General features: G+C 42.5%; 1 protein-coding gene across 1 annotated transcript; it reads right to left on the bottom strand.

Moving 5' to 3' along the window:
* Positions 1 to 40,483: 40,483 nt before the first annotated feature.
* Positions 40,484 to 70,375, bottom strand: BFAR (bifunctional apoptosis regulator). Its single transcript, XM_063430300.1, has 7 exons — positions 70,080 to 70,375; positions 69,449 to 69,656; positions 68,520 to 68,689; positions 58,360 to 58,504; positions 44,475 to 44,645; positions 43,080 to 43,282; positions 40,484 to 41,890 (listed from the first exon to the last, which is right to left on the bottom strand). Exons 1-7 carry the CDS (start codon positions 70,331 to 70,333, stop codon positions 41,698 to 41,700), a joined length of 1,344 nt encoding a protein of 447 aa, XP_063286370.1. The 5' UTR covers positions 70,334 to 70,375; the 3' UTR covers positions 40,484 to 41,697.
* Positions 70,376 to 72,089: the final 1,714 nt, after the last annotated feature.

Below are 72,089 nucleotides of genomic sequence, written 5' to 3'. Positions count from 1 at the left end.
AATAAATAAATAAATAAACCTGACACTACATACATACCTGGCACTACATACATACCTGGCTTAACTTGGTTAAATACTGCCAACAAGAGTAAATAATGAGCTGAAGCAAGAATTCTCCCTTGAAATGATCTGCATCAATAAGTACTGTTCAGCAGACTGGACATCAGATTGATCTGCATGCATTCCTGTGCTATTTATATGCACTCTGTGTCCAGACAAGGGACATGTTGGGTTAACCCATTGAATGCCTCTGCAGAAGACCAATATACTCTACTGTGTTGTATGTGTGGAGGAGTTAAGCAATCATGCATGCTTGCAAACAAAGTGACTGTCTTGTGGTCAAAACATAACAGTATCTGCACTGCCAAGAAAAAGATTGTCTATATTACAATAAACACGATCTGCTGCCAGTCAAAATCCTGACCTTATTTGTTGTTTTCAGGCAGTGAAAAACATAATCACCTGGCACAGCTTTGCTAGGGTAGAATGGTTCCAGATAACTATATAAGTTATAAATAGGAAATTGTAATGTGTGTATCATTGTATTGTCTCTTGTAATTTAAGTTTAATGAGATAAAACATCTCAAAAATACATAATCTTAAGAGTTAGGTTCATTTCAAGTAAAGTCCTCTGGCATAGCCCAAAACGAAAAGATTGTAATTATATTCAACACAGAGGGGAGCAAATGTCAACCAACATATCATAGGAGGTTATTGCTTGCCAACCTGGATGTTTATTCAAACCAAATCTGCCTACGTTCCTAATATAGGAATAATGGAACACTCCACGGATCATTACCACTAGAGTATGCTGTTGTGGTTATGGTGCCTGGAGTAGCAAACAGTTTGTTAACTTACCTGGGACTGGTCACAGCATCCAATAAAGCCAAACATCCCAGCACAAAGCTTCCATTAGCTCTCCCGAGCTAGATCTTGGAGTGCAGATACAGCAAATTGGCTGAGAGTGTCTGCTGAGTGTGTTCGGTCAATGAGCACCTTCCAGCACCACTGAGCTAGCTTAATCCGTGATCTTCAAGTTTTCCAAGAGGAGGACAATCGTGCCAGACGGACTCAGGTAAATCGACCCCTGGTGTTCCCGTGAATCAAAGTTTTAGTGTTTTCCAACTCACTTCCCCTAAATCAATCCTGTGAAGCTGTTTAATTGAACAAGTTCCCCAGAGATTTTTACACACACCATAGTGAAGAGGGTCTTTGCACTGGAGACATAGCAGAATCCTCTATTGCTTGCAGATAACTTTAACAGCTTATTCACTGTCCTGGTGCTCAGTCTATGATTCAGAGTACTGGATGCGACACTCTGAGTCATTGAAAAGCATGGGCCTGTGATGACGCTTTTAAAGTGATCTCCACCCAACGAAGGTGCAGACCACAATGATTCCTCCAGGTAGTGAGGAAGCCCCCACAGACAGAGCCAGAGTTACCAGTCCAGACAGGGGCCCACCAGAAAAAGAGAAGAGATGATCACCTGTTCTCAATTATTCTCAAATATTGTGTCATTGGATTAGTTAGTTAGTCTTAAACGATTGCATTAGCCAACATGAAAACATTATTTGAGTTTACACAATAACACAAAAATAAATTCAGCGCGGAAGCAAAGTGATAATAGTCCAAAAGCAGCTGGAACACCAATACAGAGTCTCTCTTTTCCGATCAGAAAATTTGATAAAAACAGGAGGGTGGGTGCAGCGCTTCAGTAATCCTTGACAAGGTATATGTGAAGAGTACCAGAGAAGGAATAATAGTGTAGTATTTAAAACTGTAGTGGTGATAAATAAAATAAAAGCTATGCACTCACACTTTCCTGGAGCTTCAATACAGCTCCTGTGTATGCGCCTGGGCGGAATAATCCCCGCCTATGGATCAAGTGCAGAGGCAATTCTTCAAGTTATAGATGTGGTAGGGCGTATCCTCATAAAAAAAAAAAAAATCGTATATGGTGAAGTATATAGGGCTATGAAGCAAGGGTAGGTAAAAACTATAAAATGTGCACTCACGTGTAATGGAGCCATAAAACCTGGCTCCTCTGATAGCACTTGAAGTGGTGTGATCCCCACTCAAGGATACAGGTGTAAAAGCAAATTCTTCCCGCCGTGTATATGTGGAGATAAACAAACAGAACCACAATAGTGTACACCGTAAAAAAAGGAGTGTAAGCAGAAATAAATAATTTAAGCCTACTCACATGCTAATGCGCAAGTTCCGGTTTGCTCAATCCAAAGCGCTTGGGTGGTATGATCCCCACCAGGGATATAGCTTCAAACAATCCGACAGCAGAAAAGTATGGTCCAATTAAAAAAGTACTTTAATGTTAAAAAAATATAATAAAAGAAATACAATATATAATAAAATAGTGATAAAAAAGTTATAAACAATACACTTAACGCGTTTCTCCTTGTCTGTTTTGTGCATATGATAAAGTTGTATGGGTGTGGTGTACCAGCGTAACATGGTTTTCCACGATTGTTCTTGAAAACAGACACTGACGTATGCTGGAGGGGTTGCGGTGCACGTGGTACTTACTTACACATGTGGTGGGAGTGCCTGAAAATACAGGACTTCTGGAAGTCTGTTGGGGATCTACTGAAACAGACTTTCGATAGGCCCCTGGCTCTGGACCCTTGGGTATATTTGCTTAATAGGTCAGTGGACGGATGGACCAGGAGAGAGCAGAAATTAATACATAAGATAACTCTATGTGCACGCCGAGCGCGTTCGCCACAGGGCCCAGAATTTCCGGGGGTTGTACCCAGAATAAGGGACTGTAGAATAATGGACGACCTGACAGCAAGGATAAAAGGGACGGTGGAGAAGCTCCAGAAACTGTGGGAACCATGGGACAACAGCGCATTGGGCTCAAATAGCGACTGACAGGAATTGGTTAGTGAGAAAGGATCCAATACGACAATAGCAACAACAGAAGCCCCCTACTGAGGGATATGATATCACCCTTGGGAGGCCCTCTGCCCCCCCCCGCCTATTTTCTTCTTCTTACTCGTCTCTTTCTGTTACTAATTTTTCGTTTCTTTCAATATTCCTCTCTTAGCTTGAGCTTTCTGCTCTTTTTCATTAGAGCCACCCCCCTGATTTCATGGGGGGGGGGCAGCCTTTTTTATTTTTACTTTTTACCAGACATGATTGAAAGGTTTGAAGGAACAGATAAAGGTCGAAAAGGACTCCATGGGTCATTGACAAACCTGCTCCATATTTCAGTAAAATAAAAATACCCTCGATAGGAGGCAAGCCACAAAAGGTCCAGGAATGGGCGTGAATTATACCGTTCGGTCTGTATTGTTCAAATTGAGTATTTTTTTTTCACGAACTGTATCTCAGTTGGCTTCTGCGAAAGCCCAACAGTTAATGTATACTTGCTTTGTCTGTCGAGTAAAAATAAAGAATTAAAAAAAAAAATAGTACTCGGTGATACTAGGACGCGTGATTGGCGGAGGTACCTAGTCCGGGTGCCAGGTGGTGCACCACAGAAATGTTTGCAGGTTTCACCATGTCTATTTAAAGGAAAATATAACAAAGAATCGTCCTCATTCACAGCCAGTGCATGTTTCCAGATATAGACAGCAATAGAAGAAGAAAAGGAGATGGTCACAAGAATATTTAGTTGAAACCCAATAAATACAAGCCACTCCTGTCCTCAATATATCTTTCTACATCCAAAAGTTAGGACTCAAAACCACAAGGGGATCAATAACATTGTGAACAGATTGGTCACTAAATTGTATCTGGTAGGGTTAAACTGATTACAACCCTGATCAACCTACTAACAAGAAATAATATATTGACACTATCTTCCCTTTCAGCTTTCCAACTGAACAATGGGACTATTGAGCCAAATGATCACTATAAGCCATAGATCACTATAAGCTAAAATCCCCATTGCCTTCTGTTTTTATTCTCATGATCAGCCATTACCTACTCATTAGAAGTTGATGAGTAGTTAGTAATTTCTATCGATGGTTTATACAGGGCGCACAGAAGGGGGCTGTTAGCAGAACAAGGTTTGCAGCACATCGAATATCCCTCTAGGTGCAGCATTTGTGGTATCTCCCACTTTTGGCAGTTATCCACGGTTCCCCAAGGCTATCAGATACTAAGACATTTAGAATTTAGGGTTCTTAACACCCAGTAACATTGTAGCTCAAATGCACTGTGATTAAAGACCCAAACTGATCAATAGCCAGCCCCGAAAGAAAAATTCTATTTGTAAAAAAATATTTAAAAATAAATGTCAGTCATTTTTGGATTCAATCTTGATGTGTGTGATGTTGGTGTCAGTGAATGAGTGTCTGTACGTGTCTACATCTGTTTATATGTGTGTTTATGTGGCCAGGAGGCATGAGCGTGAGTGCGGGTGTGTGTGTGTAACTTTCACAACAGAGACTGTATGGACCTGGACAGTGGATTTATTATTTATTGATTGGTTTATTTATTTATTAAAAACTATTCCTGCTATAAGTGTCACATCTCCCTGCCACCGCAACAGAGCAGGAATATTCAAAAAGGTTTCTTCTATGACTCTCAGCTCACTGTTGGATGGGGATCCTAGGAGTTATAGTTTAGCAATCATTGCAGCACTCAGATAACCCATACATTTGTCTACCTGCAGTTATAATTATGAGATAATATTAGTTTTTCTATTGCTGACTAGTTCCAATCTCCATATATGGTCAAGTGCAGTGACATCATAAACACTCTGACATCATCTGATGAAATAATCAATGTCAAACTCACACTCAGAGAGTGGACCTCTTGAGAGTGGACAGTAGCTATTCATTGTTACTATTATCAGTTAGCTGACTGAAAAATATATTTGTGAATTTGAAATCATTCAAATTCAAATCATTATTTATTTATTTATTACTGCTATTTATAAAGCGCCAACAGATTCCACATTCCCTCTCCTCATCTGCCAAACTGGGTCAGAAAAGTGAGAGAAGGTCTGCTGGAAAGAGTGGTCAGACATCTCCACCCAGAAAACAAGCCCTGAAAAGAAGCAGGGAATATGATGAGGAGAAACAAGACAGGTATAAAAAGGGAAAGATCTCCTCTGGAAAGATGGAAGAGGAGAAAAGAGTTAACGAGGAGATAGGAAAAGAAAAGTGCATAAAGGAAACAAACAAGCCAATGGGGGACGATGAATGTGTTCCAGGTACAATGAAAAAAACGAGTTTAAAAAGATTTTACATTTGATTGACAATACTCTGTACCCATTAACTGTCTCTAATCAATATTTCCCGCACTTCAGCTACCATGAGTGCTCAGGCGATGGTGTATTAATCTATAAAGTAATAGTAAAGATAAATATTTTAAGACCTTTGGTATATCAAGAATATTTATCCATCCGTTTTGAAATATCCAATGATATTCATAGGGAATGTACTGCAAACTGTAATGTCTTTTTAATAAAATTGCCCATGATGTGTTATTTACAAACCATATTATTGTTTCATATAACTGGGTGGGATTGGAAGATTCGTAAAGGGGTTCTGGGGTAATGATGAATTGGAGGCTAATATTATGTGTTACATCTATAAGGAGGAAGTAGACAGCCTGTGGTTGAACCAAAGAAGCCACCACCATTCCAATTCCATAAAGTGCTGGGACAGGGCAGCTTTGGAAAGGTTAGTCTATGAGCAATGTACACATCTTATTTAATACTCTATTGATCTAGCGGAGAACAATTATAACTTATTATCATATTCCAATAACAATGAATTGGGATTTAATTTATTAATCTTTGTAATATGTATGATCCACTAATGTGGAAAATATAATGACACGTACAAAGTATTTAGAACATTTTATCGAGACTAAATAAAATACCCAGGACTCTTCTATTCTGTGATGTTTTACATGGCTTCTTATAGTAACAGTTCTATTAAATCTTTCTGTCTTTCTCTAAGCTTTCATTATACACAACAGAATACCATATATAGGTCTCAATTTAGTATTTTGGGTTAAGCTTTAAAAATAATCACAAATACCTTGTTTTAAATGATTTATCTACAGATTTAATCATTAAAGTCTTTTGGAATTTGTTGTAGATAAATCATTTGTAAATTTAGTTTTGCTAGCAGAGTGTTCTCGATCTATATATGTATCGGTTATATAGCAATCATAGATAGGTTGAGGGTTCCAGAGCTCTGTATGTATATATACATATATATTTCCCTTATATAGGGTTCTGAGGTAGGTTCCAGAGCTATGTAAGTGTATATTCATTATATAGGATTCTCAGGTATGTTTCCAAGCTCTTAAACAGGGTTAATAGCAGGTCCCCAAACCCTGTAAATACATCCCTCAGTTGGTGTTGAAGCAATGTTACAAAGTGATATCTGTAATATGTGTCCACTATTTAAAGGAAGTTTTAAAACAAAAGAAGCTGAGATTCCGACCTTCTTTTGCGGCATTGTCACTGATATGGGTCTCTCTCTCCTCTGTCTATGTGATGTTCAGGTGCTGCTTGCTTCCACCAAGGACACAGGTCAGTTTGTTGCCATTAAAGTAATAATGAAAGATAAAGTTGAGGATAAGGCCATTCAGAAGGAGAAGCGAATACTGCAAATGGCGAAAGGAAGTCCATTTCTATGTCATGGACTTACTTCCTTCAAGACCCAGGTATGAAACCCCATGTCCATAATGTTTCCTTATTTCTATATATTTCTATTTGACTGATCGTGTTTTCTCCTTATATTATTGCAGTATATATAATAACTGGATATTTGTTGTCTCTCTTATTAAACAGAAGTATGCCTCCCTGGTCATGGAGTACATATCAGGGGGCAGTCTCCAATCCTACATGACTGGGAAGAAATGTCTGTCCATGGAGGAAGCAAGGTAAGTCAATAAAAGCTCTAGCAGGTAGGGAAAAGAAGTGAGTTTAACACATGATACAGGAATGTAAGAGGCGATGGATATAACCCTGTATTAACATATACTCTCTATAGTACTGATATCCATAAAGATCCATCAGGGATACATGCTGGGTTAACACTAATGTACTAAACAAAATTTCCCCATTAATATCAGCCAGATAATGGGCAATGTAAATGTGGCAAACCTAGCCACTTCTGGACTGTGATATGTAGAGGTTGTCCATAGGCTGTAAGGGGGGACTGTATCTTCTATATTGTGTGTGTAATTTATAGGACCGTTCGCATGCTGGCAGCCCTAAGCTACCAGCATACAAACCCTTCATTTGACGAATTGCGGCCATCCGGGCCGTTCGCCAACCGAACACGGGCTCCCCAGGTAGACCACACACTTAGAAGTCATGTGGCGCTCGTTAACCGATTGCAACAATGTTGCAATCGGTAATTAAAGGCTCTCCTAGGTGGCCGTCGTTCGACTACCGACCATGCGGCGGTCGGCCATCTTGGATCCTTTGTCTCTCCAGCGGTGTTCGGTCATCGAGTGCCTGGTACTAAAAACGGCTACTCAATGATACGAACACCGCTTGACTTCCAGAGCGTTCGGGAGTTCCGCTCTCATCACATTGTGTTCCCCATTGGTGTTCGGTAGTTTTAAACCGAACTCGATGGCTAAGTGTATTTTATGCGGCGTTCGGTCAGTTCAGCTGGGAGCTGAGCGGTATTCTCCCAAAAGATGCGCTCAGGTCCCATCTATCTGCCGAACGTTCGGTCATTTAAATCTGCAGAATAGAATGTAAAAACCGTATTTTAATACAGATTGTCAGTTCTGCTGCACGAGGGGATAATCCACTTAATCGTCCATTTTAGTGGGAGTATCCTTCTCGTGCAGCACAGCCTGTTGGGAAAGTTACATTGCATGATGGGAGAAATCCCCTGGATTTACTGTATGGAAACCCCTTGCATGGGGAACTGTATAAATATGCCAGCTGTGAATAAAGCCAGTTAGTTGACTCCCAAACTGTGTTTCGTCCGGTTATTGGGAGGATTTGGGGACTTGCATTACTTTTCAGCGCTGACTGTGGATTTACCTGTGGAACCAGCGGAGATCGGGGATTTTAACATTACACTCCGCTACAATTGGTGGCAAGCGACGGGATCCGACCTTACAGCCGAAAAAGCGCAATTCGTGCAAATTACAAACTGCCGAATGAGAAAAGGGAATGGCAAGCAGAATTCAACGAAAGAACCGACTGCCGAAGTGAATGGAGACGGATTATTCTAAACTAAAGAAACAGACGTTAAAGGAACTACTGGAAGCCAGGGGTAAAGTAGCCAGCAGCAAAACCAAGGCAGTACTGATTGCCGAGCTGATGGAGGGAGACCAAGCCCGCAGCGCTACACCCCCAGCAGTCATGGAAGAAACTCTCTACGAGAGAGAAATGAGGACCAGGCTAGCATTTTTGCCGCAGCCTGTATCGGATGCCATGATGAATCTGGTGATGGCAAATGTGCAGGAATACGTAATGGCACACAGCCCGCAGCACACACTGGCTCGAACAAAGTCCACCACCGGGTCCCTCTACAACCCGGTAAAGCCCAAGATCCCGTACCAGGCCTTCAAAGCATTTTGCGAGGAAAAGGATGAGATTGATGGGTACTTGCAGAACTTTGAGAGACTGTGTGATGTGCATGAGTTAGAGCGGACAGTATGGGTGCAACTGCTAGCAAGCAAGCTAGCGGGTCGGGCAGCCGAAGCCTACCGTGCTGTGCCCAGTGAGGACAGCAAGGATTATGAGAAGGTGAAGCGAGCCATCTTAGAGAGGTATGCCATTACTCCAGAGTCATACCGACGCAAGTTCAGACACTTGCGCAAACCAGAGCGAGATTCGCACGCTGAATGGGCGCACAAGCTAGATCAAGCCTTCCAAGGGTGGATACAAGCCAGCCAAGCCACCACCATGGAGGAATTACGCCAGCTGATGTTGCTGGAGCAGTTTTTTAATGGACTATCTCCTGAGACACAAGAATGGGTGCGGGACAGGAAACCCCTCACCCTAACTGAAGCAGCTAGATTGGCCGACCAACACTTTGATACACGGAGACACCAGGGACCTATAGCCAAAAGCTACTCCCGACCCACAGGACTACCTAGCACTATACCACCTCCAGCGCACACAGCCCCGTTTCGTCCTTCCCAAGGGAATTTACCTCCACCTTCCAGATATAATGGGCGGGCCAACATCCAATGCCACTCCTGCAAACAATGGGGGCATATGGCCCGGGAATGTACCCAAAACCGTGGCAAGCCCACCTGGAATCAGGGGCGCCCAAACCCAGTGCCCAGGGCTGCTGCCCACCATTATCAGAGGGAACCAACCACTCAGGAGTTGTGGAGTGTTCATGCGGAGGAACCCCTGGGTATATTGCATGAAGTGATGTCGGTCCGAGCCACCGATAACCGGCAGCATCACCGGCAGCTGGTAACCCTTGAGGGGAAAGAGGTTCAAGGACTGCGGGATTCGGGAGCTACCTTAACCCTGATAGCACCCCATTTGGTATCCGAGGGGACGCATACTGGCGGATCTGTGGCAGTCCGGGTAGCCGGGGGAGCTGTGTACCGACTACCCACTGCGAAAGTACATTTGAACTGGGGTGCGGGAGAGGGGACAGTAGAAGTGGGACTAATGCAGAATTTACCAGCAGATGTTGTTCTAGGGAATGATTTCGGCTTGATGACCTCTGCTTTTGTTCCACAGGCTCCCTACCAGGAAGCCCATCCAGTAACCACCCGGCAACAGGCTCGCACCATGGCTCCACCAACACACTCTGAGGCTCAGGTAAGAGACCAAGACCCCCACCCGACACGTTTATCCTGGGATACCCCGACTAAGTTTGAGGCCGAGGTAAAATCAGATCCCACGCTACAGATATACAGGGACCGGGTACACACTGACCAGGCAGGGTCAGAGGGGGAGCGATACATGTGGAAAGGGCTACTGTATCGCATTGCTGAACGCGAAATTGGAGGGTCAGTCACAGTAACGACTAAACAGTTAGTGGTACCTCAGAAGTATAGGCAGGAATTGCTTAGGATTGCACACGATATTCCCCTGTCTGGCCATCTAGGGATGACCCGTACGCGATATAGGTTGACCCACGCCTTCTTCTGGCCCGGGATTTCTAAGGACGTAAGACAGTACTGCACGTCCTGTGACATCTGGCAGCGGGTAGGCAAACGGGATGACCGACATAAAGCCAAACTCTGCCCCCTTCCCATCATAGAAGAACCCTTTAGTTGGGTGGCCGTAGATATAGTGGGGCCCTTGCCAACACCTAGCCCCTCCGGGAAAAAATACATCTTAACGGTAGTAGACTATGCCACCCGGTATCCCGAGGCTATAGCCCTCTCCAATATTCATGCCGAAACAGTGGCAGAGGCCCTAATGAAGGTATTCTCCCGAGTAGGGTTTCCCCAAGAGATCATATCTGATAGGGGCACCCAGTTTACCGCCGAGGTCACCCAGCAATTATGGAAACTCTGTGGCATTAAGCCAATAGTAAATTCAGCGTACCACCCTCAGTCCAATGGCCTATGCGAAAGGTTTAATGGTACGCTGAAACAGATGCTCCGCACATTTGGAGAGGCCCATGGAGACTGGGAAAGGTTCCTACCCCATTTACTGTTCGCGTACAGAGAAGTACCCCAAGAGTCCACAGGGTTTTCCCCGTTTGAACTGCTGTTTGGGAGGAGGGTACGGGGCCCGCTAGACTTAATTCGGGAGCACTGGGAGGGGGAGAGTAGTCCCGATGGGACCCCTATTGTATCCTACGTGCTGGAGTTTAGGGATCGACTGGAGGCACTAACTCAGGCCGTGCGCACCAATCTCCAGGCAGCCCAACAACGGCAGCGCCGCTGGTACAATAGGGGGGCCAGAGACTGCAGCTTTCAAGTAGGACAAAAGGTTTTGATTTTAAAACCAGTCCGCACCGACAAGCTGCAGGCCATCTGGCAGGGCCCATACCAGGTGGTGGAACAGAAGTGTGACACCACCTATGTGATTGGCCCCTGCTCAGGGGTAGGGAAAAGACGCATGCTCCACGTGAACATGCTCAAACCCTACCATGAGAGGATAGAGGATGTGACGGCGATATGCGCCTCTGCCTCGGAGGATCAAGAGAATCTGCCCCTACCCGACCTCTTAGAACCAGAGACACAGACAGAGCCCTCCAAGGGGGTTCAACTGGGGGAGCGGCTAAGCCCTCAAGAGCTTGCACAGGTACAGGCGCTGATTGTAGCTAAGGGGGCTACCTTCTCCAATTTACCTGGGTACACTCCGCTGGCCACCCACCGAGTTGAAACCCAGGGACAGCTACCGATGCGGCAGGCTCCATATCGTGTCCCCGAATCAGTGAGGGCACATATGAAGACTGAGCTGGACGAAATGTTGCAGCTAGGGGTTATCGAGCCCTCCGATAGCCCCTGGGCATCGCCGGTAGTGCTGGTACCTAAGAAGGACGGCACGACGCGATTCTGCGTCGACTACCGGAGGCTAAATGACAAGACCGTGTCTGATGCCTACCCGATGCCCCGGATAGACGAGCTGCTAGATAAGATGGCCCGTGGCCGGTATCTCACTACCATCGATTTGTGTAAGGGATACTGGCAAATTCCTCTAGCCGATGATGCCATCCCCAAGTCGGCCTTTGTCACCCCGTTTGGCCTGTACCAATTCCGGGTCATGCCATTCGGGATGAAAAACGCCCCGGCAACCTTTCAGCGGATGGTAGATCGGCTACTGGACGGTTTCCAAAGTTATGCATGTGCGTACTTAGACGACATTGCCATATTTAGCCAGACCTGGGAGGAACACTTACAGCATATAGGGGCCATTCTAGATCGTATCGGGGAGGCAGGACTAACCCTGAAACCCAGCAAGTGCCATATTGGGATGGCAGAGGTGCAGTATTTGGGTCACCGGATGGGGTGTGGGCAGCAGAAACCCGAGCCGGCTAAAATTGAAGCTGTGGCCAAGTGGCCTACCCCCAGGACCAAAACGCAAGTGTTAGAATTCCTAGGTACCGCAGGGTACTATAGAAAATTCGTGCCCAATTACAGTGCCCTGGCCAAACCCCTGACTGACTTGACCCGCAAGAACCTTCCCCGACAGGTGATCTGGGCCCCAGAGTGTGAGCAGGCATTCCAACAACTCAAAACTGCTTTGACTAATGCTCCTGTACTTGCCGCTCCTGATCCAACTAAACGATTTCTTGTTCACACAGACGCTTCAATGTTTGGATTGGGAGCAGTGCTAAGCCAAGTAGGAGCAGATGGCGGAGAACATCCCGTAGCTTACCTGAGCCGAAAGTTGTTACCCCGGGAAGTAAGCTACGCCGCCATTGAAAAAGAATGCCTGGCCGTGGTGTGGGCCCTCAAAAGTTGCAACCTTATTTGTATGGACAACCCTTTTCCCTACTCACAGATCACAACCCGTTGGTATGGCTGAACCGTGTGGCTGGGGACAATGCCAGGCTGTTGCGCTGGAGTTTGGCGCTACAGCCCTTTGACTTTACAATCCATTATCGCCCAGGGAAGCAAAACGGTAACGCCGACGGGTTATCTAGACAAACTGAACTTGAAAAATGATCTGTGAGTACTTCCCCGGACATCCCCAAGCCGATCCGTTAGGATCAGACTGTGTATGCAGGCTTGGTTCTGGGGGAGCATTGTGGCAAACCTAGCCACTTCTGGACTGTGATATGTAGAGGTTGTCCATAGGCTGTAAGGGAGGACTGTATCTTCTATATTGTGTGTGTAATTTATAGGACCGTTCGCATGCTGGCAGCCCTAAGCTACCAGCATACAAACCCTTCGTTTGACGAATTGCGGCCATCCGGGCCGTTCGCCAACCGAACACGGGCTCCCCAGGTAGACCACACACTTAGAAGTCGTGTGGCGCTCGTTAACCGATTGCAACAATGTTGCAATCGGTAATTAAAGGCTCTCCTAGGTGGCCGTCGTTCGACTACCGACCATGCGGCGGTCGGCCATCTTGGATCCTTTGTCTCTCCAGCGGTGTTCGGTCGTCGAGTGCCTGGTACTAAAAACGGCTACTCAATGATACGAACACCGCTTGACTTCCAGAGCGTTCGGGAGTTCCGCTCTCATCACATTGTGTTCCCCATTGGTGTTCGGTAGTTTTAAACCGAACTCGATGGCTAAGTGTATTTTATGCGGCGTTCGGTCAGTTCAGCTGGGAGCTGAGCGGTATTCTCCCAAAAGATGCGCTCAGGTCCCAGCTATCTGCCGAACGTTCGGTCATTTAAATCTGCAGAATAGAATGTAAAAACCGTATTTTAATACAGATTGTCAGTTCTGCTGCACGAGGGGATAATCCACTTAATCGTCCATTTTAGTGGGAGTATCCTTCTCGTGCAGCACAGCCTGTTGGGAAAGTTACATTGCATGATGGGAGAAATCCCCTGGATTTACTGTATGGAAACCCCTTGCATGGGGAACTGTATAAATATGCCAGCTGTGAATAAAGCCAGTTAGTTGACTCCCAAACTGTGTTTTGTCCGGTTATTGGGAGGATTTGGGGACTTGCATTACTTTTCAGCGCTGACTGTGGATTTACCTGTGGAACCAGCGGAGATCGGGGATTTTAACATTACACTCCGCTACAGTAAAAACCCCAGGACTAGCACCGGGATGCGTTCTGTATGGATTGACGTACGGCAGATCGGGAGCCGCTATGAGTCAACTGACCTGCTGCAACCCTAACCTGACTCCAGTGTGTGTCTCTTTCTACACTGCATGCTGCTTCAAACACTCATTTCTATTACCATAGATCTTCTGAATAAAAATTACATCTTTATAGATTGGTTTGTACATCTAACAAACAGAAAGGGACTCAAAGAATCATTGAGTGGATTGTGCTTTATGGCAGAGAACTGAGAAAGGTTAAGTGGGTAATATACAAGAGACAGTCTCTTACCTCCACCATATAAGTGCTTATTGAGTAAAACTAATTTAAGAATCATGTTTTCTAATTTAAAAAATGATGGGTTTAATAATAATATTAATAAGAAATAATACTATTATTATTTAATGTAAATAAATTAAAATTGTATTATTACATTTATTTAAAAATAAATGAACTAATACAAATTTCCCATGGACAGGCCCTGTTTGATTTAAAATGAAAATGTTATGTTTATGTTGGTAGCCGAGTGTTTAGTATGATGTATAGATACTTGTATAATACCTGCATAGTGCTGACATGTCACATTACCATGTTAGGTGCATTATAAATAGAAATACAGTTTACCAATAAATTGAAATGTTCTGCTCTGTTAAATGTTTTTTAAACATTAATATTTTGGGCAGGTTGCTTTATGATCTTTGTATTCTTTTTTCCAGGTTCATTTCAGCAAACCTTGTCTGTGGGATCCAGTATCTCCATTCCGGCGGGATCCTTCATCGGTCAGTATTAGCGTTTTTTTTTTTTTAGAAAGCGCTAACGTACTCTAATGAGAAATAATGTATTTATATCTCTGCTCTCTCCTTTATTTCACATGTATATCTGTCTTCATTATATAGGGATCTGAAGCCAGCCAATGTTCTCTTTGATGCCAAGGGCTATGTCAAAATAGCAGATTTTGGCCTTGCGGCAGAGAATGTTTTTACAGATAAAACCATCAAAGGACTAGCTGGCACACTCAAGTATATGGCGCCAGAGGTTAGTTAGAGGGTGTGGTTATGTGAGCTGTAAGGGAAGCAGTTAAGGGGAGTTGTATAAGAGCAATATATGTTTAATGAGCAGTAGGGAAATGAGAAATATGAGCTGGGAATGAGGACAGTATCAGAGTAACAGTGGGTGGACTAAGAGGAATGTGATTAGACTAGCTTTGGAATAAAATGATGGGATTATATTAAAATCTGCAAGATAATCAGAGAACAGTTAGAAACTAAAATAAAATATCAATGGGAGTACATTAAATGCTATGACAACGTTATCACTATTTACTAAGGTTTTCTCTTCAAATCAAATCCTATTTTAATAATATATTGAATGATCATCTATTTATAATCTCAGTATAACTATGGCATACACATTTTAGGCCACAACCGTTATACATATATTTAAATTTTTTACACAAAAATTTCAGATGTACTTCCCATTTATAGAGCTGCAGCTCAAAAATTCCTTTTTATACATTCCCAATTTTTGTTTTTGTTTCTGTCCTTACAGAACAGAATAGTGTGTAAGTTCAATGTCCATATTCCAAAATGTATTCTAAGATTGGTTGTGCTTTCTGAATGCAATATACATGTTTATAACTAAAAAAAATAGTTTATGTATTTTGTTATAATTTATTTGACATATTGAAACTTGTTTAGTTTTATTAGTTTCTCGGTTTTGTAAATTACACTGAAAAACAAAATGGTTTAACGGAATGAAACAAAATAAAAGCGTTAAATCTGGCGTAAATTTTTTTTTTTTTTAAATCTGCAAGATAGACTGTGACAGGTTTGGTATGAGTTTTTGGAAATATCACTGACAATAAATATAGTGATGATGAGTACATTTTATACCATATTTACAAAAAAAATACATATCTTATGTGTTTTGACAGATACTAAGCGGCAAAGAGTACGGCCAATCAGCAGACTGGTGGTCATTTGGCGTAATCCTCTACCACATGCTCACTGGGAAGACTCCATTCAATACCAAGATCAGCAAATTGGAATATATAAAGGAACTGTTAAACACTGACCCACGTTACCCAACCTGGCTGGGCAGTGATCCTACAGACCTCCTGAACAAGGTAAAGAATAGGCTATTATAGGAGCAGATACATTGCAAGGTAATAGAGAATGGGCTGGTTAATGTTTTAATTGGATATAATGATAGAGGTTGTAAAGGAACCAAAAAGAAGCTGCTGGAGAAGATATGGGAATAGATATCTACCTACAACGTACGGAAAAGCAAAGAAACCATTTTGTGATCCTATTGGTCTACACAAGAGGAAATCTTTACTTAAAAAAATGTATAAAGAATTAGTTACCGGTCAGTCAAATAAATGAGATTTGTGTTAATGTAACAATTTACAACAAACTTTTCACAACCACAGCCTCATCTGAATCTTGTCATATGGTTAAAACGTCTTCATTCAGCAGGGGTGATTGCTTTTAGTATGTGTTATAGATTGTTACATTGTACATCAAAATGTTACAGTTCAGAGAGATCACAAAGTAAGTGTATTATACTGAGGGTATCTTCTCAATCTCTCTCTTACTAGATCCTGGATAAGGACACTCATGCACGCGGTGTGGCAGGGAGGAACATCCGGCAGCACCCCTTCTACAAAGATATTAATTGGGAAGATCTAGAGAGGGGTAAAGTGAGCTGTCCATTCCTGACATTGCTAGTAAGTGCACAAGTAATTAGTATTTAAAAACTGATGAGGGATTATACAGAATAATAATTCCACCACCACAACATGAAAACTGATTCCTTGATCCACCAGTAATCACTTCCCAGAGTGGGTTCCATTAAAGGGACACTGTAGGCACCCAGACCACTTCAGCTAATTGAAGTAGTCTGGGTGCTGTGACCCATTTGCACTTAGTGCTGCAATGTAAAACATTGCAGTTCCAGAGAATGTTTACATTGCAGCCCTCAGTGGCTGTCTGGTAGATCTACTGGGGGAGCTTCTGGAATCCAAACTCACTTTTGGTCCCTTATCTGATGCTGGATGTCCTCACGGACCTCTAGCAAAAGATTTTCCCTATAGGAAAGCATTAAATAAGGTCTAATGCCGCGCATGTGCATTAGCGGTGGAGCGTGGGCAGAGTCTGACCCAGTGCCGAGGGACATAGGCACTGGATCAAGGTAAGTGGCTAAAGGAATTTAACCCCTTCAGCCCTGCAGGTTTGTTTTCCTGGCACTATTATTATTATGTTATTATTTATATAGTGCCAACAAATTCCGTAGCACTGTACAATGGGTGTTAGGATCCCTTTAAACAAGCACTGATTGAATTTCTCACCACCGTTACTGTGCCCATTGTAAACTGTACATTCTTATTTATATGTAAGAAGTAGACCTGTCCAACTAATTACATCTCTCTTCTTGATGCAGACACCAGATCTAGAGACAGGTACCACGGGGAAGTAATTGAACACCATGTGATCAGTGGCCTGTCTTCCATGACCCAAAATGACAGGAATTAAAGTACAGTAGAGACATCTAGAGAGGCAAGGAAGAAAGAGATGATCATTTCTTGGTCATACTACAGGAACTGCTCGAACATTAAAAAGAGTTTTTTATCCTACTGTATACCATAAAAAAAAAAGTATTTATTTTACCATTGAATATTTACATTATTTGTAAAGGACTAGACAAATCTTTTATTGGTGTTGTTAAATTATATAGAGAGTGTTAGAGAGAGAGTGTGTTTGTGTTAAAGCAGCAGTCCGAAGTTGTTATCTGAAGTGTAACCTGGCATTTAATCTCAAGCTGCCTCCTCCTCTGGGCCCTGCCATTCAATTTTTTGTCTCTTACGTCTTTGCCACAGTTAGCAGAGGCAACTACCAGATGATCATTTCACTAAGCAGCAGAAAATGCAGAATAATAATTCCACCACCACAACATGAAAACAGATTTATTGATCCACCAGTAATCACTTCCCAGAGGGTATTCCATTACACTAGCACTGATTTTCTTTCTCCCCACCATCACTGTGCCAATTAAAATCTGTACATTATGTGGGTGGGGCTTGGCTGCCATGAATAGAGGACTCCTCAACTAAATTGCACTAATCTCTGTATAAATATAGATACTACAGTGCAAGTGTCTTCTGCTCTTGCCTAGCTGTGTATAGGACATCTTGAGCATCAGTCTGTGAATTCCTGTGACTCTTTGCAGTGGAGCTCCGGTCCTGTGCCATTGTGGTTTAGCACATTCTCCTAGTCCTTGCTGGCCTGCTCCACGCACTTATTCCGACATCAGGACAAGTGAAGATGGTGGCTAGACCCATCAGAATGGTGAACACGTCTTTAACTCATGGGCATGAGCTAATGCAGCCTGTGCAGTATGGCGTAGCTCACCTAATGGTGCAGCAACTAGAACATGCAACTGCTTTTGGGAAAACTGAAGCTAATATCGGGGCAACAACGCCTTATCAACAAGAGGGAGAGCGAATAAGCTTAAATCAGGGAGTGAGTGGGCTTCATCTGGGTGCGATGTACTCATACATGCCTGTGCTTTCCAATGTCGGCCAGGATAGACTGAAGACCGTTCAGAGTAATATCACGGTGCATAGACCACATAGGTAGAAGGCCTACTGCCACTCACTGCAACAAACTAGCAGGAGCTTCGGCCCTTTCATGAGGGAAAGTCTCGAACTCTTCGAGCACCCAAGCCCGTGGCACAGAGATTCTGGCCTTGGAACACATCTGGGGCTGGAGTGTTGCCCTACAACGACCATCTTACATTCCTGAACAGTGGGCATTGGCTGACACTGGACTTCCTATCTTGCAAACAGCCTGATCACCTATGGTGTATCTTCCTCATTAGTAGAAGTCATTTCACATTTATATGCCTTTTTTATGGCCTTCGTTATCAATGTCTGTTTACTTTGTGCAGTGCAGTAACGTATTACTGCGTGTGGAGTCAGTGGTTTACCCATCTTTTATGTCTAGCTTGTTACGTACATAGAACCTGTTCTAACTTACTATTTAAAAAAAAATATATGTATATCTTTTTTATAGATTTTTTTTTAATTCTTTATTTTTATTGTGCAAAGATTAACATACAGATTTGAAATGCCATGATGGCAGCAATAATCATTCCTTGAACATACATCGAGATGTTGTGTCATAGCGTTTGAGGAGTGTGCACATTTTTAAAAGTTTAATAAAACAAGCTAAACTGCGGATCTGAACAGAAGATCTGACTAAGATACATATTTTAACATGTTGGGGTTACACACCACATATATTTGCCACTGGCCCCCGTCACCCCTCATACAGCCTTGGCTAACTGTAATGATGTGAAAACCCGATTCCTTATGGTTAGCAAAATAAGTAAGTTAAAACAAGTAAGTTAAAACAATATGGAACATTGGATCATAATAACGGTACAGGGTGCCTGTTCAGCCAGAGGTGTTAAGTATCAAGCTATGGTGAAGACAATTTAGGCTAGTTAGGGTAATTACTGCTGTGTGTGGCCTGATGTGGTGGGAGGCCTGTGGCAGGATATGGCCCTGCGTTTACAGCTACCCGATGCCCCTCAGTGGGTATTTACAGTCCCAACCAGTGGAGTGTCCAGTAAGGCAGGGTAGGTACAGGACCTTGTCCGTCCCTGGTGAGCTCAGGTAGGTGCAGGCTTGGGGAGTAGCGTCAATCATCACCTGGGACAGCGACCCTCTTCCTTGGTGCCTCTCTTTGTGATGGACAGGATCTCTCAAAGGGTGCAATATGTGCTGTTGGCGGTAGGGCTCAGCCATAGCGAGTCGGTGGCATCCAGCCGGCCTCCTCACTTTCTGGTTTGCGGCGGTGATTCGCCTGGTGGTTTGTAGCTTGATGAGGCATTGCCGGTGAGTTAGCTTTGCTGGAACTGCACTCCTCCTACGGACTGTCCTCCTCTTCTTAGTGCGAGCGAATGCATGGGTAGCTACAGAGGAGCGGCAGACCCACGCGGCATGTGGTCGTTGAGTGGAGGCTTCCTGTCTGTGGCTTTTTTATTGATTTTAAAACATTTTGAATACAAAAATGGTTCTAAAATAGAACCTCATACATTCAATCCAACAAACAGTGGTATGCCAATTTATCATCATTATTAAAGAGCATTCATAGAGCAATATGACAAAGTTTCGCTACATACCAACCACATCATACTACAAAAACATTACAGACGGTACAAAACAAACATTTATGGTCATAGAAGTCTGCAGTATATTAAGCGTCTAGCGAACCAATATCTGTAGTTAATGAAATAGAGAATGTAGAATATATACTATATGCTTTTAAGCCAGACCTTTAATTAAACTAATAAGGGAGTTTGTCATTTTTTTTTTATTCTTTATTTTTGTTGTGCAGTTAATTACATGTTGAAAAAAGATAGGACTGGTGGGTGGCAGAATATCAACAAACTACCTCCCAGACCTTATATCCTTGTATATAGAAGGCTGTTCTGCAATTGCCCTATACGGGAAAAAAATGCATGCAGGTAGCCAAAAAACAAAAAACTCTTTAATAATCCCTCTTAGTGGAGAAAAAAATAAAAAATAAACGTACAAATATATATATTAAAATTAGGACCTAATGGGGTAGAGTCACGACTAATCCAAAACAAATGCTTGAAACAAGCAACTATAGATATATATGTGGCTAAGAATGTGCCAATAGTTGCAACAAGTTACTTGTACAAGAAAAAAGGAGATACAATATATGTAGCTAAATTGCAAGTTTTAAATCAAGTGGTTCCTATATATGCCATAAATTGTATCCAGTGCACGGAACACATGTTAGGCAGAACCAGAAAAAAGTGTAAAAATACCAAGTAAAGATTGCTATACCTACATTGGCTGAAATATGCCAGTAGTAATAACAGATTACTTGTACACGAAAAGAAAAGAGATACAAAATATGCAACAAAACACTTCAGATCTTAGGTGGTAAGAGGAGTGATTCCTATAAACACCATCAATTATATCTAGTGCATAAAGCACATATTAGATTTGTGGCAAAATAGGAAACAGTTCTTGATTGCCAAATAATAAAGTTATACACATATGTAACAAGATGCCTAAACAGCTATATGAGATTTGGGGGTAGGAGTCCCTAGCATCTTGTTCATAGTGAGAATTATTTTTGGTAATGCCCAAGATAGTGAAGTGTTGATTAGTCAACCCCAAAATGGTCTCAAACAAAATTAAAAAGTCATCCGCTCTGAATGAGTAGCTCGACGCGCGTTTCGGCGAAACAAGTCGCCTTTATCAAGAGCCGTTGCGGAGTGGAAGGCGCCTCTTTTTAAATATAAGATATCTATTGAAAATCAATAGGAGTTTGCAGGACTCTGTGGAAATGGTTGCAATATAATTACCATAGATAACAAAATAACCAAATGGTATAACAAAATGTATCAGCTGTTTATATCTATTCTTCCCATATGAGGGCAAGAAGGATGAAAAAAATCAGCTGAAAATAAATAATCTAGTAAAGGTTCCACAATATATGTTGACCAGTACACTTGAGGATGAATAAATTAGGGAAAAATTGCATGTAATCCCACTGTAGTAGAAAACGGATTTCGTCAATTATACTGTGCAGCCGACAGATTGGTTAAAATATACACGATTTTATTAAACAACAATTGACTGTCAAAGACTCACACATAAAATATAAAAGACATTAAAAGTTCATGGGAGTTCCCAAATATGGAGAGCAACTGCTGTCTGGTTAAAGTTACGAGTGTCCAAAGAGATGTAAAAATCTTTTCTCACCGGCCGGATGAAGTCAGATGTGGACCTCCTCGTGTTTATGGACAAACTTGCTGGCAGCCGCGTGCGTTCCACTGCGGCTCCGGTTTGCGTTCCAGCTTGCTCCCCTGGGACTCAGAGTAGAATGCCGCCTTACGCGTTTCGTGATCCAGAGATCACTTCATCAGAGGATGGCATTCTCGGTTCTCTCAACTGTTAAGTACATTCTGGTCTAATTGTCTTTCTCTAATTTCCATTCAAATAATCCAGAAGGTCTCAAATTTTTAGCTATTGAGAAAGTCAACGTACATTGGAGAGGAGGAGATCCAGAGAAAGCCCTGGATAGAGCCGAGGCTAAATGGATTTTTAAACTTAATAGTCTGGAACCATTAGGACTCAATATTGATTTTGAATTGAATGCATTTTTGTAATATGTTTTACCACTTTTTATATGAATATGTATACCTTTTAGTATCATTATATCCCTTTATGATAGGATGGATTAATAACGAGAAATTTTTATGTTTTTCAGAAAACCATCGAAAGGAGAACTAGCTATTATGTCAAAAGTATCCCTATTTTTATTCAATTTTAACGAGTTAATAATTTTTAGATTACATTTTTCAGTATATTACATTCTAAGAATTTTTCAATGTAGTCCATTTTTATATCTATTTGTATTTTATTTTATTTTTATTTTTATTTTTATTTTTATCTTTATTTATTTATTTTTATTTTTATTTTTATCTTTATCTTTATCTTTATTTTTATTTTTATTTTCATTTTCATTTTTATTCTCATTTTCATTTTCATTTTTTATTTTTATTTTTATTTTTATTTTTATTTTTATTTTTACTTTTACTTTTACTTTTATTTTATTTTATTTTTATTTTTATTATCTTTATTTTTATTTTTATTATCTTTATCTTTATTTTTATTTTTATATTTTATTTTTTATTTAATTTTATTTTTATCTTTATTTTTATTTCCAGATTCCAATCCAATTTTATTCCAATTATCTCCCATTTGTATTTCTTGTACTTTACTGCTTCTCACTCAGAGAGATAAACTGCTGTTCAATGCATAATCTTCCAAGCATTATTATTATTTGTTGACTTATGATAGGATATGCTCAAGCAATGCTAACATTTAATGAACTAAATTTTTGTCGTTTTTTTCAAGTAATTATGGGCTGATTGATACCTGTCTCATTGAGTATACAAAGCGATTTAATTTATTTTATTGATAATGAAAATTATTTAAGTGTATGAATTTTATAACGAATATAAAAGGATTAATGTAGTAGAAATTTGATTTTAAATGAAACAGGCTCCAGCAGAGAAAGAGTTAATGCTACCATGATTGTATAAAGAATGTTAAAGGATTTATGTAGTACTAATTCGATATCAAAATGAAATGTGCTTCAGCAAAGAAAGAGTTACTGTTTCAATGAAACAATTAGACCAGAATGTACTTAACAGTTGAGAGAACCGAGAATGCCATCCTCTGATGAAGTGATCTCTGGATCACGAAACGCGTAAGGCGGCATTCTACTCTGAGTCCCAGGGGAGCAAGCTGGAACGCAAACCGGAGCCGCAGTGGAACGCACGCGGCTGCCAGCAAGTTTGTCCATAAACACGAGGAGGTCCACATCTGACTTCATCCGGCCGGTGAGAAAAGATTTTTACATCTCTTTGGACACTCGTAACTTTAACCAGACAGCAGTTGCTCTCCATATTTGGGAACTCCCATGAACTTTTAATGTCTTTTATATTTTATGTGTGAGTCTTTGACAGTCAATTGTTGTTTAATAAAATCGTGTATATTTTAACCAATCTGTCGGCTGCACAGTATAATTGACGAAATCCGTTTTCTACTACAGTGGGATTACATGCAATTTTTCCCTAATTTATTCATCCTCAAGTGTACTGGTCAACATATATTGTGGAACCTTTACTAGATTATTTATTTTCAGCTGATTTTTTTCATCCTTCTTGCCCTCATATGGGAAGAATAGATATAAACAGCTGATACATTTTGTTATACCATTTGGTTATTTTGTTATCTATGGTAATTATATTGCAACCATTTCCACAGAGTCCTGCAAACTCCTATTGATTTTCAATAGATATCTTATATTCATATTCTTCAACCGTAGGTGGCGGTTATTTCTGCAGTGACACAGTGGTTATGGTATACATATCCGGTCTCATTATCTAAACTTGAGAAATTATTCACCAGTGGATACTGGCGTTTATTTATTAAGTTGCTTTTTAAATTTGCCTCTTTTTAAATACATGTGAGGTACTGCCCCCAAATGTGACATCATCGTCACTATCCAATCAATAGCTTTATGTGAATAAGGGGCGGAGAGATCGTCCGATATCCAAGAGGATAGTTAACCCTCACAGCACCCGCGAGGTGACAGGAGTTTAGCCCGAAAACCTCGTCGGATGGAAACATAATATGTCCTACGGACTGTCCTCCTCTTCTTAGTGCGAGCGAATGCATGGGTAGCTACAGAGGACCGGCAGACCCACGCGGCATGTGGAGGCTTCCTGTCTGTGGCTTTTTTATTGATTTTAAAAATTTTGAATGCAAAATGGTTCTAAAATAGAACCTCATACATTCAATCCAACAAACAGTGGTATGCCAATTTATCATCATTATTAAAGAGCATTCATAGAGCAATATGACAAAGTTTCGCTACATACCAACCACATCATACTACAAAAACATTACAGACGGTACAAAACAAACATTTATGGTCATAGAAGTCTGCAGTATATTAAGCGTCTAGCGAACCAATATCTGTAGTTAATAAAATAGAGAATGTAGAATATATACTATATGCTTTTAAGCCAGACCTTTAATTAAACTAATAAGGGAGTTTGTCATTTTTTTTTTTTATTCTTTATTTTTGTTGTGCAGTTAATTACATGTTATCGACATACGCCACAACAGCGTGTTTGAGGATGTACTTAGGTTTGACAGTGGCATGTGAGATTGCACATTTTTATATATAAGTAAAACAAGTTTGGTTAAACAACGAAAACGTAAGCATAAGGTAAGGTGATCCAAGTTTAACATAGCTAGATTTGCTAGTGTTTGTGTGTTAGCCGCATGCTTATCATGCATTTTGCTTGTCTATAGGCCTTAGGTAACTTCATAATGTGTATCGCTGTTCAGTCGTTTGAGTGCATATCTACTGAGTGTATGAATAGAGTTAAGCGAATTTCTATGCTGGGGTGCACAATGTATATACATGCTAGGTCTAAACTAAATTCCCTATAAGTACTTTAAGTAAGAAGAAGAACAATAAAGGATTAGTAAGTATAGAGTTGTGACTACTATATACCCGGATAGGTAAACAGTGGTGATAATCTATATATAATCAGGCTATTTGCAGTTAACCGTTTAAACACAAAAGGGGAAGCAAATATTTCAGACAGTGTTGTCCGGTACGGTGGGCAGCAAAGGCAGCATTTGTCAGAGTCTCGCACATGCCGGTTACCTTATCCCCACTTTCATCTCGATAGTCCCCTTACAGAGCCAAAGTCCAATGGTTTTAACGGGTCAGGAGAGACAATCATCCCTGGTCTTGCTTCTGAATGTCCGTAGGGCTCCATACTCTGTAGGCAGTGTCGCGGGCTGTAGGCCCCACGGTGTGTCAGTCCAGGTTGTGTCAGCCTATGCCCGTTCTGGATGCCTTGATTGCATTCCCGGGAAGGTAACACGCATCCTCGGTGGCTCCTCTATGCTGCGGGTCCGTCCCTCCAGCGGGTGGTAATGTGGGCTCACTCACTGCGGTCCGGAAAGCGGCTGCAACCACGAAGGGTAGCTGGGTGCTGCGCTGGACTCCGAGTCTTGGGCTAGGTGAGGTACTTGCTTGTGGGGCCTGTGTTGCGCTAATGTTTCTATGTGTGTGAGGATGGGTGTTTGTGCCCGTGCGCCCAGGTGTCAGGTGTCATCTCTTGCTTTGCTGGTCTTTTGCGGGCTGTCGTTCTAGGGGCCCTCAGCCTGGCGTTGTAATGGCGTCGTCTGGTGGCCGGGCGAAGCTACGCGGCCACCGCTTGAGAGTGTGTGGCTCCTCTGTTGTGGAGCAGTGCCCACAGGCCTCTGCAGAGCTGATCCAGCGCCGCCATGTGCCGGGGTGGCGGCTGGGAGCCCTCGTTGTTTGGCTGGGGCCTGTGCTGGGCCACCATCTTGGTTTTGCCGCCAATCCGTCTTCGGGTGTGTTTAGTGTGGCTGGAGAGGACCGGGATGACCCCCACCAGTCCAAAGGGGGGTGGGTAGGTCATTTGTCAGGCTGTTCCGGAGTTCCGAGCTCTGGGGGAGTGGCCTGTAGGCCGCGGTAGGTGCTCTTTGCCCCTGGCCCGACGGGCGTCGGGAGTATGTCTGTTGCTTCCATGGTGCACCCCCAGCTTGGGTAGTGCACCCTGAGTTGTCTATGGGTTTTTTAATCGTTAGTTTTGGTTTATATTTGCCCATTGGGCAAGAGCTCGTGCGGTCCACGTCCATTCCGCTTAGCGGTCAGGCTCGGCCCCCAGTAGTCTGTTCTTTAAGTATCAGACTACCCTGATTTCATTCTAGCAAGAAATAAACAGACAATCATTAGTATACACCGCTTAACATCAGTAATATATGAAATTAAGTATTACCAAAAAATTATAACTTCCAAAGAAAAAATTCAGAAGGACAATAAAAACGTCAGATTCAAATTGGTCAAGAAGCCCCAAATTTGTATTTCAATATTTTACTGATCTCCCATAAAGAGCCACCACTCAAGTACACTGCAGTTTACTGAGTTAGATTTCAAAATAATTTGTTAGAAACATATAATATTTTCAATGAGGTTTGAGTATGAATCAAGATATCTACGATTGGAGTAAATATTGGTAAGGCTCAGGCCCTTCTCCATCTCTAATTGTTTTAACAGTAGGTCTTTACGTTAATCTTTTGGTGGAATATCCGTTTTTTTCCAATATCTAGCAATTAGGGTCTTAGTTGCCATAAGGCAATGAATTATTAAAATGCCTGCCTTCCCCATGTCTTCCCTTCCAAATAGATGCAGAAAGGCAGCTTCCGCTTTTTTCTCAAGTGTTATACCTCCTATTTTATATATTAGATCGCATGCTACATTCCAAAATATCTTAATTCTAGCGCAACTCCACATATGTAACATTGCGCCATCTACCTGAAAACACCGCCAACAATACCATCTATAAATAACTTTTATATAAGTCTCCAGAATGTTCAAGTAGTGAATATGTTTTTTAACAATTACCAATGACTGACACCAATTTTTATATTGTATGTTTATTGCTAAATCACTCTCCCATTCTCTTAGGAAACTCTTAATACATAAATAATTAAATATCTCCCTAGATAGTAGATTAAATATATTCTTTAAGTCCTCATAACTTTTCATCTGCTGTTCTAAGTAAAAGTCCTTTATAGGAAAATTTGAGTCCTTATACCAATTTTTCAAATATATTTCAGACATAATTTGTTCTAAAGATTTTATAGTGACATTGTCATAGACCTTGTCACCGATATTTTGTTTTTTCTTTATATTTTTCCACTCTTTTAATGTTTGGAAAAGAATTAAAGAAGAATGTTCTGTAATATTAAGGAGTTTTATGTTCTTACTAACTTCTCTCCATAGGAGTGGTTCTAAGTTATCTAAACCCAGTCTGTATGCTTCTATTTTGTACATGCTTGTTCTTTAGATTCAATTAGCTGACGTTTATTAGCATGGACCATCATATTGGCCTGGTACATTTGTATAATTAATGGGTAACCCATGCCGCCGTGACGGCCTTTTCTCGAATTTTTCTTTGATCTTAAAATTTATACCAGGGTTTTTATCGGATCTCTATTCGGTAAATAAACATTGGCCAATGTATAATCTATCCCATTTAATTGTCCCACTAATATAATAAACCTCCCTTCTGGATCTAAGCTCTTATATTGGCATTCAAAATTAACATATTTAGGGGCGGAGCTAAGCAACTGAGAGAGAAAGTCGCATGGAGTATGAGCTCCAACACAACCAGGCCCAAATTTCTAAACAACCAGCAAATGGTAACGCCTGAACGGTACTGCTACAACCGACTGAACCGCCAGGCACCGAACCAACACAATGGGGCGGAAATCGAAAAAGTCCAGGCAAGAGATCCCGAGACCGGGCCCTAACATAGCCGAGCTGCTCCGCCAAACACAGGGGGCGCCCAGGCCCAAAATGGCCGCTTATCCGGACACATACCCGGAATTCTCCGGCGACTTTACCTCGGGAGAAGACGAAGCAGACCTCCCGGCGGCTCCGGCACCGAAACCGGCTACTCAACAGGCGGATGCCTCGCCGGTAACGACGGCGGTGCTGAAATCACTGCTAGCCGACCTCCAACGCACCCTCCAATCAGATGTGACGTCCTTGCGGGCCGATATCCATGGCCTAACGGGGAGAATGGGAGCCCTGGAAGCGGAGTCAACTAACCAAGCCACACAACTAGCGGCGTTGCAGCTAGAGGTACAGGGTCTCAAAAAACAAAACGATAAACACGAGCGCCGGTTCGCGGCACTCGAAGATGCAAAACGGGCTAACAACCTAAAAATCCGGGGCATTCCGGAAGATACCCCATCGGAGGAACTACCGCAGATGCTAAGGCGTTTACTGACAGCCCTACTCCCATCACGACAGGCCAAATCGACGCAACTGGAAGGCTTCTTCTGCACCCCAAAACCTGCTACGGCACCCACTGAAACACCCAGAGACCTGATCATAAAATTTCAGCGCCATAAGGATAAAATGGTGGTCGTGGCGGCAACCAGTGGACAAGCACCCTACCGATTTGAGGCGATGGATCTAACATTCTACGTGGACTTAACTGGTGGCACACTCGCCTGGAGAAGGTCCCTCAGACCACTACGCTGCTGAGGCATGAAAAACATACCCTACAAGTGGCTCATGACACAAACCCTATGGATACAGAAAGGTGACACAAAGCATACAGCAAGCACCCTCACAGAAGCAAAGGCGCTATTACCTGCCCTAGGACTGCCGATGGACTCTCTAAGCCCTGCTGCAACCCAAAGTGCTACAGCCTCGACACATGCATGGAACCCTGACCGAGTGACCCCCTTCATTCCGCGAGGTCCGACCCGGGAACAACATGATCCGGCAACAACATGAATTCACAGGCGAGAGCCCTCACCCTAAGGACTCTTACGCTAAAGCATGACTTTTTACTTCATTGTTTTTCCTCTCACACTATAATTTTTTGGTTCTCGATGCTAAACTCTTATTGTTTCACGTTTAAGATGTTTATATGTTACTAAGATGATTAACCACACTCTCAACACTCTAGACTAGACGGCCGATGGGCCACGAATCAATACCCGCCCCCACACCTGACAGAACTAGAGCAGGGAACTCGCAACCCAATCCCACTAAGGCAGGCGACATACCAAGCAAGGGACTAAGCGACATAACAACCCGTTACAGGGAATGTCATTTACACACGACACTCACTATTAAACTTCCCGGATTATGCCGTGCACGCCATACAGCTCAGACACGGGCCTATTTGCCTACACACAGCATACACTGCATACTGCACTCCAACCGCACTTAACAAAGGATCAGACGGAGACAATAAGCTCACATTGGACACCAGGGAAGATATCCCAAGCTATAGAGACCGCTTTACATACCACGACCAAAAACTAAAATGTGCATGATAAGACAAGCCATGCAATGTTAACTACTGTTTATTGTTTAATATTTCAAGTCGCAAAGCTGTTGTGGCAATGTGACTATGTATGTTACTCTATGCACTACCAAAATAAAGAATTTAAAAAAAAAAAAAAAAAATTACAGAAACATCTACAGAAACTGTCCATTCATCTTAAATCAAATCGACAGTAACTGACAGGCACCATCTAAATAAATCAATATTTCAGCCTTTTGAAAAAAAATTTAAAAAAATTAACATCTTTTGAAAAAATAACGAAACCCCACATTTATTTTTTCCCTGCAAAGAGGCAGAATACATTAATGGATATTTCTTCTTCTCTTTAATTAAAGTATCATACAAGAAGCCTCTTTTAATGGGAGTTAATACCTTGTGCATTAATAGAAACCAATCTAACCATAACCAACTCTTTCTTTTTCTGGCTCCTTGACCATAACACCGTAAGAATTAATTCTTGTTTTTTTTTGCCTTTCCAAATATAATTTGTTATGCTGCTCTGTATCATATTCAGCCAATGTGTAGAGGGCATGAGAGGGATCATGTGGAATAGGTATGCCCATTTGGGTATAATATAGGCTTTTATGGTATTTATCCTACCCCACCATGAAATCTCGTGAACTCTCCATTCTTTCAGTAGACTTTCAATAATCTTAAAAAATTAGTCTCCATGGTCCGTCTAGGATCTGCAGTTATCACTATACCCAGGTATGTAAACTCCTTTTCTGTCCATCTAAAATCATAATTTTTTCTCAGAGACTATAGATTACTTCTTCGAATATTAGTGGCAAGGGCTATTGTTTTGTTCATATTCAGTCTATAATTAGAAACTGTACTGTATTTTACAAATTTTTGCATTAAATTTAATAGGGAATTTTCTAGGTCAGTAAAAAATATTAATATGTCGTCTGCATACAGACAGATCTTCCATTCTCCATCGGGCACTCCTACTCCCCTGATCCTCAAATTATATCTGATATTACCAGCTAACGGTTCTATTGATAAGACATATAGCAACGGAGAAAGTGGTAATCCCTGCCTTGTGCCATTTGTAAAACTTAACCAATCTGAGCACATATCTCGGCCAACTATCCTGGCTGACGGGTTCGAATAGAGTGCTCCTACTGCCCCCAATATCCATCCCTCAAAGCCAAAATGGGTCAGAGTACCTCTCAAAAATTCCCATCCGACCCTGTCGAAGGCCTTTTCTGCATCCACCGACAGGGTCAGAAGGGACGTTCCTGTGCTGTGTGCCCAGTCTAGAGTGTCCAACACTCTACGGGTATTATTACAAGACTGCCTTCCTAACAGAAATCCTATCTGGTCTGCATGTACTATTGAGGGCAGTATTTTTTTCATTCTTTCTGCCAAAATAGCGGCGTATAATTTGACATCTACATTAACTAAAGAAATGGGGCGATAGTTAGATATGTCGGTGGGGGATTTACCTTGTTTGAGAATTGGGATGATATGTGCTCTCAATAGAGCTTGTGAAGCACGGCCTCTAGATGCAATTTCATTGAAGGTAGCTGTTAATATCGGGAGTATATGTTTTTTTAAAAACTTTAAAGAAGAGATTAGAATACCCATCTGGGCCGGAAGCTTTCCTATTTTCTAATTTATTTATTACAAATTCTACTTCTTCTGCGGAAATGTTTTTATTTAAACTTTCCCTCTGACCAGGTGAAATTTCTGGTAATATTGAGTTTTTTAGATATTTCTCTATCTCAGCCTTTGCGGGGAAGGTATTTAGGTTAAAAAGATTTGCATTAAAAGATCTAAAGCTATTCACTATCTCTTCTGGCTTAAAGATACTTTTATCTCTATCAGTCAACTTGAAGATTTTCTTTTCTGAATTATGTTTCTTTAATTTATTTGCTAGCATTGCATCAACTCTATTGTTCCTATAATATGACCTGATATTGAGTTTATTTAGATTAAATTCTATTCTTTCTGTAATCTGTTTATCTTATCTTGGCAATCCTTAATAAGGGCGGCTCTATCTGGCGAGTAATTAGATTTATTTGCTGTTGATAGATTAAAAAACTCAATATACAAGTCAGCCAGGTTAATATCTTTATTTCTGTTGACTTGCTAATTTAATCCAGTAACCTCTTATAACAGTCTTAAAAGAGCACCATAGACACTCGTTAGATATATCTTCAGGTGTATTTTCTTTAAAAAATAAGTCAGTTAGCTTCTCCATGTATTCTATATTAGTCTTATTTTTCAAAAGAATATTGTCTAACCTACACATCGGCGGAGTCCTATTTTGTATCTCTATCACCTCTGCTATTACCATATCATGATCTGACCAGGTATTTTCTTTGATTATGATTGATAGAATTGCCTTTGAAAAACTTAGGTCACCCATAATCATATCTATTCTAGCTGCTGAATTATGAGGGATGGCTCTATGGGTGAAATTCTTATCATTAGGATGGGCTAATCTCCAACAATCATACAATTCAAATTTCTTAATCACTCTATTCAGCGAAGCTGCCCGTTTCAACACGTTTTTATCTATCCGCTGATCTCTGCCTAGTTGCTTATCCATAGAGGTATCAAGAATACAATTGAAATCTCCTGCAATCAGTAGTCTTCCTTTCTTAACCAGTTTTATTGATCTTAAAATTTTTACCACGGTTTTTATCGGATCTCTATCCGGTAAATAAACATTGGCCAATGTATAATCTATACCATTTAATTGTACCACTAATATAATAAACCTCCCTTCTGGATCTAAGTTCTGATATTGGCATTCAAAATTAACATCTTTAGAAAATATAATCGAAACCCCACATTTCTTTTTTCCCTGCAAAGAGGCAGAATAAATTAATGGATATTTCTTATAGTGCCACAATTGTTTAGAATCAGTTGTCCAGTGGGTTTCTTGAATGAAACCCAGTTGGATTTTCTCTTTAATTAAAGTATCATACAAGAAGCCTCTTTTAACATGGGAGTTAAGACCTTGTGCATTAATAGAAACCAATCTAACCATAACCGACTCCTTCTTTTTTGGGCTCCTTGACCATAACAAAAACACAAATGACCACCATATAACATGACAATAAAACTAACACATTCATACTGATTCGAAAGCTTTGATAATCTATCATGATCCAAGTACTGGGTACTCAAAGGGAACCCACAGGGAGGGGTTAACATCTCAGAGAGTTGATGAAGAACAATTTAATTAAAAATCCCTCAAAGAGAAAAAGAGAGGGAGAGAAGAAAAAAAAAGTAATATTTATTATCATATATTATCTATGTGAATAGCTATATATACAAATAATAGCAAGTATCCCAGAGTATCTGGTAGTGCCTAATGCTCTTCTAATTCATTCTCTACCATTATTTATATGGCGCAGGTGAAATCTCAAATTTCTTCTAACCGTGCTTATACATCCTACGACCTTGGGAATATTTTCCCATGCCTATTCCTTGAAGTTAAACGTATAGTGAAAAGAGTATACAGTAATATTTCATACGTGCAATTCCATACATTTATCATTTAAACATCATCTTTATCTTTAGTCTCAGAAAAAATAAAAAGGTCCATAATTATTTTCCTTTTTCTCGAATACAATCCTGTTCCTTTCTTATGCTTTTTATTCCAAAGAAGACTGGTGGTTACATATTAATATCCATTAGCCAAACACGTACTTGGTCTGCTGTACTAAATGTCTTCTAAGTATCTTCGTATGAAATTAGTAGTGATGATTGCTGATTCCATTTAAACTTCAAATTGTGTTTCTTCGAACAAGGGAAGACGGTCACAAATAGAATTCTTATTTGTCTTGTTATATAGGATACATCCGTTAACACTACTTGCTTTAAACTTGTCATCAGATATATTCGTTTTCTTTGCAGTCTGGCGGATCTGGAATCTAAATTCAAATGATTGAAATGCTACAATTACATCTCAAGGGTATTTCTGATCTTGTTTTCTTTGATATAGCCTGTGATATTGGGTCATCTTTGCATCATATTGTTCTATTGGAATCCCCAAACTCATGAAAAATTATTTTAGATAATCCTGTAGTTGTCTATCTGTTATTTCTTCCAGAATGTTTCTGAATCTTAAATTCAATCTTCTGGATCTGTCTTCTAGATCACATAGTTTATCTTCCATTTCTTTGACTCGTTTATCTTATTTTGTGACTCGTTCATTTCTTGCAGCTGAAAATCTCTTGCATCCTCTCTTTCTTCCATTTTTTGGGTTCTCACATTTAAAATATAAAGGTCAGATTTCATATCTAAGAATTTTTCACTTAGCTCATTTTTAATATCATTTGAGACATCCTCTAGACATGTCTTTAATAGAGATGGAGTTACTATATCTTTGTCTCGTGAAATTGCAGGTGAAGTTGGAAAGCCTGAGAGGTAGGGTTCTAGGATAGATTTCTCCAAGGCCTCTTGATTTTCTTGGTGTACAAAGAAGGATGAGAGCCTTTTTTCTTGTTTCTGACCTTTCCTGTCAGATTTTGTAGCCATCTTATTATCCTGCGCCTTTTTTGACGTCATTTCTCTTTCTGTATATCAAAATGGATTAGTGAGCTCACTCTTAGAATAAACACTGCTTTAACTTTAGGCAGTTGCACTTTTTCTCTCTCAAATGAGGGACTCGGTCCACTATTTACTTCAAAAGAGATATATTTACTACATTGTTTTAAACTGGACCTCTGTGAGGACTATCAACTTCCTTAAGCCCTTTTCTGTATACAACATGCCAGACCTCTCTTATCCTTTTCTTTTGTTTCTATATCTTTTTCCTTAATTCTCCCTTTCTCAGTCCTTTACTTTCCTGCCCCCTCGCCTCATCTCTCTACTGACAATTATTCCTTTAATTAGTTGCTTTTAGCTTTATAATATCTTCATTTCGATATATCCTTAATTGTTCTGTGCAAATAGTGTGTATAAAGTAGATTGACCAGTCTATTCACCTTTTGGGTGATTTAGCATAATATTATCAGCTCCTTTTACTTGTTGCATACAGCATTTCAGTCCCACCATTACCTTATCGGTTTAACGAGTGCGTTAGCCGTTGTAGCTATCAGTAGGCAGTGTCTCTTTTTCCACCTAGGGTCCACACCATCAGGCTGCAGCAGCTCCCTGCGGGACAGATTACGTTTTCCGGAGGATTCACCACCCGCCCTCTTCAACAAGCCTGTCGGAACGAACTAGTTTTTTTCCCGCCAAGAGGGTGGGTAGGGATTAGCTGCTGAGATTAACCACCACGTAGTCGATATCCCTCATGAGGCAGTGACCGCTCTCCAAGCTTCTCTCCGTTCAGCTCGGCTTCTCCTTCTCTCCGATCGCGAACCCCTCCCCTCACGGCATGTGCATAGTTACGTCATCACGCTCCCTCCTATAACTTACTATTTATACTAACTATACTGTCAGTTTGTATAGCCCACTTTAATTACTACTCATGATAATTCATCTACTGACGGATTTTGCTTGAGCTTATTTATTATGCCAAATAATTGTGCAGTTTTATCATGCCATAGTATTGTTTATATTGAAATGCTTGTTCTTGCTATTGTGGCTTTACGAGCACAGTTGTAACTTTAAACACAGAAAAAATAAAGATTGACAAAAAAAAAAACCCACTTACTTTCTTATTTATATGTAAGTAGACTGTGCCATATGATGCTAAACTAATATAAATCTCACTTCTTGATGCAGACACCAAATCTAGAGACAGGTACCACAGTGAAATAATTGAAGACTATGTCATCAGTGGCTTGTCTTTCACGACCCTGAATGTCAGGAATGAAAATATAGCAGAGGCTTCTAGCAAAGAAAATAAAGATGGCCATGTCTTGGTTATACTACAGGAGCTGCTCAAACATCAAAAAGAGCATTTTCTCCTACTATATACCATCAAATAAAAAAATGTATTGATGTATACCATCAAATATTTACATTCTTTGTAAGGGACTAGGGAAATCTTTTACTGGTGTTGTTAAATGATGTGAGAGTATGTGTGTGTTAAAGCGGAAGTCCTATGTTGTCATATGAAAGGGGACCCCCACATTTAATCTCAAGCTGCCTCCTCTTCTGGGCTGCTGCCATTTAATTTCAATGTTTCCTGCGTTGTTACCACAGATCGCAGAGATAGCTACCAGTTTCGATTTGTGGACAATCGATCAATTCACTAAAAGGCACAGTGAGTAGGGAGTAAGACTGGCATTTTTACTTCTCATAATTCTCTAATTTGTAACTTAAACAAAGTTTGGCCACAGTACTCCTACTTGATATTTCCTATCCTAATGTTTCTAATACCCCACCTCCTATAGACTGTAAGCTCATTTGAGCAGGGTCCTCTTCAACCTATTGTTCCTGTAAGTTTTCTTGTAATTGTCTTATTTATTGTTACATCCCCCCTCTCAAAATATTGTAAAGCGCTACGGAATCTGTTGGCGCTATATAAATGGCAATAATAATAATAATAATAAATACATTTCCTCTTACCAAGGCATTCAATATAGTTCCACACAATAGGCAAGTGTTCCAACTAAAATAAATCAGTCAAGATGAAAATTCTTGTTCTTGAGTAGAACATTGGCTTAAGGATAGAGTACAGAGAGTTGTCATTAACAGTACATCTCCAAGCTGGACAAATGTGGTAAGTGGTGTCGCTTAGCGTTTGGTTCTGATTCTATTTAACATACTTATAAATGATCTTAAAATAAGCATTGAAAATCATGCTTTAGTGTTTGCAGAAGACACAAAACTCTGTAAAGTAATACAATGTGAGCAGGATATTACTTCACTGCAGTGGGATTTATTTAGATTGGGGACTGGGCACTCATACGGCATTTTTTTTTTTTTTTTTTTTAATTTTGAGTGCACTTTACAGAGTATCACAATACATTGCATTTAATAAAACCCTTTGGTGAGAACAGATGAAGTGAAACCTTTTACTCATGTTTTCCGTCACATTCTGGAGCATGTGACCATTTTATTACAGTATTACACCAAAATAACATTTTGGATTGAGTTTCGGTATTTAACAAAACAACAAGGAAAAAGAACAAGGGTCAGTGAGGCTGAAAGGAAAACACTCAGTTTGAAAAACAGGTATACATTTCAAGTATTGTACATCCCTATTGCAGTGGGGACTTGATCTGATATGCTGACGGGCACAGCTGTCAGTCCTGTCTTTTCCAGGTTAACTAAAAATGACTTGGGGGGGGAATTTTCTTTCTTCCCGTGAAGGCATGATTGTGGTCTAGGGGAGCAGATGGGTTTGGGATGGCGGTGGAAGTGAGTCTAATCAGTGACCACTTGCTGATGTGTTAGGTATGATGTCCATTTGACCCATGCCTCCCCCAAAAAAATCTTTAGGCCTTAGGTTTCATATTTTCTTGTGGTTTCAAAATTTGGATACAGGGACTAATGGATGCATGCCCTAATCTGCTAATAGCGGTTTGGGCTGCAAGTAGAATGTGGAAGATTAGGTACTCTTGACATTTTCATATACCTTTTGATTTTGTGTAAGGTTTTCAGGATTTTAAGGAAGGGCTATACCTGAGCATGCTTTAATCATCCTGGCTTTGGAAATCCAGAACTGTGATAGCCTGTTGCACAGGCACCATACCTGGAACATAGTACCAATGTCTGAGGAGCAATACCAGCAAATATCAGATATGTTAGGATTGGTGTATAACTTTTGAGTGACAGTTCTAGATGGGATGAGCATAGGGATAGTAGTTTATGTGCAGCAATAATGGTTTGCCAGGTGCAATCTCAGAATCCAGCCCATGTAAGTTTCCCAGGCCTTAATAAAAGGATAGGCTGGTGCGTGAGAATTAGGTGAAGTCCATAGCATATATGATTTTTTTTTCTTCCCCGGGTGTTTTAGATTTGCACAAACCTTTTTGACACGTCCAGCAGCTGTTACCCATGTATATCACAAGAAATAAGCCGTTTCTTTTAAAGCCGAGACTAACTACCGTATATACTCGAGTATAAGCAGAGTTTTTTAGCACATTTTTTGTGCTAAAAAACCCCAACTCGGCTTATACTCTAGTCAATTGTCTGTATTATGGCAATTTGCATTGCCATAATACAGACAGGGGGAGAGGGGTGCTGGCAGAGCTGTACTTACCTCTCCTGCAGCTCCTGTCAGCTCTCTCCTCCTCCGCCGGTCCGTTCAGCACCTCGGTCAGCTCCCAGTGTAAATCTCGCGAGAGCCGCGGCTCTCGCGAGACTTACACTGGGAGCTGACAGAGGGAGCTGCACGGACGGCGCGGAGGAGGAGAGAGCTGAAGGAGAGGTAAGTACAGCTCTGCCAGCACCCCTCTCCCCCCACTGAACTACCAATGCTGGACCACCAGGGAAGGAGCCCCCCTCCCTGCCATATATCAAGCAGGGAGGGGGGACGAAAAAAAAAAAATGAATAAAAAAAATAATAATTAAATAATAAAAAAATAATACAATAATTAATAACAAAATTTTTAAATACAAATTTAAATAAAAAAAAAACCACCCACCCCCACCAAGGCTCTGCAACTCACACACTCACACACGCTGCACTCATACACTCACACTGCATTCATTATACACACACTGTAAATAAATATTCAAATATATTTTTTTTAGGATCTAATTTTATTTAGAAATTTACCAGTAGCTGCTGCATTTCTCACCCTAGTCTTATACTCGAGTCAATAAGTTTTCCCAGTTTTTTTGGGTAAAATTAGGGGCCTCGGCTTATATTCGGGTCAGCTTATACTCAAGTATATACGGTAGATATTCAGATACTTGACAGTTTTCCTATAAACAGAAAAATTCATGAAGTGTGAACCTTGTAAGATGTGGTATAAATGTGTGACAATGGGACTTGGCCATGGTTAAAGTCAAGGCTAAAGAAAGGCAGTGTGTCAATAGGAAGTGCCAGGGAAATGTCATCCGTGGCAGATACAATTAAATGTAGATAAATGCAACGTTCTGCTTAAGCAACTTACACCCTAAACATTAGCAAATTAGGGATAACACATGAGAAGGATTTGGTCATTGTTATAGACAAACATGTGCAATGTCATTTAGCAGTTGCTAACACAGTAAGGTATCGTCATGTATAAATAAAGGCATTATTAATGGGATGAAAATATAACTTTTTTGTCAATCTGTATTTTTATTGAGGTAAGCAAGTTTATATTACAGAACGGTGAGTAAAAAGTTAGTACAGTTGATACACAAGAAATGAATAACATAGGTAATGTGCTATCTTCATTGGTTCATCAGTGCTCCGATGCCTTCTTTTACATGCGTTCTTACAGATTATTACTTTGCATTTAAGACAAGTGTATACTAGTTCGGTGTTGGTTATAGTGTCAGCTAAGCCTCAGGTCTCCTCTGAGGTCGTCTATGTATTCCCCACTGCACTAGTCGGTCAGGTCATCCAGACCATCTCATGTGGAATGCTAGAGCGTGTGTGCTGCGTCAATGCAGTGTGGCATAGGTTGCTAGGAGTGAAAATATAACTTTGCCTCTGTAAATCACTGGTAAGACCACACCTTGGATATGCCTGTGCACTTGTTCCACAGAAGGATATTATGGCACTAGCAAGAGTGGCCAGGGTGGCTAGAAAGAAGGAGGAGAAAAAAACAAAAAAACAAAACAAAAAAAAACCACCACACACGGCCATTTTAATTATGAAGAAAAGGTTAAATTAAAAGTCTTTAGTTTTGAAAAACCTGCATCGCTGCAGGGATATGATAGCATTCTACCAATATAACTGGAGCAAATACAAACCACGGTCTGTAAATTCATAAATAGGACATGAGGTCATGCATTTAGACTAGAAGAAAAGAGATTTAGGCAAAGGAAAGGATTTTTATTTTTCTCCCCATTAACAATAAGGAGGTGAAATTCTATTACTCATTTCTGCAAGTAACAGAATGAGTTTCTACTCACCAGGGGCTGATGACAAGGTTTGAGCCCTGGCGTCATCGGTCACCAAGAAGCTAAAATACGAAAACTGCGTAAAGTTATCTTGGATAAGTAGATATTGCATATCTTTGATTAATAGTCTAAGAAATAAATGCAGTACACTTAAGAAATAAAAAATTGAAAAAAAAACAAACAACTAAAAAAAACTAAATCTTTAATTCCATTTCTTACCAAAAAAAAAAAAAAATCTCAGCTTCACAGTATTTGTGCATACAAACAATGTACAGAACAAGTTATCAGTTACAAAACCATGTTGGAAGTTTCATGAAATATTAGTATTCAAATATGAATCAAATGTGTACACACAAGAAAAAGTAATGTATTTTATATAGGTATATCTACAAACACAAGGACCAGATGGCAAAAATCAGTCTGCGTGGTTCAGATCAACAAATACAAAGCGGAATTAGACATCTACATGTGTTTCAAATCATGAACTACACTGGAGCTTGAAATAATGTTTTGATAAACACTCAAGATATCAGAAACGTGCAACTACCCACCTCCTCCACCCCAACCCACCCACCCACACAATTAGCCACTTTTAGAAACTTGTTATTTAAAAAAAAAAAGAAAAAAAAAAAAATTGTTCAATCAATTACTACAGTGGTTATGGTGACATTTGTATCCTGGCGCAACACCTCACATTGTAAGCAGTTAAACAATTTTAGAACGGTTTAACTTCTTGCATTGGATCTGCCAAGCTCTGCTCCCTGCCTCCAACTACTTCAGATATAGCTTTAAGCACTCTGTTGGCACAAAGCCTGGCTAATGGAAAAGCATACTTGGGAGTTTGCAGCGCTTCAACTGAAGTAGTGGAGATGGAGGACAGTGCCAAGTGTATCCCATGTAAGAGGTTATAAAAACGGTTTACTTACAATGGGGGTATTTCACCCCACAATACCGGAAATACTTTGGCAGGGATGTGACACTACTCTATATGAAATGGTCCTTCAGGACACTAATCCTCAGACACATTCAGTACATCACAGGTATCTTAAGGTCTCAAATGGCCAATGCGCTCCTGCATCCATCATTATAAACCTAAATGAATACAAGTTCTCTGTTCTGCCTCAGCTATTGCTAGGCTTAGCCTACTGTCCAAGAGTGTCAGCTGATCACTCTACAACAAGAAGCTTAGTCCTACACTGATGTGCTGAACTCCATCATACATAGTGGAGAATGAGAGCTGCGCCTGGAAGACCTGTTGCACGTGTCTCTCTCGGGCACTCCTGGCACCATAACCACAACAATTTACTATAGTGGTTATGGTGCTTGGAGAATCAACTTTCTGTCTGAGCTTCGTGACATACAAGTTTGAAATAAGAAGTTGCATAGCAATATAAAAAAAACAAAAAGGATAATTGACCATTTTCAACTAGGATACCAATAAATGTTTATTCCAGAAATAACTATGACCAAATTCAAAATTGATTAATTGGAGCATTCCTTTAAAAGCACACAGGTTTAGCTTTTTGAGCACATTTTAAAAATATAAAGCCTGCCAATCAATTGTTTTATACCACATATGTATACAGCTGTAAAAACAAACATTACAACATTTTGCTAATTAAACTTGAGCTTTTTTTCCCCCCCCTCTTTTGGTCAAATAAAATGCCATTTACCACTATACAAGCCTGTTACCCAAGCATTTCAGTTATCTGACAAGTTTAAAATTAAGAGTATAATCTAATCTGGAAAGAAGAAAAAAAAAAAAAATAGATGTTAAAAGCGGTAATAAAAATTATGTACATTTCCTCAGAGGAGAATATAACTTCAGAACGTTTGACACAGTAGCTTTTTTTTTGTTTTTTTAATCACAAACAACCTGTAAAATCATAGAACATAATCTAGGTTGCTTTCTGCTAATTTAATGTCTCAATGCATTCCCGCTATCCTACAATTTTACATGTTGAAATTTTAGGATTGCTTAAAAATCATACTTTGAAATCAAGCAAACTGATTTTGGCAATATTCCAGTTATTTTTCTAATTTTAGTGTGTTCGTTCTTTTCTTCATTATTTATGTAGATTTAAAAACAGATGGCACGAGCCACGGAATATCTGTGAAAGATAATATTTTAAATACTTTTACCACAGTGAAATTAGAGGAACCAATATCAAACACAAATTGACATGCTTTCATATAGTGAAATGAACAGTGACCTAATCCACCATCAACATCCAGAAATTGTAATGGGTTTGGCATAGGTCTCCTATAGATTTTACAAAATCATGCTATTTCTCATGACCATGCCAAGACAGGTCCCATGTGAACAAAACATCTAGCTGTTGGTGTTCGATTAAAAACCAATTTCTTTTTGAACGGACTAAAAAGTTTATTTATCAGAAACCCGTGACTATCCCAATCACATTATAAAATAAACTAGACACATTTGCTCCCAATACATTAATTATCTGCTTCCTTGGAGAGGAAAAAGAAAAAAAAATAATAATAATATTGATCACCGCAATTAAAGAAAACGTGTTGCAAGAGAGGTATAAAAACCATCTTGACCTTCTGTTAAGAAGTGCAGACTTCTGACATGCCCTATTCATTCAGTCTCTGGTGTGCATTTCTGAAATTCACATCGCTTGTGTTTCCAGTCTTCTAATTTCTTTGACAACCAGATCAATGTTTATTATTGGGTTAAAATACAAAGCCCAGTAAAACAAGCAGTTGCAGATAAACTGAGGAATTACAGGCCAGAAAATGGCGACAAAGAGTCCCTGGGTTGACATTTTCCAAAAATGTCCCCACATTAGACGTGGAAGAGATCTGAAAGACAAAAATAAGAATTATATACATGATAATTTAGTAATGGAATAATAGGTGTTGGAGAGCGTTAATTTTTAGGGCAGCTCTCACTTTGAACATGGCACACAGTTCATTGAGAAGTCTGGGGCCATTAATTCTGGTCCAAGATGGGTATAATTAAAAAAAAAAAAAAAAAAAACAAGGGTTGCCTTTCTAGGGAAAGAGAGAAAGAGCTCTCCCTGCTGAGTCTGAAGTTCATGCACTGCGGTCTTGACGGAGAGATTCAACATGTGGTGCGCCGAAGGTTGCCCATCCCCTGCTTTAGAGGAACCCATTAAGAAGATAGATACAGTGGAAATGCTTTTTTTTTTTCCCCAGGATATATGACATGGAACGGATCGCTTAAGAACTTTAGTTTTTCTGGCCATGGCAGTGGAGGTTGGACCCCAGGTAAGTAGTAAAACCATTCTACTTACAAGGTAGAGGTGAGATTGCACCAGGGCACTCCAGGCCCAGTAACTATGGTAAGAAGTGTGGTATACTGTAGAGGTTATGGTGCCTGGAAGGTTTCTTTAGAGGTCTAGTTTCCTGTCTTATTGGCTGTGAGGGAAGGACCTAAACCAGTGGTAGATGCTACCGTCGAGCAATGAAGGCTAGCATCTTGAGCTGCTGCAACAAATACTACTAGCGGCATGCAGTCACTACGCTGTTCCGGCCAGCACTACTCACGATTGGTGTAGAGCCCTCACATTCTGACGTCACAGGCACCCTTACAGGCTAAACATTTTAATGCCACAACAAAAAGAAAACCCACTTATCAGTGCAATGTCACAGATTTAGTATGTTACCACATTAACATAAGCACCCACATGCCAAGGAACCCTTCAGAACCCAATTAACAAGATACTTCTCCCCCTCTCCCTCTCCCCACAGAGGATTTTCCATTCTCCATCTGTCCAGTCAACTCCTCTTACTATTTCAGCTTGCGTATGCTTTGATATAAAAATATCATACAGTATAGCTGAAGGATCAGAATATTGGTGTGAAAAGTGGTTAAACGCAGAGAAGACCAGTGGCTGTGATAAATGAGTGTGGACTTAATTTTGTAAGAGATATTGAATATTTATGTTAAAGATTGTAATTATTTTAGTTTCATTTGACATGCATGCAAAGCGATGTATGTAGAAGGAAGACACGAGCAAATACCTACTTTAGTTCTCTCCTTGACCACAATCTCCAGAATGAGAATAATTCCTGGACGGAGAGCAACATTGCATTAACAATAATAAACCGTGATGTCCAATAATGAACTTCTAACCAGTCCCAAGCAAACTCAGCAATAAGTTGATATGGAAGAAACAAATACTTCACAATAAACTCTCTCCATTGCTTCCATGTTGGTTCATGCAGATCCTGTCGGTGGAATGGGTAGATTAACATAAATAAATCCAGGATTTCAAAATAGGTGATAAAAGAACACACCACTGCAAAAACTATAGTGAACAATAATATTGACACAAGACATCTGGAGGATTTACAATTTTTTTTTTAATACAATAAAAAGAGAGTTCCCCAAAACCTTTGGTAGTGGATGGGGCACTAGGCACGGTAAAAGATTTTCACTTACAAGGAAAATGGCACCTAATGTCACAGGAGACCTCACGTGGTCGAATTATAGGTGCAGGCCTGAGCTAGAACATCATACCCACTACTACACAATGTAGTGGTTCTGGGTCACTAGGACCAAATTCTTGTTAATTTGTAAGGTGTGACCAAAACTAGAAGTAGCCAAGGCACCGGAGGTCGCTTGCTCACACATTGATAATAAAGAATGTCCATTTGTGCCATAGCATAATTAACTTTGGTCATAAGAAATGGAAACTTTTTTTTTTTAATAATTTCTAAGTAATTTCTTCTCGATTTTGTGGAGGTTTTGAACTGCACTTTCTATTTCATGAACACCTGAAATTATCTTTTCCAGAAAGAATTAGACTTGTCCCTTTAAGGGAGTTAGATTTTTGCCTTTTTATTACTACATTCAACTTGCTTACAATTATGTCAATATTTACGGTTGGTCTTCAGAGAAAAAAAAACAAACAAAAAAAAAACACGCATGAAATTAGGCTATGCCAACTGCTACAATGAATTTGGTGGCAATATGGCTATTGCTATGTTTTTAAGTTTGTTATAGATGCTGGAGGACGTTTTGACAATCCTAGAACATCGTATTTTCCTACCCCGGTCTCATCTCTCTAGCTGCATGCAAGTAAACAATGCAAGGTTACTGTATCTTAATTCAGAATTCACCCTCACAGTTACATCTAAATTATAAGGACAGACTCTGTATAGAAAAAAAAAATATGATCAGGGCTCATACTTTTAGTACAGTCTTCAAATGTAAAGAAGAATAACTTCCCAATTCTGCTACTTACATCATTCCAGGTGTTCCATGCCTGACACTCCGATATATTGTTACCAGCAAAGAAATATGCATTAACAGTTGTCTACTCCAATATATTTTATCCATCCCCAACATTCATGTTCATTTTATTGCTTTTCCCTCCCTTATCCAACCACATAAACGTTTAGGAGGTAAAGTACTCACAATGAATGTGGAGATTATATCTTCCTGTTGATCTTCTTCTAAAGGACACGTTGTGTGGATGAAAGGTAAAAATGTTTCTGTGTAGTCAAAGACGTACATGTACAACATGCTGAGCCGTGGAGAACTCTTCAAAGCATATAACAGAAATAATGACTTTCCAGAGTTCACTGCCTAGAATAAAAAAACAAACCAAAAAAAAAAAAAAAACCACAAACACTACTTTAGTAGAAGAATTTAAAGAACCGAAATTTAGAGAAAAAAAAAGCCTTTGGTGGCTTTATTGGCGTTTATTCACTAAACAGGAAGTCATTACAAACTGAAAGATAACTGCAAAATGAAGGCACAAAAAAAAAAAAAAATCATAATCGATAGCCCCTAAATTTTGTATCAGTACAACAGAACCTTTTGTCATTCTATTAAAATTAGTAAACTGTCAGGGTTATTCACCAATAGCCGAATGGTCCTGAACTGAATGGTGCAAATGCCGCACATGCTAAATCCTGGGCACACACTATTTAACAGTGTTTTGATTGCTCATTAGAGAATCTTACTTCTCTCGACACTATTCATTTATCTCACTATTCCAACTTATGCAGCCTAAAGGTTTTCAAAATAAATAACTTATTTAACAAAACTGGTATTTTGGGAGGATCAGTCAAGTGTACAGCTAAGCCCTAATAAAATGGCAGGCACTCCAGGCTTCAAAAACTACAATGTTATGTAGAACATCTGGGTTCATATGCATAATTTTAACACTTAATGCTCCACAATTCTCAAGGTAGTCGAACTAGAAGTATAGTGGACTTAAAGATTTTCTCCATTTCACCCACTTTCGCCTCACATTTTTTTAAATCAGCTTGAATTCCTGACAATTTTCACTTTAGTAAAAAAACCATGTTAGTGATTAAGTGTCATCTCTGAGTGAATCATCTCAGAGTCTTGGCTACTGTATCAACATCTATTAATTGAACCAGAGCATCAATAGATCATGCTCCTACCACCACACAGTTTATTACCTGGTCTATTCTTGCTCAAAAGAATATCACCATGTTACAAATCGCTATTTGTAACTGGCCCTTTAAATGAGAAATTGCCCTGCTTCCCTGGATTGTGGAGAAGCATGTTTGCCAGCCTCCTGCCTCATGACTATGGCCCCTGGAAGATTGTGCCCCTGAAAACTTATTAACATTTATTGGGTGTGTATGGCCCTTTAAGAACCGTCTGGGGACATATTGTGACTTTGCTGAACAATGCCCCTTTAAGACTATGTCCCCAGACCGGTAAAATAACTTGTTCCTGGCTTTCCCCCACTTGGTTCAGTAAATAGGGCTTACTGAACCAAGTACCACACAGGCAGACCACCCAGAAGTTAAAGAGTGCAGGCAATTTACCTCCCAGGCTGTGAGGTTACTGCCGGTCAATTGCACGTGGCGGCGGCCATCTTGGTTTCCTCGAATGCGGTCAGCGGTGTATGCTAAAGATTCTGTGGAACTGAAATCTGCTACACATTTTGCCGAACACCGCTGACCCTTACCTTCTCCCATACGGAACTTGCAGCTCCAGAGACTAAGTCCCGTTCGAAATGGGACTTAGTCGTTTTTTCGCATGAAATTGACCGACCGCACAGCCCAAATCTATGGAACTGTTTTGGGCAGGAAATTGTGCTTGCGGTCGGTCATAAAGGACTTCCAGCTAACTTTTGATCCACTGGAGGGATTTGGCTGATTTTTGGAAGGGTTTATGTTTGATGTATGCTGAGTCTGAATATGCAACTTTTATTGAAATTGAATGTATGGTTTTAAAGTTACAGTGTGTGTGTAAAAACTGTATTTTTTTTGTATGTAATAATTGGTTTAACTGTTTATCTGAGGGGAGGGAATGTGTGGGCTGCACCAGATGTGTGATTGGTGATTTTATGCCTCCCCCTGGGAGTGTCCTATTTGCATGTAACCTCAATAAAAGCCAGGCTGGGTGTTCCAGACCTCAGACCTCTTCTGACCCTCAATACGTAGCCGTGTCTCGTTATTGGAGGGAACTGCTATATCACACTGGGGATTGCTATGCTCTGCATATTCCCCTGAGCTCTTAATCACTTAGCTCTTTTAAGAGCTTGTTCCTGTTACGCTCTCCTGGAGGAGAGGTCTTCCCCACACGGTCCTGGAGGACAGAAGCCGATCCAGGGTGGAAGGAAGACGGCGCGGCTCCAGTTAAGCTACGGCGGTTGTGGAGCCTGCGGTGGTTGTGGTGTCGTCTGCAGTGCTTGGAGTCCTCTGAGAGCGCTAGGAGCATCCATCAACGGAGGGTACTCGGTCGGGGTACACGGAGCTCCGTTACACACCAGTATTTACCAACCTTTTAGCCACTAGTTATATATGCAATGTTTTTACTTGCTTTCCAGGATTAAAAAGACTACCTTAAATGCCTTGGCCATTGTCAAACATTTAATAAACCAGTCAAAAATTATACCAACAAGACTAAGTAAAGGTCATCTAACCTAGCCAACACAAGATGGCTGATTAGGGATCAGATTAATGCTCAACCAATAAAACATGAGACATGACAGCTTGGTCGAATACCCAGTGGATGGAAAGGTAAATAAAACAATGTGTCAGCAACCCGCCTACCTTCATATGCATTTTGCAACCCATTAAGATACCAGTTACAAAAAAGTGACATCTTGGAAAATATTGAATCACCTTCTCTAGAGGGAATGGTTTAACCAAATTATATACCATTATTGCAAACCTGCAAGGCAGACTTTTACAGAAACCAAAGTCCGTTCAGATAACTTGGTTATGCAAAATTTAATGGTCCCTTCATACTGGTGTGAAAATCCCAGGCTTTTCAGGTTGGCAAGGCTTAAATACAGGGTTTTTTTCTGTAGCTACACCCAGGACTCACAGCACCCAACCCTGCAGGATTTGCCCTAAGCAGAGCCTGGGCCCAATACAGCATTGTAACAGCTACACCCAGGACTCACAGCACCCAACCCTGCTGGTTTGCTCTTAGAGGTAGCATTTCTGGATGACCATTTTGAGAATACCTGGACTTCTTTTTCCCATTTCGGTATTAAATTATATTCCCATCTATCTCCATCCCCACATTATTAGTGCTTAATTGATGACGATTGCACCCTTCATCCTTAACCCTTGTTTAGTTAAATGATTGTTTTGCTAGTGTAAGTCATAAATAGGGAACATCCCTATTCCTAGTTAACAGAGCCTAGTTAACAGAAATTAACTAGGCTTAGAGTGCAATAACCAACACTAGCAAAACAAACATTTAACTAAACAAGGGTTAAGGATGAAGGGTGCAATAGTCACCAATTAAGCAGTAATACCGTGGGGGGTGGGGATAGAAAGAAATACAATTTAAAACAAAAGTAGGAGAAATAAGAAGTCCAGGTATTCAAGATGATCATCCAGAAATGCTACCTCTGCTTATGGCAAGTCCTGCAGGGTTGTGTGCTGTGAGTCCTGGGTGTAGCTGGTTCTGTATTGTATGGGGCCCAGGCTCTGCTTATGGCAAGTCCTGCAGGGTTGTGTGCTGTGAGTCCTGGGTGTAGCTGGTTCTGTATTGTATGGAGCCCAGGCTCTGCTTATGGCAAGTCCTGCAGGGTTGTGTGCTGTGAGTACTGGGTGTAGCTGGTTCTGTATTGTATGGGGCCCAGGCTCTGCTTATGGCAAGTCCTGCAGGGTTGTGTGCTGTGAGTCCTGGGTGTAGCTGGTTCTGTATTGTATGGAGCCCAGGCTCTGCTTATGGCAAGTCCTGCAGGGTTGTGTGCTGTGAGTCCTGGTTCTGTATTGTATGGGGCCCAGGCTATAAAGGAGAGAATCTAGGGTTAGATAAGACAGATTGTGGGTGGGGAATAATTGAGGTGTTAAAAACAAAATCAAGGAAAAAGCAGATGAAAGGGAATTTAAATTTAAAGGGACTCTATAGTCACCATATAAAAGCAAGAAAGACAGGTCCCCCAGCCTTCCTTCTTGCTTTTATATGTACTTTCATTCATTAAAAAAAAATTCGGTGTTTTTATATTAAAAACTTACCTCCGTTCCAGCGCCGAGCTCCCCGCTAGGCCACGCCCCCTTTTTCGTCAAAATGACGAAATTGCGGGGCCCAATAGGACGCTTCTCTGTGAGCGATGTGGTGCGCATGCGCGGCTTCGCGCTGCACCCATCGCGTTCTTCATAGAGCGGCATTGAATGCCGCCCTATGAAGAACCTGAGCGCTTTACTGCGCATGTGCACGGAATGCGCGTTCGCGAGCTGAGCTGTCTGACTGACCGCTCAGCTCGCTTTCTAAAATTATCAATAAGGGGGGGACCTACTGTCCCCCCCCCCGGCCCCCACCCCTGTGCGGCGGGTGGGGGCCCTAAAATTATCAATAAGGGGGGGGGGGGGGGAGACCTACTGTCCCCCTCCCGGCCCCCACCCCTGTGCGGCGGGTGGGGGCCCTAAAATTATCAATAAGGGGGGAGACCTACTGTCCCCCTCCCGGCCCCCACCCCTGTGCGGCGGGTGGGGGCCCTAAAATTATCAAGGGGGGGGGGGGGGGGGGAGACCTACTGTCCCCCTCCCGGCACCCACCCCTGTGCGGCGGGTGGGGGCCCTAAAATTATCAATGAGGGGGGGGGACACCTACTGTCCCCCCCCCCGGCCCCCACCCCTGAGCGGCGGCCCTAAAATTATCAATAGGAGGGGGGGACCTATTGTCCCCCCCGGCCCCCACCCCTGAGCGGTGGGTGGGGGGCCCTAAATACAAAGGGGGGGGACCCTAGTTAACCCTTCCTTCCCCCCCAAAAAAAAAAAAAAATATCTCCCTACCTACCCCCCTCACCCTAAAAATAAGGGGGGGGAACATTAACTAAAAACCTGTAAAAAAAAAAAAAAGATAAAAAAAAAAAAACTTACCATTTGATGTTTTTTCTTCTAAAATCTTTTCTTCAGCCCTAAAAAAGGCCAAATAAAAATCCATAATAACCGACGCAAAAAAAAAAAAAAAACGAGCGCAAAAAAAAAAATAATCCATCTTCACCCATGGAGGGCTCCGCGCAGACTGAGCTCCGCAGGGCGGGGGAAGGCTTATAAAGCCTTGCCCCGCCCTGCAATTAGGCTAAGAACTCTGATTGGTGGGTTTAAGCCAATCAGAGTGCTCTTTGTCATTTTACAAGCGTGGGAACGTTCTTTGGAATTTTCCCACGCTTGTAAAATGACACAGAGCACTGTGATTGGATGCACAACACAAGACAAACGGAGTTCAGTCTGCGCGGAGCCCTCCATGGGTGAAGATGGATTATTTTTTTTGGCGCTCTGTTTCTCTTTTTTTTTTTTTTTAATTGCGTCGGTTATTATGGCTTTTTATTTGCCCTTTTTTGGGGCTGAAGAAAGAAGATTTTAGAAGAAAAAACATCAAATGGTAAGTTTTTTTTATCTCTCTTTTTTTTTTTTTTTTTACAGGTTTTTAGTTAATGTCCCCCCCCTCATTATTTTTAGGGTGAGGGGGATTTTTTTTTTTTTTGGGGGGGGGGGGGGGGGGGGGGGGAGGGTTAACTAGGGTCCCCCCCCCGCTTTGTATTTAGGGCCCCCACCCACCGCTCAGGGGTGGGGGCCGGGGGGGACAGTAGGTCCCCCCCCCTTATTGATCAATTTAGGGCCCCCACCCACCACTCAGGGGTGGGGGCCGGGGGAGGACAGTAGGTCCCCCCCTCATTGATAATTTTAGGGCCCCCACCCGCCGCACAGGGGTGGGGGCAGTAGGTTCCCCCCCCCCCCTTATCGATAATTTTAGGGCCCCCACCCACCGCTCGGGGGGGGGGCAGTAGGTCCCCCCCCTTATTGATAAGGGGGGGGAAGGAGAGTAGGTCTCCCCCCCCCCCCCCCCCCTTCAACCACTATTGTGGACAGTAAGCGTCCCTGTGGATTCGGGCTTCAGCTGTCAGCGTTCACAGTGCTTTGTGTGCTGATAGCCCGTCTGATGTATTCACCCAGAATGCATCGGACGAGAGGCCTTTTTAGGGCCTCTGAACTCGGAAGTCCCTCTGGTGGCCGTCTGACTGCAACAAGAGGCGTTCCAAGCTTTCAATGTAAACACTGCATTTTCTCAGAAAATACAGTGCTTACAAGAAAAAGGCTCCGGGTAGCTGTAGCACTCACCTGAACAACCTCATTAAGCTGAAGTTGTTCAGGTGACTATAGTGTCCCTTTAAGGATGAGGGAATGGCAGAGATCAGACTTGTAAGTCATAAATAGGGAACATCATAAATTAACTAGGCTTAGAGTGCAATAACTAACAAGTCTGATCTCTGCCATTCCCTCATATCCTTAAATTTAAATTCCCTTTCATCTGCTTTTTCCTTGATTTTGTTTTTAACACCTCAATTATTCCCCACCCACAATCTGTCTTATCTAACCCTAGATTCTCTTCATAGCCTGGGCCCAATACAGCATTGTAACAGCTACACCCAGGACTCACAGAACCCAACCCTGCAGGATTTGCCCTAAGCAAAGGTAGCATTTCTGGATGATCCTCCTACTGCTCCTAGCAGCTGGTGATGTCTCTAATACCTGGGTCACCTACTGTTAGTACCGAGTCACCTGGTACTAACAAAACACAACAATCTAATATCTAATCCATTTAACTCACTATAATTCCTTCTTTAAAGCTGCCCTCTGGAATGCACGCTTTGTGTGCAGCACCATTAAGTCTACTTTCATCCATGACCTATCTCACACTCCCTAAACCAACTTGCACTAATGGAAACATGGCTGGCTCTCTCCCTCCGATACTGCTACCACTGCCTCACTATCCTTTGGTGGTCTCCCCTTTATGCACAACACAAGACAAACTGAGAGTAAAGGCGGCGGGGTGTAGGTTTTCTGCTTTCACCCCACTGCCCCCCCCCCCATACCTCTCTTTTTCCATTCATTCAATTCACCTATTCAAACCCTTCTCTGCTAACATTGCTGTTATCTATCGCCCACATGGTTCCCCCTCCTATTCCTTGACCACTTTGCTGCCTGGCTACCCTACTTCCTCTCTAATATTCCATCCCTAATTCTTGGGGACTTCAATATTCCCATTAACCCACCTTTGACCTCAGCAGCCTCTAAACTACTTTCAATTACTTCCTCCCTTGGGCTATTGCAGTGGGCTAATTCTCCCACCCATGTAGCTGGCAATAACCTCGGCCTAATTTTCTCTAAAGCATGTACAGTATCTAATATCTGCAACACTCCATTTCCTCTGCTCATTTCTTATCGTTTGCTCTCCAGAACCTCCTCACCCAACAACCTCAGCCTAACTCCCCCTAAACTCAGGAGGAACCTCAATTCTATTGACCTCCAGCAGCGGTCAGCTGATATTGATTCACAACTGCTATCCATCCCTTCTCTTTTCCTGTCCCTCACTGGTCATCTCCACATATAACACTACCTCCCACTTGAAAACTGCAGCCCCGTTCCAAATATGCACCTTGAGGAGGACACGCCCTCAACCATGGCATACTAAATCGACACTATTTGCAAAGTTGCTCTCCTTGTGCTGAACGCTCCTGGAGGAAGTCTCACACCCAGTCAGACTTTCTCCATTATAGATTCATATTGTGTTCATAAAGCGCAGCCCTTGCCAAAAAACAGTCATACTTTTCCTCTCATTAGTTCAAGCTACTGCAATCCCAGGCGTCTTTAACAACTTTAACTCTTCTTCGCCCTGCTGTGACCACCCCCCAAACTAACCTTACAGCAGATAACTTTGCATGCTACTTTACCAACAAGACTGAACAGCTAAGGAAATAATTCTCCCCACCTTGCCATTCTCTTTCTCAACCACACGTAGATCATGCCTTTCCTACGCTTCAGACTCTCTCCCCGGCTACTGAACAAGAGGTGGCTGCGCTTCTCCTTTCTTCTTGCCCCACCACTTGCCCGCTCGATCCCGTCCCACCTCACATTATTAGACCTCTCTCCCCTTGTCTTGTGCCTTCCTCAACTGCTCTCTCCTCTGGCATTGTCCCTGCAGACCTTAAACGTGCCACTGTAGTACCTATCCTGAAAAAAAAATAGACAACTCTTGACCCGTCCTCCCCCTCTAACAATCGTCCCATATCCATGCTCCGAGAAAGAAGAAAATAGAAAATACAGAGTATCCTGGAGGGTACAGGAGGATCAAGAAGTACGCCTGCAGTTACTTTGTATCATGACAGCAGTCCATGTGCAAGTAAAATGTAACTTTTAATAATCAATTTTAAAAGCAAACTAAGCAAATAGAATGTAACTTTAGATAGTTAATGTAAACACAAACAGGTCTGTGGAATAATAGTAGGACAGCCCAGTGGTGATATATTCAATGCTTTTAACTTATATGCAAGTTATTAAATTCTTTTTATACTTTACTCTGGAATTGCACTTTATTTTTCTCCATATACTCTCTCTTTTGAGCAAATACTCTGACTGATGGGAGTGTGAAGAATCAGAAGAAAAAGATTTCACTCAAGGCTGATTTACATCTGATAATTTGTGAGTGGCCAATTGTAAATTTTAACACCTCACTTACTCCCACACAGTTATACGCTATGTCTCTCCATTTTATCTGTATTTAGCAGATGATCCCCTATTCTATATTGCATTTGTATTGAAGACAAGAGGAAGTCTTTGGGGACTTTGTTCTGGAAACTTAACCCCACGAAGGGAAGTTTCATTTTGTTTATATACCATCACTGTTTTTTTCACATATTCTGTTTTGTTTGGATCAAGAAGTACGCCTGCAGTTACTTTGTATCATGACAGCAGTCCATGTGCAAGTAAAATGTAACTTTTAATAATCAATTTTAAAAGCAAACTAAGCAAATAGAATGTAACTTTAGATAGTTAATGTAAACACAAACAGGTCTGTGGAATAATAGTAGGACAGAGATACTAGAGAAGTGGAGAAAGGAGGTTGAGAGATGGCTCCAATAGGAAGGAATAAAATATAATTAGAGGTCTGTGTCCGAATGCGGACAAAATTTCCATTTAAATAGCCCGTCCTTTTTGTCCGCATTCGGTTCCCCTTGATGAGCCGTTAGTCGGCAAAACGCGCGTCAGCAGTTAGTCAGCGAAACGCGCGTCGGGACTAGTACAGGAGAGGGTGAAGTGACAGATAGGAATTCAAGCTGAATTAGATGATTTGATAAATTCGTAGACAGTCACCCTTTTCCAGACCATTCATTCTGTATTCAAATTTGGATTTCAGTAAGGACGCTATACTACAATGTTTGGGTAGTGATTTCTACTCGAGGTAGCTTTTTAGCTCAACGTGACAGAAGTGGGGGAGGTTTTTTGTAAATATGTTGTGATTGATTATAGGAGTGTACTTTGGGGGTTTCTACACAGACCTCTATATTATATTATTCCTTCCTATTGGAGCCATCTCTAAACCTCCTTTTTCTCCACTTCTCTAGTATCTCTGTCCTACTATTATTCCACAGACCTGTTTGTGTTTACATTAACTATCTAAAGTTACATTCTATTTGCTTAGTTTGCTTTTAAAAATTGATTATTAAAAGTTACATTTTACTTGCACATGGACTGCTGTCATGATACAAAGTAACTGCAGGCGTACTTCTTGATACTCCTGTACCCTCCAGGATACTCTGTATTTTCTATTTTCTTCTCTCAGTTATTCAGTAGGGGTTACCCCCCACATTGCTTTAGCAGTCTGACACATTCTCCCTATTTTTGTTTTTCTAATTTAAACATATCCATGCTCCCTTTTTCTTCAAGCTTCTGGAAAGACTTGTCTTTGCCCGTGTGTCTAGTTTCCTCAATTCCAACTCTCTACTTGACCCTCTTCAGTCTGGCTTCTGCCCTCTCCACTCTGAAACTGCTCTTATCAAAGTTACTAACGGCCTAATTGCAGCAAAATCCACAGGCCACTACTCCATATTAATTCTTCTTGACCTCTGCTGCATTTGACACCATTGATCATGCTCTCCTCCTTCAAACTCTTCAATTGCTCGGTCTGTCCTCTCGTGGTTTTCCTCATCTCTCCCAACGCTCAGTGTCTCCTTTTCTAAGGATAACTCCTGCCCTCGTCCTGGTTGGAGTCCCCCAAGGGTCTGTCCTTGGTTCCCTTCTATTTTCTCATTATACTGCCTCTCTTGGCAAACTTATGGTCTCCTTTGGATTCCACTACCACCTGTACACTGACGACACCTATATCTCTCCTCCCCAGACCTCTCCCCTGCCGTCCTGGAACGTGTCACTGCTTGCCTTTCTTCCATCTCTGACTGGATGTCCTCCCGCTTTCTGAAACTCAATCTCTCAAAAACTGAGCTCCTTGTCTTTCCTCCCCCTAATACTGATCCCTCCTCTCTCACTCTCAGTATCCCCATAAGTCCATCCTTACTGGACTCTGGCCTCACCTTTGAGCCTCACATCCAGTATGTTACCAAATCCTCTAGATTCAATCTTAAAAACATAGCCCGCATCCACCCCTTTCTTGCACCAGATACTACCAAGGAGCTTGTCCATGCTCTAGTAATTTCCCGCATGGATTATTGTAACCCTCTCCTAATTGGCCTTCCCAAAAGCCGTATTGCCCTGCTAGTCTGTAATGAATGCCGCCGCCAGACTGATTTTCCTCTCTAGTCGGTCCTATCACACCTCATCCCTCTGTCAGTCCTTACATTGGCTCCCTGTATCCTATAGGAGTCAATTCAGAGTGCTAACCCATACATATAAAAGCACTGAACAATTCTAGCCCCTCTTATAGCTCTTCACAGATCCATAAGTATGCCCCTTCTCGGTCTCTCTGCTCTGCCCATGACCTTCTCCTGTCCGCAGCTCGCACCCGTACAGCAAACTCACGCTTGCAGGACTTCTCATGTGCCGCTCCCATCCTATGAAATAGCCTGCCTGCCCCAATCAGACTCTCCCCTAGTCTTCAATTGTTTAAAAAGTGCCTTAAAACCCATCTCTTTAGGAACGCATATGGCCTCCCAGAGTAACCTCTACCTTACATACCCGTTACTTTCCCTCTCCTAAAGGGCAGCACTCTACTCTCCTCCAGCTCTGCTTCACTCCCACCTTATTTGATTGATATTTCTGTCCCAATATGTTCTATACCCCCACATCCTATAGACTAAGCTCGTTTGAGCAGGGTCCTCTTCAACCTACTGTTCCTGTAAGTTTTCTTGTAATTGTCCTATTTATAGTTAAATACCCCTCTCATATTATTGTAAACTGCTATGGAATCTGTTGGTGCTATATCAAATGGCAATCAATAAATAAAATAAAATAAATATATAAATAAATAAAACAGGGGTACCCTACTGCCTTTCCCGAACATACAGATACATTTATCTTACCAAACTCTATTCTTTCAGTACTTACAAATGAAGAGTATCAACTTAAGGGGCCGGGGCCTGAGCCTCATGACAACTGGTCGCATAATGCAGGAGCTCCCCAATCGGCTCTTGATTTAGGCAACTTATTGCACGTTTTACCACGCACAGCCTACACAGATGGTGTCTTACCTGCCTGCTACGAACACCAACTGGAACAACACTGTTCAGTTTACAGTGGTGCCGACTCAATTACTTGGCAAAGCAGTTAAGGCCTGGTAGAGATACCGGGCGGGAGAAGCATACAATCTGCTGTCCCACGTCTCACCACCCGGGCCGATGGAGGTTATCACAGTCCCATCTGCACTGCCTGAATGTCAGACGGATCTACATAAGTTCTGTGTCGACATTTCACAACGCATCCAAATAACCAAGATTGCAGAAGTGCTTAGCTCTCACAGATGCCCTTTGCAATCAAATACCCAGCTTCAACGTGACTTTCTGAAGAGATTCATGACAAAACTAGAAGCTGTATTCGACAACGGATCAGGCCTACTCTCTGCTATCCTTTTAAAGGGAAAGACTAGGACTTTGCAAGTTCCCAAGTCTGTGGCTAAGTTATGCGGCTCTATGGGCCTGTAGGGATGCCTGGCCTCACCTTGGTTTAATAGAAGCCATCAAAGCTCCTCTGTGAACCCATAATTGTGGAATCGGCTGATCTGGGATTTAAGCTTGTACCTGACAAATGCCAGATTATCCAGTAGACTTCTACCATCTAGAATTTTGCAATATACTTGATCTGTGTTTTGCAATTTAACTGTATTCTCTTATTTTCTCTTTTTTACGCTTAACTTTAAGTCATTTCGCATGTTAGAATCGTTTGAATGGTAGCTATAGTCTTCTCAGTGCAGTTGATCACTTAAGAGTACAGAGACAAGCTCCATTACTTCCTGTTACTCTATTAGTGATTTCCATGTCTAGATAGGTTGTTAGTTGGCATTTTGCTACCCAAATCTATATCTAGAAAGTTCTAGCTGGTTTCTTTCATATAAAAAAAGTACAGGTTTCTTGAGATGGTTAGATACACATACTACGATTACTATACTTTTGTGGAATGTCTGAACTACCGGTTTTGTAAAAAATGCTGAAAAAATAAAGAATGTCAAAAATAAAAATGTGTATCTGAAACATCCACTATTTAGGAAGCCCCCAGTGGGCACACAAGCGATGCTGGTGATCCCCCATAAAACCAAAAACCCTCTCTACAAAGCCCTATTGGAAATTATTCTAGAAAAAAAAAAAAAAGTTTGTCACAACAGGAATCAGAATGGGAGCAATCCCAATGTTTCAGCATTATGCTGGAGATGCAAAACTAAGGAAGGCACAATGATGCCCATATGGTAGGAGTGCTCAGAGATGAAGGATAGCTGTACTGCTGTCTGCCTCACATATACATGGCTTATCCATCACCCCAAACATGCAGTCCTTTCTGTTCCCTCCCAACATCCCACTAGCTTATAAACATAGCGGCACAAATTATTTTGGAGGCCAGAAATCTGATCACATTATACTGGAAGCAGCCCTTGTATGAAAATCATTTGTATGAAAATATGTCCGTTGATACCTCTACACTTTAATGGAAATTCACAGAAAGATGGCTACCACAACTAGATTACTAGACTAAAACAGTGAGCAGACATGAGGGCTTACTTTCTCACTTTGAATAAATAATGGTGCAGGGTTTGGGTAAACAAAAAATGGAAGATAACAGCACAATTTCACATATTTACGAACAATTCTCAACTTTTACGAGGCGTTAGACACTATTGGTGGGGATTAAGCTATAGGAAGCCTGTACGGATTGACAGGACGTATGTGAAATGTTTAGAAGTTTCAGTGTACTTGCTTTTTTTTTTATTTCTGTATCCTCATTCCTTACTGTTTTGTATCACTTTATGAATCTTGTTTTGAAATGGGCATATTGATACATTTATGCTGAAACAAATCAATAAAACATGATTATTGAATGATGCATAAGATTAAAAGTGGGGGGTGACAGTGGTTATGGTGCTTTAAACTAAAAATTGTTTTTGTTGGACTTCAAATATTATTTGCAGACATTAAGTCATTTATCATGGATTATATTTTTGTGTAAAGAAACATCTAAAAAAACAAACAAACAAAAAAAAAAAAAAGACAATACAGACCCAGTGGTACTGAAATAAAGAATATTATTGTGCTTGCATGACGGATCTCACATTTATATGAATCTATTGAAACTACATGCGGTCTAGAGATTGGAGCCAAGAATGTACTTTAGAAATCAGTAAGGGATCCAAGAACTGAAAATATGGGGATCTGATGGATTTTTTTAAAATATATTTTCAGCATCATAAAACAGTACACTAAAATGTTCATTACATGCATTCAGTAAAAGGACTGAAATTTCACCAAGGAAGAGGTCTGTAGATTTCAGGGTGACAACGCTGTGTGTCATACATACAGATGTGCGATAATTTTCACTCCTAATAATCTGAGAAGATAGATAAAATTAACTTGTACCTTATATTCCCATATATTTTGAGGAGGCTTGACACCAAGCGTTTTCACTCTGTCCAACTCCAGTAAAATGGCTCTTCTGTGGCTGCTATTTTCTATACTAAAAGGTTCTTTGGAGAATTCTTCCTCAGCCAACGTCAAAAGGAGTCTAAAAACACAAACATGAGTTTTAGAAAGGGAAGGGAGTACAGCTTTGAAAGCATTTAGAATATAAAAAAAAAAAAATTACAAAAAATTCTGCATTTAATGTTCTGTGCTTGCACATGAAACTTTAAAAAAATAAAATAATTGGTTATAGCATTTATAGTAGGATAGTTCTGAAATACTATTTGCTATGCACATTATACGATCACAGAACACATTAAAGCGGCACTGTCATGCCGAAGCCCGTTTTTTTTTTTTAACCCCCCTCCCGCCTCCACTACATCCAATTGACCCCCTAGTCACCCCCAAATGCCCCTAAGCCCCCCAGATTACCTATTTTTAAATCTGTATCTTCTGCCCCGATCTTTATTCAGGGCGCCGCCATCTTTGTGTGGGTAGGTGAAGTCCCTATGGGACACGTCATCTACCCACACTACACAGACTGTGAGATTCCTGCACATGCCCAGTGAAACACCTGGACATGCGAACGGGAATTTCACCTATTCATTCATTCATCAGACAGACGAATGAATGAATAGAAAAAAAAATCAGACGAACAAACTAACACTGAGTATCAGTGTTCGTTTGTTCGATCAGTTTATTACAAGGAGGGAGCTACCGACGTGCAGCTCCCTCCTTGTAATATGTAAAGACAGAAGCGGTGGGGAGCTGTGCTCCCCACCACTTCATAAGCCCCCCAGGTCCCCCCCTCACTCTATGGGGGTCAATATGACCCCCATAATAGCACAAGGGAGATTAAAATCTCCCCAATGCCCCTACTCGCTATACCGCGAGTAGGGGCATGTCCACTAAACAGTGAGCAGCCTGTGGCTGCTCACTGTAAAAACATAAATGGTAATAAGGGGGGGGGGACCTACTGTCCTCCCCCCCCTGGCCCCCACCCCTGCGCGGTGGGTGGGGGCACTAATAAAATAATAAGGGGGGGGACCTACTGTCCTCCCCCCCGGCCCCCACCCCTGCGCGGTGGGTGGGGGCCCTAATAAAACAATAAGGGGGGGACCTAATGTCCTCCCCCCCCGGCCCCCACCCCTGCGCGGTGGGTGGGGGCCCTAATAAAATAATAAGGGGGGGGGGGGACCTACTGTCCTCCCCCCGGCCCCCACCCCTGCACGGTGGGTGGGGGCCCTAATAAAATAATAAGGGGGGGGGGGACCTACTGTCCTCCCCCCTGGCCCCCACCCCTGAGCGGTGGGTGGGGGCCCTAAATAAAGATATGGGGGGGGGACCTACTGTCCTCCCCCCTGGCCCCTACCCCTGAGCGCTGGGTGGGGGCCCTAAATAAAGATAGGGGGGGACCTACTGTCCTCCCCCCTGGCCCCCACCCCTGCGCGGTGGGTGGGGGCCCTAATAAAACAATAAGGGGGGGACCTACTGCCCTCCCCCCTGGCCCCCACCCCTGAGCGGTGGATGGGGGCCCTAAATGAACCCCCCTAATAAAACAATAAGGGGGGGGGGGGGACCTACTGTCCTCCCCCCGGCCCCCACCCCTGCGCGGTGGGTGGGGGCCCTAATAAAATAAGGGGGGGGAACCTACTGTCCTCCCCCCCCCTGGCCCCCACCCCTGAGCGGTGGGTGGGGGCCCTAAATAAAGATAGGGGGGGGACCTACTGTCCTCCCCCCCACCCCTGCGCGGTGGGTGGGGGCCCTAATAAAATAATATGGGGGGGGGACCTACTGTCCTCCCCCCGGCCCCCACCCCTGCACAGTGGGTGGGGACCCTAATAAAATAATAAAGGGGGGGGGACCTACTGTCCTCCCCCCGGCCCCCACCCCTGCGCGGTGGCCCTAATAAAATAAGGGGGGGGGACCTACTGTCCTCCCCCCCCCTGGCCCCCACCCCTGAGCGGTGGGGGTGGGGGCCCTAAATAAAGATAGGGGGGGGACCTACTGTCCTCCCCCCTGGCCCCCACCCCTGCGCGGTGGGTGGGGGCCCTAATAAAATAATAAGGGGGGGGGACCTACTGTCCTCCCCCCGGCCCCCACCCCTGCACGGTGGGTGGGGGCCCTAATAAAATAATAAGGGGGGGGGGAGACCTACTGTCCCCCCCCCCCCCCCCCGAGCGGTGGGTGGGGGCCCTAAATAAAGATAGGGGGGGGACCTACTGTCCTCCCCCCTGGCCCCCACCCCTGCGCGTTGGGTGGGGGCCCTAATAAAATAATAAGGGGGGGGGGGACCTACTGTCCTCCCCCCTGAGCGCTGGGTGGGGGCCCTAAATAAAGATAGGGGGGGGACCTACTGTCCTCCCCCCTGGCCCCCACCCCTGAGCGGTGGGTGGGGGCCCTAAATGAACCCCCCCCCCCATCAAGGTGACTAGGGGTCCCAAGCCCCTAGTCACCCCCCCCACCCCAAAACATTCTAACCCCTACCTACCCCCCTCACCCTAAAAATAGTGAGGGGGGAATAAAATAACTAACCTGTAAAAAAATTAATTAAACTTACCATTTGACGTCTTCTTTTTTCTAAATTCTTCTTTCTTCAGCCCCCAAAAAGGCCAAATAAAAATCCATCATACCCGTCGCACTTTAAAAAAAACAAACAAAAAAACAAGCGCAAAAAAAAAATTAATCCATGTTCACCCATGGAGGGCACGCCGCGTACTGAGCTCCGCAGGGCGGGTCAAGGCTTATATAGCCTTGCCCCGCCCTGCAATTAGGCTTAGAACACACTGGTTGGTTTAAGCCAATCAGAGTGCTCTGTGTAATTTTACAAGCTTGGGAAAGTTCTTTGGAATTGGTTCCCCCCCCCCCCTCTATTATTTTATTAGGGCCCCCACCCACAGCGCAGGGGTGGGGGCCAGGGGGGGGAGGACAGTAGGTCCCCCCCCTTATTATTTTATTAGGGCCCCCACCCACAGCGCAGGGGTGGGGGCCAGGGGGGGAGGACAGTAGGTCCCCCCCCTTATTATTTTATTAGGGCCCCCACCCACAGCGCAGGGGTGGGGGCCAGGGGGGGGAGGACAGTAGGTCCCCCCCCTATCTTTATTTAGGGCCCCCACCCACCGCTCAGGGGTGGGGGCCAGGGGGGAGGACAGTAGGCCCCCCCACCTTATTATTTTATTAGGGCCCCCACCCACAGCGCAGGGGTGGGGGCCAGGGGGGGAGGACAGTAGGTCCCCCCTTTATCTTTATTTAGGGCCCCCACCCACCGCTCAGGGGTGGGGGCCAGGGGGGAGGACAGTAGGTCCCCCCCCTTATTATTTACTAATACTAAGTAATCTTTACTTAGTATTAGTACATTTGGCTTCAAGACCAATTCAGGTCTTTCAGCCTTTTAGTAGATAGCTCCCTGATACTGTGGGAATTAGGGAGTTATCTACTAAGCGGCTGCAAGATGCAGCCACAGCAATGAATAGGATCGGAGTTTCATTCATTAGAATGAAATTCCGATACGAACAAAGTACCGAATTGCATCCTAACACCAATGGAGAAACTCTTCTCATTCTGTTAGGATGCAATTCGGCAGTTTTGCCGGCGTTCTGTCTAAGTGATAGGACTTTCGGCAATACTGACAGGAAGCATTGTGGGAACTGGGAGGAAAGCTAGGGATCATGGGAAAATTGCTCTGACCAGCGGAAATTAAGCACACTTTGCTCCTCCGCTGGTCAGAGCTGGTCAAGCGGAGGAATCCTCCATAAGACAGAGTCCCTACTTTGTCTTATGATTTTAAAGAAAACTAAAGAAGAATGAAATAAAAGAAGAACAGATCCCGAGAGAGGGGGAGAAGAGGAAGAGATTGAGGAAAGGTAAGTTCGGCATGACAGTGCCGCTTTAAAAATTTAAGATCTCTGGGACCAAATTGGTATAAAGATGCAAAAAGGCTCTAGTGACAGGCAGCAACGGTAAAGTTTATTACTGCTGTTAATCGGCATGGAAGATTTTATATCGCTGAAGAGTTCACAGGAAATTACACCAAGAAATTTTAATGATCGAAGTTTTACTTGCATTTAGTCCTTTCGGTACCACATTTGCCAATGCCACCACCACCTGGCTTAGATCAAGCATTGTGGGCCAGTGCGTGTAATTTACATTTAAATCGGATTTTTTAAAATAATTTGAATTAACAATACATTTAGAAAGAGGTCTTCTATCTATGATACACCATCGTTCGAATGTTATCCAGCATGAAATCTAGATTAGTTATGTAGCATGAGGCAGAGTAATCATGCAATATTTACATTTTTGGTCAATTTACATTGTGTCTACATAGAGAATGTGTACTTTTTCACAGTGAAAGGTTAAAAAAAATAAAATAAAGGTTTATTCTGCAACTCGATGTACACACAACAGCTTAGCTTAAAAAGGATTACTCCAAGCATCATGACAACTTCAGCGATTTCAAATGGTCATGTGCTTGGAGTCTGTACATGCAGCTTTATAATATCAAACGGACAGCAATATAAAAAATCTCTGCAACTACACCTCTAGCAGTGTCATTAATATGTCAACAGTAAGCATGGAACAAGAATTCCAGGCTGACTAGTGACAGTTCTTTGCATATTTGTTGCAAAGTGGGTCATTTATTGGCAGAGTGCTCAGTCGACACTTTTAAACAATGAAGGACCAGTGGAATCAGCATCTGGTTTCTGCAGAAAATGGATGTACATCACCCATCATAGAAGGCCTGGTGCCCAAATGAGAGGGCAAACCACCGCACTTCAAGGTTTAAGATATTTTGTTTAACTACTTAATTTAACAAACATTGATGTTTGAGCAAGTACAATATGCATGCTAGATATTTTAAATAAGAAATTTTTTTCTCCAAATAGGAATTTGTCTATTAATTTGCAGATAGATAATGGTAAAAGTGCACTTTGAATTTCTAATGGTCACTTATAATGCAAAATGATAACCTAATAATTTGAAATATATTTAAATGGTAAACATATGGTTGCAAATATTAAAAATTATAACAAGGGGGGCAGGGTCAGACCGTCATGCTGACCGCTCGCATGGCGGAGAGGCTCTGAGAGATCGGGCTTCCCAGGCCGACATCTGCGGCTCCAACAGCTAGTCTGAGCCGGAAAATTAGAGGCGGCTGTGGCTGATGTTGCAGGCTCAGAGATCGGGAGTCTTGCAGCCCATGGAGGTGATACAGGACTTTGGGGCCTGTGGCCAACTCTGGCGTCCACCCTGCTCTCTTCCCCAGCTATCGCATACTGGCTACATGTCACTACTGCTGGTGTATAGTGCGCGTAAAGTGAATGCAGTGTGCGCGTAAAGTGAATGCAGTGTGCGCATAGTGAATGCAGTGTGCGCATAGTGAATGCAGTGTGCGCATAGTGAATGCAGTGTGCGCATAGTGAATGCAGTGTGCGCATAGTGAATGCAGTGTGCGCATAGTGAATGCAGTGTGCGCATAGTGAATGCAGTGTGCGCATAGTGAATGCAGTGTGCGCATAGTGAATGCAGTGTGCGCATAGTGAATGCAGTGTGCGCATAGTGAATGCAGTGTGCGCATAGTGAATGCAGTGTGCGCATAGTGAATGCAGTGTGCGCATAGTGAATGCAGTGTGCGCATAGTGAATGCAGTGTGCGCATAGTGTGCGCAGTGTGCGCATAGTGTGCGCAGTGTGCGCATAGTGTGCGCAGTGTGCGCATAGTGTGCGCAGTGTGCGCATAGTGTGCGCAGTGTGCGCATAGTGTGCGCAGTGTGCGCATAGTGTGCGCAGTGTGCGCATAGTGTGCGCAGTGTGCGCATAGTGTGCGCAGTGTGCGCATAGTGTGCGCAGTGTGCGCATAGTGTGCGCAGTGTGCGCATAGTGTGCGCAGTGTGCGCATAGTGTGCGCAGTGTGCGCATAGTGTGCGCAGTGTGCGCATAGTGTGCGCAGTGTGCGCATAGTGTGCGCAGTGTGCGCATAGTGTGCGCAGTGTGCGCATAGTGTGCGCAGTGTGCGCATAGTGTGCGCAGTGTGCGCATAGTGTGCGCAGTGTGCGCATAGTGTGCGCAGTGTGCGCATAGTGTGCGCAGTGTGCGCATAGTGTGCGCAGTGTGCGCATAGTGTGCGCAGTGTGCGCATAGTGTGCGCAGTGTGCGCATAGTGTGCGCAGTGTGCGCATAGTGTGCGCAGTGTGCGCATAGTGTGCGCAGTGTGCGCATAGTGTGCGCAGTGTGCGCAGTGTGCGCATAGTGTGCGCAGTGTGCGCATAGTGTGCGCATAGTGTGCGCATAGTGTGCGCATAGTGTGCGCATAGTGTGCGCATAGTGTGCGCATAGTGTGCGCATAGTGTGCGCATAGTGTGCGCATAGTGTGCGCATAGTGTGCGCATAGTGTGCGCATAGTGTGCGCATAGTGTGCGCATAGTGTGCGCATAGTGTGCGCATAGTGTGCGCATAGTGTGCGCATAGTGTGCGCATAGTGTGCGCATAGTGTGCGCATAGTGTGCGCATAGTGTGCGCATAGTGTGCGCATAGTGTGCGCATAGTGTGCGCATAGTGTGCGCATAGTGTGCGCATAGTGTGCGCATAGTGTGCGCATAGTGTGCGCATAGTGTGCGCAGTGTGCGCAGTGTGCGCAGTGTGCGCAGTGTGCGCAGTGTGCGCAGTGTGCGCAGTGTGCGCAGTGTGCGCAGTGTGCGCAGTGTGCGCATAGTGTGCGCAAAGTGAATGCAGTGTGCGCATAGTGTGCGCAAAGTGAATGCAGTGTGCGCATAGTGTGCGCATAGTGAATGCAGTGTGCGCATAGTGTGCGCATAGTGAATGCAGTGTGCGCATAGTGAATGCAGTGTGCGCATAGTGTGCGCATAGTGAATGCAGTGTGCGCATAGTGAATGCAGTGTGCGCATAGTGAATGCAGTGTGCGCATAGTGTGCGCATAGTGAATGCAGTGTGCGCATAGTGTGCGCATAGTGAATGCAGTGTGCGCATAGTGTGCGCATAGTGAATGCAGTGTGCGCATAGTGTGCGCATAAAGTGAATGCAGTGTGCGCAGTGTGCGCAGTGTGCGCAGTGTGCGCAGTGTGCGCAAAGTGAATGCAGTGTGCGCAGTGTGCGCAGTGTGCGCAGTGTGCGCAAAGTGAATGCAGTGTGCGCAGTGTGCGCAAAGTGAATGCAGTGTGCGCAAAGTGAATGCAGTGTGCGCAGTGTGCGCATAGTGTGCGCAAAGTGAATGCAGTGTGCGCATAGTGTGCGCAGTGTGCGCATAGTGTGCGCAAAGTGAATGCAGTGTGCGCAGTGTGCGCAGTGTGCGCAGTGTGCGCAGTGTGCGCAGTGTGCGCAAAGTGAATGCAGTGTGCGCAGTGTGCGCAGTGTGCGCAGTGTGCGCAGTGTGCGCAGTGTGCGCAGTGTGCGCAAAGTGAATGCAGTGTGCGCAAAGTGAATGCAGTGTGCGCAGTGTGCGCATAGTGTGCGCAAAGTGAATGCAGTGTGCGCATAGTGTGCGCAGTGTGCGCATAGTGTGCGCAAAGTGAATGCAGTGTGCGCATAGTGTGCGCATAGTGTGCGCAAAGTGAATGCAGTGTGCGCATAGTGTGCGCAAAGTGAATGCAGTGTGCGCATAGTGTGCGCAAAGTGAATGCAGTGTGCGCATAGTGTGCGCATAGTGTGCGCAAAGTGAATGCAGTGTGCGCATAGTGTGCGCAAAGTGAATGCAGTGTGCGCATAGTGTGCGCAAAGTGAATGCAGTGTGCGCATAGTGTGCGCAAAGTGAATGCAGTGTGCGCATAGTGTGCGCAAAGTGAATGCAGTGTGCGCATAGTGTGCGCAAAGTGAATGCAGTGTGCGCATAGTGTGCGCAAAGTGAATGCAGTGTGCGCATAGTGTGCGCAAAGTGAATGCAGTGTGCGCATAGTGTGCGCAAAGTGAATGCAGTGTGCGCATAGTGTGCGCAAAGTGAATGCAGTGTGCGCATAGTGTGCGCAAAGTGAATGCAGTGTGCGCATAGTGTGCGCAAAGTGAATGCAGTGTGCGCATAGTGTGCGCAAAGTGAATGCAGTGTGCGCATAGTGTGCGCAAAGTGAATGCAGTGTGCGCATAGTGTGCGCAAAGTGAATGCAGTGCGCGCATAGTGTGCGCAAAGTGAATGCAGTGCGCGCAAAGTGAATGCTGTGCGCGCAGTGTGCGCGCAGTGTGCGCGCAGTGTGCGCGCAGTGTGCGCGCAGTGTGCGCGCAGTGTGCGCGCAGTGTGCGCGCAGTGTGCGCGCAGTGTGCGCGCAGTGTGCGCGCAGTGTGCGCGCAGTGTGCGCGCAGTGTGCGCGCAGTGTGCGCGCAGTGTGCGCGCAGTGTGCGCGCAGTGTGCGCGCAGTGTGCGCGCAGTGTGCGCGCAGTGTGCGCGCAGTGTGCGCGCAGTGTGCGCGCAGTGTGCGCGCAGTGTGCGCGCAGTGTGCGCGCAGTGTGCGCGCAGTGTGCGCGCAGTGTGCGCGCAGTGTGCGCGCAGTGTGCGCGCAGTGTGCGCGCAGTGTGCGCAAAGTGAATGCAGTGTGCGCACAGTGTGCGCAAAGTGAATGCAGTGTGCGCACAGTGTGCGCAAAGTGAATGCAGTGTGCGCACAGTGTGCGCAAAGTGAATGCAGTGTGCGCACAGTGTGCGCACAGTGTGCGCAAAGTGAATGCAGTGTGCGCACAGTGTGCGCAAAGTGAATGCAGTGTGCGCACAGTGTGCGCAAAGTGAATGCAGTGTGCGCACAGTGTGCGCAAAGTGAATGCAGTGTGCGCACAGTGTGCGCAAAGTGAATGCAGTGTGCGCACAGTGTGCGCAAAGTGAATGCAGTGTGCGCACAGTGTGCGCAAAGTGAATGCAGTGTGCGCAAAGTGAATGCAGTGTGCGCAAAGTGAATGCAGTGTGCGCACAGTGTGCGCAAAGTGAATGCAGTGTGCGCACAGTGTGCGCAAAGTGAATGCAGTGTGCGCACAGTGTGCGCAAAGTGAATGCAGTGTGCGCACAGTGTGCGCAAAGTGAATGCAGTGTGCGCACAGTGTGCGCAAAGTGAATGCAGTGTGCGCACAGTGTGCGCAAAGTGAATGCAGTGTGCGCACAGTGTGCGCAAAGTGAATGCAGTGTGCGCACAGTGTGCGCAAAGTGAATGCAGTGTGCGCACAGTGTGCGCAAAGTGAATGCAGTGTGCGCACAGTGTGCGCAAAGTGAATGCAGTGTGCGCACAGTGTGCGCAAAGTGAATGCAGTGTGCGCACAGTGTGCGCAAAGTGAATGCAGTGTGCGCACAGTGTGCGCAAAGTGAATGCAGTGTGCGCACAGTGTGCGCAAAGTGAATGCAGTGTGCGCAAAGTGAATGCAGTGTGCGTAAAGTGAATGCAGTGTGTGTACAGTGTGCGTAAAGTGAATGCAGTGTGTGTACAGTGTGCGTAAAGTGAATGCAGTGTGTGTACAGTGTGCGTAAAGTGAATGCAGTGTGTGTACAGTGTGCGTAAAGTGAATGCAGTGTGTATAGTGTGCGTAAAGTGAATGCAGTGTGTGTATAGTGTGCGTAAAGTGAATGCAGTGTGTGTATAGTGTTTACATACCTACACACACTGCATTATATAAAATGGGGGGGGGGATTTTTATTTATTTTTTTTAGTCCCCCTTCCCTGCTTCTTACTTTGCCAGGGAGCGGGGATATGGCATTCCCTGTGGTCCGGTGGCATGGATTGTGCAGTGGGGACCCTCAGCAGGCTCTTACCTTCCCAACAGCTCCCTTCAGCTCGTGGCAACGCTCTGGCGGCCATGGGACTGGCGAGATTTAGACAGGGGAGCTGAAGCTAAGTAAGAGCTTGCTGCGGGCCCCCCAAGGACCACCGGGCTTGTCATGGGCCCGGCGGTCCTGATCTGCAGCATCGGCAATATCTGTATCTCTATAGGCCGATACCAATATTGCCGAAAATACCGAATATCGGCCAGACCGATAATCGGTCGATCCCTACTGTATACTGTTAAACAGGTGATGGTGGTGGAGGATTGAGAAGAGTGTTATAAGATAAAGTGAAGAATTACAGTTTCTAAGACATAATTTCAGCACATAACACATTAAAACCAGTAAATGAATAAGCCATATATTATTTCTTGCCTTCCATTAACTGCCTCCGATAAAAATCGTTCTTTGTAATGGGAAGCCCATGGACCCAATTGCTCTAGCCAAAGGACAACCTCTTCAGGAGTCCATTTAGTAACTGGTTTATGAACCAAAAGGTCATGTTCAGACTCTCTACTGCTCCAGTGATACACAAGCAGAACAACCTAGAGTTAAGAGAAATGTAAGAGACAAGATTTTAAAGTCATAAAAATCTTGCAGCATTCTACAAAAATAAAATATAAACATCTTGTCTGCGAGACACCAGTGTGAACACAAAAAATACGCTCTAATCTCCAACTGCTGCATATCAGGTAAAATGAAAACATTCCATGAATGTATTTTAAAACCAATGCAATTGAAAGTTTTTGTTGGTTATCAAATAGAAATCCCAGGCCGAATTGCTACATTTGTTTTTCAGACAAATATTTTGAGAAAGTTATGCAGCTAATAATGAGATGAAGTGATTAAAATCATAAATTTGCTCTTACCCCAGTTTGTCAAGTTTAATTTAACAAAAAGGTTATTTTTACCAATAGGTACTGAGAGAATTCAGGAGAGTTAAATATGTTCCATTGTGTATTTACTCAAGTCCAAATTAAAATTTAAGGCCAAAACAGATGAACTGGAGTCCGCTATGCTTTAATTTTGGCTACTATGACCATCATTTTAAAATTCACTCTGAAGTCTCACTTGAGTGAATAACCTGGTAAGTGCAATGTTCAGAGGTCCTGGTGAAATATTGGGATCACAAATTCAAAGTGGCCTCTACCAATGTATAGAGTCACATTTATCAGCAACAGTGTGCCAATAAATAAAACAAGACGGTCTCCAAACTCAATGCTGTATTCTCCTTTTCAGCTATTGCTTTATGAAGAGAGTGGTGTTAAATCTATGTGTTTGTAGATAAAAAAATGTATCCTTACCGCCACTGCAGTTAACGCAGTCAGAACACCAGAGAAGAAACCCCCTCCTCTTTGGGGGTTCTGACGAACATCTCCAGAAGATGAGGTTTTGTTCTGGTCACTGCCAAATTTACTAAACTCTTGAAGGATCTTTTTAAGTTCATGGTTTTGCTCAATATCCTGATACTTCTGTTGTATTTGATCAGGAAACAGTTTTTCTATGACATCCCTAGTGAAGGGGAGGAGGAGATTATAAAATAAATAAAAATACAATTATTGCAAAGATGACATTTTCTAAACCAGCTAGTTTAGCCTCAGTTTAGTTATTTGGAGATTCAAGGTCAATTATAAATGGTTATACAATTAATGTAAATCTCCCATATTACAGGCATTGAAAAAAAAAAAAAAATAGAATAAATTAAAGGTAGACTACCTCTACACTATAGTGTTCCTTAAACGGTAACCACTGTCATAATTTAGATTTAAAGTGACCTACATCTAGCAAATGTTCTCAAGAACATATTTATGGAAGCCAGATCTCCAAGGGAGCTATTTATGTATATGTTTCAGTATAGATGATAAAAACAAACTGTTAGTGTAATATTCATCTAAAGCTACAGTAAAGCCGGGGTAGAACAATCACATTGCTCACCTAAGTAGTATGTTTACTTTAGGGAATCCTTCCCACTTCTCTCTGCATTCAGGACACTCAGTTTTCTTTGAAGATGACCACCAGAGCGCAAGGCAGTGCCTGCAGAAACTATGGCCACAGTTCAGAGTGGTGGGGTTTACCAAGATATCATAGCAGCAGTGACAAGAGAACTCATTAAGAGAGATCTTGTGGTCTATTTTTGGGGCAGGGTCAGGATCAACACTGCTGCCTTGTAACATTACATCTTCCTCCATGCCCAAGCATGAAAGTTAAATTTAAGGGAAAAAAAAAAAAAAAAAAAAGTCCTGGTCTTCAGCGAGACTCCTGAAATCTTTCTGGTGTGATAAATCCTGCAAAACAGGAGAAACATGATTACCAACCTTTTTCTGCATTAAGGGTCTGTCACACAGACAGGTAAAATTAACCAAAGTTAACCAATTATTAAGGGGGCACTAAGCACAAAAGCCACTTTGTCTTACAGGGCAAAATTGCAATAAAAATTGCATTTTCTTCAGACAAATCTGGTCAGTATTCGGTCACCCAGACAAAATCTCCATCATTTGACCAAATGCGTTTGGTGTTCATCTTAAAAAGCTGTGTTTTTCGCATTTGAAAAATGCTCAAAGTTATTGTTCATTTGAAATTTGCAAGTAAACAATAAAAGGCAGGTTTTCATATGTCCTATAAGAAACCATACAAAATTATATACATGCATGTTTTCTTTGGCGGTATATCTAACGATTTTTCTATTTAAAAAAAAAAAAAAAAAAGGGTTCTCTTTTCATGTGTTCTTTTCATAAAGCCACACATTAAACATTTCTAAACAAACTATTTTTAAAGGGACAAAAACATTACACAAACACAGGGTTATTACAAACAGCTTTCTGGTAACCTGTTAACGAGGCCATACAAAAGGTTAAAAGTAACAGCTTAAGCACAAATAGTGTATCTTCTTTCATTTTAGAAAGTGGTGCAGATTTGAATAGAAATTGGAACTTTTACAAAATCAACATTGTATACCACCCAGCTGTCAGATAACCAGTTTTGTTACTTCCTGGCAATATAGTGGACAGTGGAGTGTCCCTTTAACTTCTGCTTATGTGTGCCATCTCCCTATTTTGTCTTGTAATATTCAGTGATCTACTTGAGTGATCTGACAAATCAACTTTCTCCCATACCTTCTGAAACTACAGAGACAACGTGGAAACTACACTTCCACATTATGCGGTGTTCTATCAAATTCACCTAACTCGTGAAAATCCCAAAACCCTCATCACGGCCAAACAGGGAAGGCTAGGGTATCGGTAAGCATTCTCGCCCTTTTAACTGCTTTAAAAAAAAAAAAAAAAGTTTGACAAAAAAAATTTTCAAAAAAAAAAAAGAATACTCAATGCACCATAATCACTACATGAATTGTCAAGAAAATGTTTTAGGTCATGAAAATTTAGAAAGTCAACATTGAAAAGTAGAAGTGTTCTAGTAACGTTGTATTCTATTGATGATTTAAAAAGCTCCCGTAAATTCCACAATACTAAAGGATGTGTTACATGGTAATACAGTCAATATCTATGAGCCATTTGTGCTGGATTAAAAACCCAATAATATTGCAAACACACTCAAAGAAGGGAGTAAAATAGTGTAATTTCAAACAAACTCATAGCATAGGGGAGAACCTACCTGGCAGGTACAGCCCTCACCAGCACCTGTCAGACATTACAACTTGGTAGAAACTCATATACATACACACTATAGAGAGTCATTAAAGCAGGCAGACTAAACATTTTAAAGAACACTAATACACCATCAGGGAGACACCCATCACAGACAGCCATCACTCCATGTCGCAGGAAGGACCAGTTTGCTGCCAGCTGCACCCATAATGCACCACGTTCCCATTACTTCCGCATGTAAGAAGCCAGTAGGAATGCTCTCCAGAAACCGATAATTAGAACACAATAAACGTGTAAAAAAATAAATAATAACAATAACAACAATAATAAGGATTACTTG

The sequence above is a fragment of the Pelobates fuscus genome, chromosome 8 (assembly GCF_036172605.1).
Source record: "Pelobates fuscus isolate aPelFus1 chromosome 8, aPelFus1.pri, whole genome shotgun sequence".
In the NCBI taxonomy this organism is placed as follows: Eukaryota; Metazoa; Chordata; class Amphibia; order Anura; family Pelobatidae; genus Pelobates; species Pelobates fuscus.
The sequence above is the reverse complement of the archived record's forward strand: the minus strand, read 5'-3'. Positions and strand labels throughout refer to the sequence as shown.

Excerpts from the sequence above, each read along its gene's own strand:
- BFAR (XM_063430300.1), bottom strand. The coding sequence starts at position 70,333 with ATGGAGGAAGATGTAATGTTACAAGGCAGCAGTGTTGATCCTGACCCT. Across the intron at positions 69,657-70,079 it reads AAAGTAAACATACTACTTAG|GGATGTCATAGAAAAACTGT; the intron begins GTGAGCAATGTG and ends CCCCTTCACTAG. Across the intron at positions 58,505-68,519 it reads TCGGAGGCAGTTAATGGAAG|ACTCCTTTTGACGTTGGCTG; the intron begins GCAAGAAATAAT and ends TTGTGTTTTTAG.